The following is a 71,686-nucleotide window of genomic DNA, read 5'->3' as shown; positions in this document are numbered from 1 at the left end:
CTTTTTTTCTCTCCCCCTCTCTCTCCTTTCTAAAATGAATAAATAAAATAAATTTTTAAAAAATGATAGGAAACTGAAATGGAATTAAAAATATATATATGTATAATAATAGAAACAGAAGTAAGTACAGTGGTACCTTGAGATACAAAATGAATTTGTTCTGTAATTGAACTCGTAAGTCAGTCAACTCATATATCAAACTGCTGATACTGGACCTGTACGCCAACACACCAACTAGCGGCAACTTCCCGAATCACAACTTGTATCTCAGAATTTCGCTCGTATCTCGAACATAAATATGGACTGAGTCACAGCTCGTATCTTAAAAATAAATAAAAAAATAAAAAATAAAAAATAAATAAAAAAATAAAAAAAAATAAAAATTGTATGTTGGTCTGTTTGTATCTTAAGGTACCACTGTATATATTTGTCCCAAGGACTGTGAAAGGGCATTTCCTTTTCTCCTTACTAACAATTTAGAAGAAATTAAAATTACCATTACAAAGGGAGAAATTACTAAGGCTCTTGTAAATACTGGGGGCTACTTTATCTGTTCTTAACCCTTCTCAACTAAGTTACCTCCTACCTTAGAGTAAAACTTCTGTGCAAATGGTAGAAATATATAATCAACCAATGATTGTAACTTCAACACTTGTCCCTTTTCAACAAGAGAATATCGAGGGGCAATATATATTTTGTTAATCAAATTTGCTCCAGTTAACCTAATAGGGTAAATTTTTCTTAAAACCAATGATGCCCACATATCTTTTCCAGAAGGGCAAAACGTATTTAGAAGTAAATACTGCACCAATTGGAAAATAATAATTTTAAAGGATACAGAGAGAACTGGATAGAGGGTGGCGGAGGACGATCTCTCTTCGGGTGATGGGTATGCAACAGAACTAAATGACAAGATAACCTGGAAATGTTTTCTTTGAATGTATGTACCCTGATTTATTGATGTCACCCCATTAAAATAAAAATGTATTTATAAAAAATAATAATAATAATAATTTTAAAGGAATTTCCATGAAAGGAAAATAATCTTGAGACTGAAGGTTTGTTGCAGAACATTCCAGTGCAACTTTGGGCCTTTTTCAGTATAAATATTGGCAAGATTTGCCAATATCCTTTAAGATCTGATGCACTAGCTGGAATTAAGACCATTATACTAGATTACTTGTAATTCTAGCTTTCCAGTAAAACAGAGATTTATATAGAATCTCAAAGCTATAAATAAGATAGTTATTCCCAGACGTCCTGTGGTTCCAAATCCACATAAATCTATTCCCAGCTATTCCTGTGGATTGCCAATATTTTTCAATGATATTAAGTCATGTAATGCCTGTTTGAGCATGTCTGTAAAATGAAAGGACAGAAATACCTCTTTGCTTTTACCTGGGAAAATTACAAGTCTAGTTGGGCAGTAATGCCCCAGGGATATAAGTAGAGTCCCACCTATTGTCTTAGATACTAAAAGTTGATTTGAATAGTAATGAATTTTCCACAGATTTTACTCTAATCCAATATATAGATAATATACTTTATACTCTAGGACAGTGGTTCTCAAAGTGTGCATCTTCTCAAAGAAGATTTCCAGGTGCAGTCTATGGTATTCCAGAAAAATATGTGCCTATTGAGGACCAAAAAACCAACAGGGTTTTTGGATTTTAGATTTTTGGGGGACAGAGGTGTGGGGAATTGGCTGTAAGCTGACAGTCAGCACAACCCCCTTCCTCAATTGCCTGATTAGGTTGCAAAAGGCTGTTAAGCTGTGGTGCTGGATTGTTTACACTACCCCTCATGTTCCCTGGAAAAGACTGAAGGCCAGTTTCTTCTATCCTTTGTTTGGTGAAAAGTTAAGATTTGCTAATGGCCTCACTTTGCCCTATAAATAAAGATGTGGGTTTGGGGCATGCTTTGTTCTTGCTAGCAGCAATTACAGGGCCCTCCCGATCCTGTATTTTTTTAATTCCAATATTTTCTTAATTCTGCACTATTTCCACTCAGGACCTGGAATTACTAGCTGCGCTGGTTTGCGGCATGGGCCCAGATATAAAAATAAAATAAATATAATTACTCTATTATATTACTTCATTATGGAAATACCACTCTTTTTGTTAACACATCATTGTTATATTTATTATTAACACATAATTATATTATTTTTAGATAAATACACGCAAATAAAATGGATAGATTTCTCAAAAAGAAGCATGATATTGAAGAATCTGATTCTGGAAGTGAGCAAAAGTTAAGTACAAGTAAGAGAGCAACATCGCGGCCTACTTGCAAATACAGTGTGTCCATAAAGTCATGGTGCACTTCTGACCAATCATAGGAAAGCAACAAAAGATGATAGAAATGTAAAATCTGCACCAAATAGCCTGACCAGGAGATGGTGCAGTGGATAGAGCGTTGGACTGGGATGTGGAAGACCCAGGTTCGAGACCCCAAGGTCGCCAGCTTGAGCACGGGCTCATCTGGTTGAGCAAAAGCTCACCAGCTTGAGCCCAAGGTCATTGGCTCAAGCAAGGGGTTACTCGGTCTGCTGAGGCCTGCGGTCAAGGCACATATGAGAAAGCAATCAATGAACAACTAATGATTGATGCTTCTCATCTCTCTCCGTTCCTGTCTGTCCCTGTCTATCCCTCTCTCTGTCTCTGTAAAAAAAGGAAAAAAAATAAAAGAAAAAAAAAATCTGCACCAAATAAAAGGAAAACTCTTCCAGTTTCTGTAGGATATGTGGCAGCATGTGCGCATGCGCAGATGATGATGTAACACCATGTATACAGCAGAGCAGCCCACCGCCATGACAGTTGAAATGTGGACAGTACAGAGGAAAGTTCAGTGTGTTCTATGGCTTGCTAAATTCGAATCCGTGACCAAAGTGCAATGTGAATATCGGCGCATTTATAACAAAGCGCCACCACATAGTAATAACATTACTTGGTGGGATAAGCAGTTGAAGGAAACTAGCAGTTTGGTGGAGAAACCCCGTTCTGGTAGGCCTTCAGTCAGTGATGAGTCTGTAGAGGCTATATGGGATATCTACCTAAGGAGCCCTAAAAAATCTGTGCGTGAGCCCACATTGAACTGTACTGAATAGGTATGAAACTGGGAGAGTTTTTCTTTTATTTGGTGCAGATTTCACATTTCTATCTTTTGTTGCTTTCCTGTGACCAGTCAAAAGTGCACCATGACTTTACGGACACACTATATAATGAAAGTTATTTAAGCTTTGGTTTCACTTGGATTGAAAGTGAAGATCATCCTTTACCGCTATGTTTAGTATGTGGATATAAAATGGCAAGTGAATCATTACTTCCTAATAAATTGAGTAAACATTTTAGAACTATACACTCTAATTTACATGATAAATAAGTAAGTTTTTTCAAGAGATTATCTGAACAGCAAACTAAAGAGGCAAATTCTTTTAAAAGTATAATGACTGGTCTGACCAGGCCGTGGCGCAGAGGATAGAGTGTCAGACTGGGATGCAGAGGACCCAGGTTCGAGACCCCGAGGTCACTAGCTTGAGCGTGGGCTCATCTGGTTTGAGCAAAATCCCACCAACTTGAACCCAAGGTTGCTGGCTCCAGCAAGGGGTTACTCAGTCTGCTGAAGGCCCGCAGTCAAGGCACATATGAGAAAGCAATCACTGAACAACTAAGGTATTGCAATGCACAATAAACAACTAATGATTGATGCTTCTCATCTTTCTCTGTTCCTGTCTGTCTGTCCCTGTCTATCCCTCTCTCTGACTCACTCTGTGTCTCTGTAAAAAATAAATAAAAAAATAAAAGTATAATGACTATTTCTGATAAAGCTCAAATCACTTCTTATCAAGTCTCAGAACAGATAGCAAAAAATATGAAAGCTCATACTTTAGGTGAGTCACTTATTTTGCCTGCATGCAAAAAAGATGGTCATGACAATTGTAAAGCCAGTAGCCATGGCCACCATCACAGCTGCCTGGCCTGTGCAGGTTCACATTTGATTCAGACAAATGGTAATGAAGCAACAGAGCCAAGAACTGGTGGACCATTAGCTTTAATCCTAGCTTGTACCCGGCGGGCAAGAAATACACACAGTGGTAAAACACTTCCCTTTCCACTCAGAGCTCCCAAAGCCACTGACTTATTAGAGTTTCCTAGAATCAAAGGTATCTACCTCACCAACCTTCTTCACCTCAGTTCCCCATCTCCTTCTCTCATAAACTGGCTTCTCCATCAGCACTCTGTCATCGTGGCTGTTTCTCCTCTCCTCCACGTGGCCTTTCTCTGCTCTCTTCTCTAATGCTAATCTCAGGAACTGAGAGAGAGCAAGTTCCTGGTCTGCCCCATTTTATAGGGTAGAAATCAAAACCTTTAATCCAATATACAAACAAGGAAGTCTCTGATACAAAGTCACTTATCTGAGGCACAATGGGATTCCTCATTAGAGTGCACCACCCCCTATCTTGCAACAGTCAAGGGTGTGGGGAAAAGCTTAGTCTTAAAACTAAGCCTTAGGCCTGACCAGGAGGTGGCGCAGTGGATAGAGTGTCCGATTGGGTTGCGGAAGACCCAGGTTTGAGACCCCAAGGTTGCCAGCTTGAGCACAGGCTCATCTGGTTTGAGCAAAATCTCACCAGCTTGAGCCCAAGGTCGCTGGCTTGAGCAAAGGGTTACTCGGTCTGCTGAAGGCTCACGGTCAAGGCACATATGAGAAAGCAATCAATGAACAACTAAGGTGTTGCAATGCACAATGAAAAACTAATGATTGATGCTTCTCATCTCTCCTTTCCTGTCTATCCCTCTCTCTGACTCTCTGTCTCTGTAAAAAAAAAAAAAAAAAAATTAAAATCACTAAATAAATTAAATAAAGAAATAATAATTTGGCCTTGAATGCCATCTGAGGTTATGGTCTTGTCCCAACCCCAGTGGTCCACCCTGTTCAGGCAGACAGACACTGACTCTGAGACTTCCTAGGGACGAGCCTTCCTAGCACCATGGGACCATATTATCCAACCAAAAGGTTGATCATCATTGCATCCTTTGGACTGATTTATGACAAAAAGAGGGAATTGTGGACAAAAAAAAAAAAAAAAGACAGAGCTATATGCTGAACCTGACAAGCTCAGAAACCTGGAGAAAATACACAGGATGGTATAAATTGAAACTTGTCCCAGTAGAGCCCAAGCTCTACATCAGTGGTAGTCAACCTGGTCCCTACCGCCCACTAGTGGGCGTTCCAGCTTTCATGGTGGGTGGTAGCAGAGCAACCAAAGTATAAATAAAAAGATAGATTTAACTACAGTAAGTTGTTTTATAAAGATTTATTGTGCCAAACTTAGCAAAAATCTGACATAAAGTACTCAGTAAGTAATTATTATTATATGCTTTAACTTGCTGTAACTCTGCTTTATAAATTTTATAAAGTAAACTTACTTCCCTACTTTATAAATCACCATTACTGTGGAACCAGTGGGCAGTTAGAAAATTTTACTACTAACAGAGATGCAAAAGTGGGCAGTAGGTATAAAAAGGTTGACTACCTCTGCTCTACATCAATCAGGTGTCCCTGATTCAACTTCCCCGTGCAATGGGACACTCCTGCTTATCAGCAGGGCTGGCAGCCTCTTCGAGACTACTCTTGAGGTGGCTTTGAGGATTCTGCTTATCAGTGCTGAGACCAACTGGCACTGGAGGAATGACACAACTGACACACAAGTTAGTTGCAGGAATCACACAGGCAGTTTATTACTCACAAATCCTTCTGGTGTGACTGGGTATAGCTTAAAGGGGACCCCCATGGGCATGCTCCTCTCAGCTGTCTTTGGTCACAGCGGTGTGGAGACAGTCCACGTTCACTTTGGAGTCTGGGTGACTACCACAGTAAGAGGACCCTTAGCTTTAGTACCTTTTCTGGCCAACACCTTCTAACAGGTGTTAATCTACAAGATTATCACCTCAAAGCACCTTTTGGGAGTTTCTTGAAGAGAGCCTGTTGGGCAGATAAAATGTATTATGCTCACTTTGTTAAAGATGATGCTGCCCACGTGGAGGCCGTTGCCCAGGTGATATTAATGTGTGTTGGGGGCGGGCTGTGGGCAGGCAGAATCCTTGTAGCCTGGGGCTTGGTTTTAGGACTAAGCCTTTCCCACCCTTTTTGATGTGGGGTAGTACAATCCCATCATGCCTCAGAGAAATGACTTTGTATCAGACACTTCCCTATTTTGTATAGTGGATTAAGGGTTTGGATTCCTGAGATTATGATTAGCATTAGAGAGCAGAGAGCAGAGAAAGGCCACGTGGAAGAGGCCAGGAGGAGCAGCCAAGATGGCGGAGTGTTGAGTGAGAAGCCAGTTTGTGCAGAGTTTGTGCAAGGAGAAGGAAGAAGATGGGGAACTGTAAAGCCAGAAGCCACAGCCACTATCACAGCAGCCTGGCCCATGCAGGTTCGCACTGGATTCGGACAGTCGGTAAAGAAACAACGGAGCCAAAAACTGGTGGGCCATAGTCTTTAATCCTAGCTTGCACCCAGCGGGCAAGCAAAAAACACACACTGGGCTTCAAAACCCACTCACATTCAGTGCTCACAAAGCTACTGACTTATCCGAGTTTCCTAGAATCAAAGGTTTCTAGCTCACCAGACTTATTCACCTCTGTTCCCCATCTCCTTCCTTCTCCCTGCACAAACTCTGCACAAACTGGCTTCTCACTCAACACTCCGCCATCTTGGCTGCTCCTCCTGGCCTCCTCCACGTGGCCTTTCTCTGCTCTCTGCTCTCTCGTCTCTGCTAATCTCAGGAACCAAGAGAGCGAGCTCCCGCTGTGCCCTATTTTATAGTGTAGAAATCCAAACCTTTAATCCAATATACAAAATAGGGAAGTCTCTAACACAAAGTCACTTATCTGGGGCATGATGGGATTGTACCACCCCACATCAAAAAGGGTGGGAAAGGCTTAATCCCAAAACCAAGCCCCAGGCTACAAGGATTCTGCCTGCCCACAGCCCGCCCCCAACACACATTAATATTACCTGAGCAATGGCCTCCACGTGGGCAGCGCCATCTTTAACAAAGTGAGCATAATATATTTTATCTGCCAACAGGAACAGAGGTGAATAAGTCTGGTGAGCTAGAAATATTTGATTCTAGGAAACTCAGATAAGTCAGTAGCTTTGTGAGCACTGAATGTGAGTGGGCTTTGGAGCCCAGTGTGTGTTTTTTACTTGCCCGCCGGGTGCAAGCTAGAATTAAAGAAGATGGCCCATCAGTTTTTGGCTTCGTTGTTTCTTTACCAACTGTCTGAATCTAATGCGAACCTGCATGGGCCGGGCTGCTGTGATGGTAGCCCTGGCAACTGGCTTTACAGAGCCCTTTTTATGTTAATCTACTGAAATGTTACATCATGCCATTTTTAAGGTGTTCCTAGGGAAGCCTCCTGTCTAAGTCAACCCACAGAGTTATGACATCAAGCCACTTCTTATCTATATGTAACTTAACACACATACTAACTGAGCCCTGCATAAAGGCAGAATCTGTTAATCATATCTGTACACACTATATTAATTCCTATCCAGATGACATAACTTTATTTAATTTCCTTAATTGCTTTTAATATTATATCCTAATTATTTTTATATATCTTCCATATTTTTCCATATTTCTATATATTTAATTACCATAACCTTATATTACTGCAACACTTTCTAACTAAAAGCAGTTCATGGTGGGTAGTCATGTCCTAGGGAAGTGTTCTATCTCTAAACAAAGGTTAATGTTTACTTTACTCGAGCCTGTGTATTGTCTTTTGCACCTATGATAATATACCTGATAACATGACTTTGGAATGTAGGGTTCATCTTCTTTTTCCATCAGGCCAAGCATCCCACCAGAGTGGGAACCAGCAGACCCCCTGTAAGGCCGGGGATCGCCTCTGCCATTGTGGCCATTCACATGCAGGTTCTCATTGAATTAGGACAGATGATAATGAATCAACAGAGCCAAGAACTAGTGGGCCATCCTTTATTCCTGCTCGCTACCAGCGGGCGAGAGAATACACACAGCGGGAAAACACTTCCCTTTCCATTCAGGGCTCCCAAAACCAGACTTTCTCCAGTTTTTGCTAGAATCAAAGGCCTTACCAGCCTCACTCAATCCCCTCTACAATGCTAATGCCAGGAACCAGACAAGAAAGCCCCCGGTCTGCTTTATTTTATAGTGTAGAAAATTAAAGCCATTAAGCCAATATATAATAAATAAGGAAGTCTGTGATACAAATCCACTTATCTGAGGCATAAATGGGATTCCTCATAAGAGTCACCCCCCCCCCCCATCATGCAACAGTCAAGGGTGTAGGGAAAAACTTAGATTTGAGAAGATCTTAGTATTTGAAGGAAGTTGAAAAGATCTTAGTATTAAAATGGTGGGAAAGGTTTAGTCTTAAAACTAAGCCTTAGGCTATAAAGGCTTTGCCAGCTTACAGCCTATCTCCCACACTCAATGCAAACTATAAGTGAGCAAACATATACATAAGGTGACCAGTTGTCCTCCTTTAGAGAGGACAGTCCTTTTTAAAAAAATTTTTTTTATTCATTTTAGAGAGGAGAGAGAAAGGAAGAGAAAGAGACAGAGAGGGAGAGAGAGAGAGAGCAAGAGACAGAGAGAAGGTGGGGAGGAGCTGGAAGCATCAATTCCCATATGTGCCTTGACCAGGCAAGCCCAGGGTTTCGAACCGGTGACCTCAGCATTTCCAGGTCGACGCTTTATTCACTGCACCACCACAGGTCAAGCACACAGTCCTTCTTTTGTAAATTCCATTCTCCCTCGAAAAGTGTCCTTCTACATGTCCTCCTTTTAGATATTGGAAGACTAATCTGTAAATGTCCATATTCGGTCAATGCAGAATCGATCCATTGAGTGTGATGTGATGTATTTGTATCTAAATGAGTACTGTTTTCTTACAATTATTATTAAATATTAGGCCCTGGCCGGTTGGCTCAGTGGTAGAGCGTTGGCCTGACGTACTGGAGTCCTGAGTTCGATTCCCAGACAGGGCACACAGGAGAAGCGCCCATCTGCTTCTCCACCCCTCCCCCTCTCCTTCCTCTCTGTCTCTCTCTTCCCCTCCCGCAGCCGACACTCCATTGGAGCAAAGATGGCCCGGGCACTGAGGATGGCTCCATGGCCTCTGCCTCAGGAGCTAGAATGGCTCTGGTGGCAACAGAGCATCGCCCCCTGGTGGGCATGCCGGGTGGATCCCGATCAGGTGCCTGCGGGAGTCTGTCTGACTGCCTCCCCGTTTCCAGCTTCAGAAAAATACAAAAAATAAAAATAAAATAAAAATTAATAGGCATGTAAGCATAATTACAATATAAAATATTACAAATGTTTTTATTATACATTTATCATATTATAGTGTATTATTTTGGCAATGAATAAAATGTTTATTTTATTTATGATAGTTTCCTTATTTTTGTCCTCCTTTTCATTGTAAAAAAGTTGGTCACCTTAATATACATCATATTTACAAACTTATTTGACCAACACCCCCTCATTGTTATTGTTATGTGAACCATTATAAGGCTGGTGGCCGTGGCCATATAGGTTCCCACTGGATTCAGGGAGATGGTAAAGGAACTGTGGAACTGGAGGATGGTGAGCCATTCTGTTTATTAGAGTCTTGCAATGGTGGATGAGCGAGCAGACAGGGCAAACTGCTTCTCTCTCTCAGGACTCACAAGCAAAACAGTCTGGGGGAAAAAAAAACACCCTTCTCCAGCAAACAATAACAAGCAATGATCCCTGCCAATGGCAACAGGCAATCTGCAATTTACAATCTGCTGCCCTGAGGGCAAGCATCTGCCGCCTTACATAGACTATACATATATGGTGTTGCCCCACGCTCATGCACCAATCATGCAAAGTACAAGGTAAGTAAACCTAACACACTTGTTTGCCCAAGTTAACTGTTAACTGTCTTGTTCCTACCTATGTGAAAGTTTCAACAACATATACAGTTTCACTTTTTATCCAATCCCAGAGATTTCTCCACTTTGCTTTCTCCCACCTACCTAATCTATCACCAATCTGACAGGTAAAATGGCTACTCACCCACCATCTTTCTTAAGAACAATGCAGGCCTGAAGGAGAAAGAACTTGCCTACTCAATAATCCGGCTCAGATCTCCCTTATAGCTGGATGCTTATAAGGGACGATTGGATTAGAGTGCAGATAATTTTGAGGAATAGTGGCACCACTCCCAACTACAAACAGAAGAAGCTATCATGCAGCTGCCTTTTCCCAAGGCCCTTTGACAAACCCATATAACTTCTGCCCCAATCCTCCCTCAGGGCTGACGCCCTTTGCTGGTCTCAGCCCGCCTACATCCAGGCATCTTTAAAATAAACTTTCCTTTTAGAACACACTTAGCCTCCTGTTTTTGATTCAGCGGAGGTTTCTGTCTTTCACAATCAATTTCATGTAAACCCCTCACATTGTCCCTTTCATTCTGATATGTAAAATAAATGGTGAAACTTCCATTTTCTGGAGCACTTTGTCAGTCCTTTGAGACTGCTTCCTGGCAATTGTTGACAGTTGTAAAGCCAGAAGCCACGGCCAGGGCCACCATCACAGCAGCCGCCTGGCCCATACAGGTTCGTATTGGATTCGGACAGTCAGTAAAGAAACAATGGAGCCAAAAACTGGTGGGCCATAGTCTTTAATCCTAGCTTGCACCCGGTGGGCAAGCAAAAACACACACTAGGCTCCAAAACCCACTCACATTCAGTGCTCACAAAGCTACTGACTTATCCGAGTTTCCTAGAATCAAAGGTTTCTTGCTCACCTCTGTTCACCATCTCCTTCCTTCTCCCTGCACAAACTACACAAACTGGCTTCTCACTCAGCACTCCGTCATCTTGGCTGCTTCTCCTGGCCTCCTCCACGTGGCCTCCTTCTGCTCTCTGCTCTGCTCTCTCCTCTAATGATAATCTCAGGAACCAAGAGAACAAGCTCCCGTTCTCCCCTATTTTATAGTGTAGAAATCCAAACCTTTAATCCAATATACAAAATAGGGAAGTCTCTAATACAAAGTCACTTATCTGGGGCATGATGGGATTGTACCACCCCACATCAAAAAGGGTGGGAAAGGCTTAATCCCAAAACCAAGCCCCAGGCTACAAGGATTTTGCCTGCCCACAGCCCACAGAGACACACATTAATATCACCTGGGCAATGGCCTCCACATGAGCAGCGCCATCTTTAACAAAGTGAGCATAATATATTTTATCTGCCCAACAACATAGAAAAGATCTCCTGGAGAAAGAAGCAGAGAAACAGAATCTGAAAACCACAGTGTTGAAGGGGTTATTGTAGAAAATGGACCAAAGTAACACAAGTTCCATAAGAAAGCGATGTCTTGGAAGCCAAGGCATTAGAAATTTTCTTCTTTTTTTGTTTTTTATTTTCTCTCTTTTTTCTTTGTTTGTTAGGCATTATAATTTTTAAAGGAGGAAACGTTCACATTAAATATTACAGAGAAGGAGCTTGAACCAAGTGACAAAGAAGAGGTCATTGGAGAGTTTAGCAAGACAGTCTAAATGCCAATGGTATTAGATCATGGTGGGTAAAGAGAGATTGGTGGGGAGGTACAGAAACAGCAGAGATGTAGCAGAACTCTCCATTCCAAGTGGCTATAAACAAAAACACAGGGATTTTTGTTTTCCATTAAATCAGAGAGCAAATAGCCAGCGTCATATAAGAGGAATAAAATAGATTAGCCTCAGCTTGGTTTCTTGAGAAATGACTCATACAGAGAGTGATGTTTGGATTCCGGACAAGGAGTTAGCAGGTAGGTTGTGGGGGAAGGGTGCAGCAAATGGAAGGAACGCACAGGCAATGGTGAGGTGGAGGTAGCAGGAAATGGAGCATCAGGGCTTAAGATCATCCTGCCCACAATGTGGACTTGCATTCATAGGGACAGAGAAGCAGGTAATAATGTTCCTGAGCAGGAGAAGAACAAGATCAAGGTTGGGCCTCAGGGAGGTTAGTGGCAGCTTATGCAAGATGAAGGAGTTTCGCAACTGGGTAGAGAGACCATTGTGGAATTCAGAGCATGAAAGAGTGAAGTTGGAAATTGCTGGCAAATCTAAATTTAGTTGCCCTGGCCGGTTGGCTTAGTGGTAGAGTGTCGGCCTGGAGTGCAGGAGTCCTGGGTTTGATTCCCAGCCAGGGCACACAGGAGAAGCACCATCTGCTTCTCCACCCCTCCCCCTCTCCTTCCTCTCTGTCTCTCTCTTCCCCTCCCACAGCCAAGGCTTCATTGGAGCAAAGTTGGCCCGGGCGCTGAGGATGGCTCCATGGCCTCTACCTCAGGCGCTAGAATGGCTCTGATTGCGGCAGAGCAATGCCCCAAGATGGGAAGAGCATCACCCCCTGGTGGGCATGCTGGGTGGATCCCGGTCGGGCGCCTGCTGGAGTCTGTCTGACTGCCTCCCCGTTTCCAACTTCAGAAAAATACAAAAAAAAAAAAAATCTAAATTTAGTTGCAGAGAGTATATTCTCTCCAGCTGTGCCCTGGAGCTCTAAAGCCCAGGCAAGCCAGAGGGCCTCAGGCATCTCAGGTGGTATAAACAGTGCAGATCTGCCCCCAAAAATCCTGCCTGCAGGGAGAGGCCAGAAAGGTCAAACACACAGCCACCCCGCTTTCCCCTGAGAAAGACTGCCAGTGGCAGGATAGATGTGGTTTTTCCAACCACACCAAGAAAGTGTTCCCACAGGTTCTCTCCACTCTATCACTGGGATTTCTGAGAATGGAAATGATATGGATTCAGGTACAGGGTACAGCATAACACACACACATACTTCCTGAAAAGACTGAGGAGGTCTCAAGGGTGTCAAATCCAAATATAAAAGATTTTGCACTACTACCCTACGTCTGGAACTGTGGCTACAGAGAGCAATGACAGATCTCGAAGGGGAATATTTCTCTCCAGGGTCAACCAGCATTGACCTCAAGGCTTGGAGGAGATTTGGGGGGTGGGTCAAAATCACCCCTGAGACTTGCCCTAATTTTCTGTCCCTCTCCCCACCTCTTTTCTGAGTGTATCAGACTACTTTTGACATCTTGGTTTGCAACAGCTTCTTTCTCATCAGGAATCCCAGTATCCCCCCTCCCTTCTTTCTTTCAGGGATTCAGATGGCCCCTTGTCAGTCAAATAAGTTTGTAAATATGATATATATGTTTGCTCTCTTATAGTTTGCATTGGGTGTGGGAGACAGGCTATAAACCGGCAAAGTCATTATAGGCTAAGGCTTAGTTTTAAGACTAAGCCTTTCTTGCCCTTTCAATACTAAGTTTTCAAAACTAAGCTTTTCCCCACACCCTTGACTGTTGCATGATGTGGGGTGGTGCACTCTTATGAGGAATCCCATTTATGCCTCAGATAAGTGACTTTGTATCAGAGACTTCCTTATTTGTATATTGGCTTAAAGGTTTTGATTTTTACACTATAAAATAAGGGAGACCAGGGGCTTTCTCTCTCAGTTCCTGCTATTAGCATTGCAAAGGAGAAGCGGCCAAGATGGTGGAAGAAGCCAGTTTGTGCAGAGTTTGTGCAGAAAGAAGGAGATGGGGAACAGAGGTGAATAGGCTGGTGAGGTAGAAACCTTTGATTCTAGGAAACTTGAATAAGTCAATGGCTTTGGGAGCCCTAAATGGAAAGGGAATTGTTTTCCCACTATGTGTATTTCTCGCCTGCCGGTGCAACTAGGATTAAATGTAATGGCCCACCAGTTCTCGGCTCCGTTATTTCATTACCATCTATCTGAATCAAATGAGAACCTGCATAGGCCAGGAGGCTGTGATGGTGGCCATGGCTACTGGTTTTACACCCCTCTACCCATCCCCAGACTCCTCAGGGACCCAGGCACCCCTCTCTCCAAAGCTCTCACCCTCTTTAGGTCCCCCTACCCTGACTGTTTCTTGATAGCTTTGGCTTTATCCAGTCTCTTGTATACTCACTTCATTTTCCTGGTTGACTTTGGGTCCAAGTCAACGCTGAGCTTTTATCTCTCCTTCTGGGAACTTGCCTTGGGTGGAGAGGTTAAAGCCCCCACCCTCCCTGACTTCCCAGAGGCCTAGGCCTTGTGATAAGAGAGGAGGAGTCCTGGGGGCAGCAGCTGCTGGGTGTTGTCTGAGAGTGCACCCAGGCTTTGCAGCTGTTGTTTCCAGGGGAGACTCCCCAGCAAACAATGAGTCGCAGGAGGGGAGCAGGGAATGGGTCAAGCCAGCCCACTGGGGGAACAAACTCCATCTTGGAAAACCAACACCACCTTTCAGTGGTCTGACTCCCTGTGTATGACTAGACCCATCTCCCATCCCATGGAGGTTCTGAGGTAATGGGGGACACACAGTCACCCAAAATCTGTTCAGCCAGTCCCTTTTCAGGGCCAGAAACCTCCCAGAAAACAAATAATTCTCCAGGAAATGGAACCCAGTGTTTGCGTGGAACCAGGAAACAGAGGCCTTCGTCTTTCTTTGCACACAACTCCTACCCCCAGTTCCCACAAAAGGGAGCCTGCCTCCCACCTACAGTCCTTCAGGGTTTACAGAGCACCTTCTGGGAAATACATAAATCTAGTGAGGGTAGTTTTGATATTCCCATTTCACAGCCAAGGTCTCTAGGAGGTCCTATTGGACAAGGGGTAAAGGCATTGTGTCTCACTCCACAGGCCTGAGTATGGTGCTCAGATACCTCCCCATCCCAGGTGCTCCCCAGTGGTGCCTGGAAACAGGATGTGGGTGGCTGGGGACCAAGGATCTGCTTATAGGGACTGGGGAGCAGCCAGGACCCGGATGCAGTTCCTTTGCTATTGTTCCTGGCAGGAGCCAAAGGAAAAATCTGCAAGCAGTTCTAGTAAGCAAACAAGATCAAATACCTGCTCCCCACCCCCCACCCCCCGGAGACTCAGGGTTCGAGCACAGCTGTTTCCCTCAGAGACCCCCCCCCCCCATGCTAGGACTGAAGTTTCTAGCAGACCCCAGAGCACAAGCACCAGCTGTTTTCATATCCTCAGGACCCACACATCCAGGCTTGCCCTCCACCCTTCACAGGCTTTCAGGGTCTCCATTCCACCTGGCTCTGGGACCAGCAACCTCCTCCAGGAAGTTGGAACAATCTGCCTAGCAGGTGGCTCAGGGTGTGGCCTGAGGAGCCAAGAAACTCCATTATATAGCCCAGCCCAGAGATTAGCCATCAAGCTCCAGGGACCTGCAGGTGAGAGAGGCTGGGTCCCCTTTGGAAGTGGGACATCAGGGCTCCTACTCTTGGCCCTGACTCCAGGTCTCTCATCCCACCCCCAGACCCAATGGACATCCAACTCCCATCCTTGCCCCTGTCCTGCCCTCCCACCTCACTCCCAAACCCACTAGACATCCAACTAACCTATACATACACACACTGGCCCTTGGATCCAGCCCTCTCAGCCTTCCTATTGCCAAGGTGGCCATTATCCTGAGACTGCACCCTTCTATTCTCTCTGGGATAGTCTCTGGCAGAAGGGATAGACCAGCCTCCTATGACCCCTCTCTTTCCCCACTGCAGACATGGGTTCCCTGTGGAGCTGGTGGACAGTCTGGGCTGGAGCAACTCTCCTGTGGGGTAAGTAAGACCAAGATCCCATCCCTATCCTTGTTCCAATCTGGGAACTCTGCCTGCTTGGGTCAGTACCCTCCATTTGTGTCCTTTCCACAAACCTATCACCCCAGACTAGCTGCAGTGGGAGAGAAGTCCCTTGGGCTCTGCAAAGAAGTGTGGTGGAATTCAGGTGAATACCTTAGTCCCCACAGTCAAAATGCAAGAACTATCTATCACTCCCTTGACTTTCTGCAACTCAACCAAAGTTCAGACATTTATTCTACTGAGTTGATTACAAATTTCATTAAAATTATTCTTAGAGAGCTTGGTACCCACCCAGTTCTGCCCAGTTCTCCAGGGTTAGGTCCAGAACTACAGTCTTAGGTTATTGCAGGAATCAAAGGAGGACGAAAATGCCCAGACAACTTGATGAAGGAAGTAGGATTTATTTAGCCGGCAGAGCTGCATGACCCCAAAAGAAGTAACAAAACATATGCTCCCAAAGTTAGATTTCTTACATCTTATATACCTTTACAGCTTTAGCTTTCACGTGACAAATGCCTGATTTCTATGATTTCTTTGTTTGCTGGCCTCCATGATTTTCATGTCTTAGCGACGGGAAGGGAAGAGGTAGTCAGAGGGTCTGTTCTTGATGATCTTATCACTCATTCTTCTTACTGGAGCTGCAAGTTCATTTCAAGGAACTTATAACAAGCAAGGTCCACACCTGTGGTTTATTATTTTTCAAACTTTTCTGTCTGCCTTGTTGCCTCAGTCAAGAACACTGAGGTCACAGGCTGGAGTGTAAGACCCCAGACATTGCAGGCCCCCCTCTCCATTCTTCTGGTTTCTCCTCCTTCTGTTATGAAGTACTACACCCCAGATTCTGAAAGGCACTGTACCTCACTTTATTGAGTCTACGTAGAAACACCCAGTCCAGATGAATTTTGAAGAGTTTTATTGAAGGAGGGAATTTGTTAAATATACTGATTGCATATGGCTAACACGGGGCAATTGCAGACCCAAATTGTGTGTGCCAAGTATATTTCAGGAGCTGGTTATATACCTTTGACTACATATAGGTTGGGGGCCATGACAGCATGACACAATCATTAACAAGATTATAACATTCACCTGACTAGGCGGTGGCGCAGTGGATAGAGCGTCGAACTGGGCTGCGGAGGACCCAGGTTCGAGACCCTGAGGTCTCCAGCTTGAGCGCGGACTCATCTGGTTTGAGCAAAGCTCAGCAGCTTGGACCCAAGGTTGCTGGCTCGAGCAAGGGGTTACTCAGTCTGCTGAAAACCCACAGTCAAGGCACATATGAGAAAGCAATCAATGAACAACTAAGGTGTTGCAACAAAAAACTGATGATTGATGCTTCTCATCTCTCTCCATTCTTGTCTGTCCCTATCTATCCCTCTCTCTGACTCTCTCTCTGTCTCTGTAAAAAAAAAAAAAAAAAAAAAAAAAAATTATAACATTTGTCTAGGGGATTTACAAGAAACGTTAAAACTTTCAAGGTTGGCCCTGGCCGGTTGGCTCAGCGGTAGAGCATCGGCCTGGCGTGCGGGGGACCCGGGTTTGATTCCCGGCCAGGGCACATAGGAAAAGCGCCCATTTGCTTTTCCACCGCCCCCCTCCTTCCTCTCTGTCTCTCTCTTCCCCTCCCGCAGCCAAGGCTCCATTGGAGTAAGGATGGCTCGGGCACTGGGGATGGCTCCTTGGCCTCTGCCCTAGGCGCTAGAGTGGCTTTGATCTCGCAGAGCGATGCCCCAGAGGGGCAGAGCATCACCCCCTGGTGGGCAGAGCGTCGCCCCTGGTGGGCGTGCCAGGTAGATCCCGGTCGGGCGCATGCGGGAGTCTGTCTGACTGTCTCTCCCCATTTCCAGCTTCAGAAAAATACAAAAAAAAAAAAAAAACCTTTCAAGGTAATACAATCAAAGACATTCACAAATCCTTTCAGTATCTATCTCTCCTCCTAGAGGTACACGTTAATCTCAGAATTCCAGGAAGGGAGGGAGAGCTAAAATCAGTGTACGGTGGTACGTTAATTTTGTCTCTTATTGAAGGAGAAAGGGAGTTCTTCAGATAACCTTAATCCTTTCAGAGAACTTAAAACCAAATGACCCTAGTTGTCCTTGTAAGTCAGGAGACTTCTATATTCTTTTTCCTTCATTTTCCAAAAAAAGGACAGGAAAGCCTGACCTTTTCTCCCATAATATTAATATTAATTTGCAGATTTTTGGTACCTTAGAACACCTCAAGGTAAAGGACTGGGGAAAAGAAGGGACACCAGGAAGGGACACCTGATCCCTGAGCCCCATTGAGACTCTAGGGTACCTCCCAGGCTCCCCTTGTTCAGCAGACACTCCTTCTGTAACTCCCGCACTCGCCCCAAGACCCTGGAGACCTACCTCTCTCTCCCTCTGTCCTTCCCCTTTTCCTGTTCCCCTCTGGAGAATTCTTTCCCATTTGGGGTGTTGAAAAGCACCAACTTCTATTTCTTGTAGACATTTTTTCCACGCTCCCATAATCCCCTTCTTCCCATTACCCACTCCACCTTCTCCCAACACACATCAGTTCTATTAAGACAGAAGTCACAAAATGGCAACGGAATCCAAGCACTTTGGGTTGCATAGTACTTAAAACAATTTTGGCTTGGAGGTTTTACATGAAAATTCAAGACAGCCACGTTCTCTTGAAAAATAGTAAGACTTGGCATAAAAAAGGGAAAAAGAGCTGATAAGACATCAAAATAACAATAGGCTTAAGCTAGTAGCAACACCCTACTTTCCATGGTCTATGTATGCTCTATTTGCAAAATCACCATCGGAGCTCTTTCTTTTATTTACATTACTCACCTGGGTACATCAGCATTTGAGTTTGAGATTCCTGTCCAAAGCCTTCAGGCTTTTGGAAGACAAAAGTCAAAAAGGGTGGTAGGTGAATGCTGCATGAAAAAGGAGAAAGGAAAGAAAATAGAGCAAAAAAAAAAAAAAAAAAAGAGCCTGAGAAATATTTAATACATTGTCCAGGCACAAGGCAAGGGGTTACTTCTCTGATGGATAAGTGGACCCACAGATGCATTTTCTCACCCCAGGGTTGACCCAGGAAGCCTCAGTGGAATCCAGCAACACCGGAGGGGACGAATTCCTCACAGCCTTCCTGCAGAACTACCAGCCTGGGTACAGCAAGGCCCACCTCTACCTCCTCATCTCCAGTCTGTCGGACAGCCCTGCCTCAGTGGCCATCCTCAATCAAGCAAACGGCATCTCACAAAATGTCACAGTGAACCCTGCGCAGTCGGTCGTGGTCAATATCAGCTTCATGGCCGAGCTGACCGGCAGCAGGATCTCCCAGCGTGCGGTGCTGGTCCACTCTGACCGCAACATCTCAGTGCATGCCGTAAACGATAAGCCCAACACAGGGGAGCTGACACTGCTGCGGCCTGTCTGTTCCTTGGGAACCGAGTACTTTGTGTTCACACCCCCTAGCACTTCAGCCACGAATGTTAAGGAGTTTGCTGTGGTGGCTGGTGCAACAGGTGCTCTGGTCAGTGTGCAGTTGAAGGGGGCAGTGACATTCCAGGGACAGTTCTATCCAGCGGGCAATGTCCTGAGTGTGACTCTGAAGCCCTACCAGGTGGCCCAGGTACAGAGCGTGGTTGATCTCTCAGGGTCAAAGGTCACAGCCAGTAGCCCTGTGGCAGTCTTCTCTGGTCACAGCTGTGCCCAGAAACACACAAACTGCAACCATGTGGTAGAGCAGTTGTTACCCACATCTGCCTGGGGCACCCATTATGTGGTGCCCCCTCTGACCTCCCAGAACCGCTTCGATCTGGTCTATGTCATGGCCAGCCAGACCACAAAGCTGGCCTACTACCATGGGAGCATCAGGAGCTCCAGGGGGCTCCAGGAGGGTGATGTGATTGAGTTTGAGGTCCGGCCATCTCAGCCACTCTATCTGTCTGCAGATGTGGGCATCCAAGTCTTACTATTTGGCACAGGGGCCACAAGGGACAAAATGACTTATGACCCTTACCTGGTCTTGGTCCCAGACGTGGCGGCCTACTGCCCTGCCTATATGGTCAATAGCATGCCAGGCTCTCAGAGTGTGGTCCTGGTGGTGGCACAGACGAAGGCTGTCGATGAGCTGACCGTGGATGGGCACAAGCTGGGGGCCAGCCTCACCTGGGTAGCTATACCAGGCAGTGAGTTCTCATATGCTGAAATGGACCTCAGAACTACTAAGATGAGCCACATCACCATGGCCACTACCGACTTCGGGCTGCTCACCTTCTGGCTGGTCCAGTCTGGGGGCTATGGGACAGCAGCTGCCTGCGGCCCAAGTGAGTGATGGGAAATGACACCTGGCCCTGTCTACCAGGTGCCCCCTTTGTGGGTTCTCTTGCATTTCCTGTTTTCCCACCCATCTGCTCCTCTGTGGCTTCCTAGTTCAGCTGGACTGTTCCCCCCACCACCACCACCTCCATCCTCCCTGCCATCCCTCCTTTCCTTAAGGTTTCCAGCCCCTCCCCTACCTACTCCACCAGGAACAATACTCTAAATGTTTAGCAATGGGTGTGATCCAGGGTCCTAACCAGTCAGAAGAGATACAAGAACATGAAGCAGGGTCCTAGAAGCCCCATGGTATCTGGCATCAAACCTTAGTTGCCCTTGGGAGATGCTGAAGAAGGAGTCCTAGGGGAGAGCCAATTTGCTGAGAGGGAGGGATCTTTTGGGAGGGCAATATTGGGTCAGCAGCTTTTTACCAATTTGTTAGAAAATATTTTGATACTTTAGCAACTGATACACAACTATACCAGCTGCTAACTACCATTCTTCCACACTTGACATTATCATGTTTATGCCCAAACTTAGATGATCTAAAAGCATAATGATGATGCCTACCATACTGGGGGAGTTATCTCTCAATATATAAGGGACCATTTTAGGTACTTCGTACGTATTAATGTAGTTCATCTCTAGGAACTGGCCCTACACAGATGCGAGAGCCAGACTTCTCGGGTTCAAATCCCACCTCTGCTTGTGTGACCTGGGGCATGTGACCTCACCTCTGTGGGCCTCAGTTTCCACTTCTGTAAAATGGAGATAATGACCACACTCGCTTCACAGGTATAATGAGTAAACATTTGTAAAGCACTTAGGGAGTACCTGGCAAGTGAGTAGGGCTACATAAGGGTGAGCTGCTGTTATGAGCAGACAGAAGGCAAGAGCTTCTGAAGATTAGGAGGCAGGGGAGGAAGAACTGTTTTTCTTACTTGGAACTCCCTTCAATCTAGAACCATAGACACTACGGTTCCCAGCACTGGCAAAAATGTCCGTTCCACATCCTATTTATATTATAAAAGCCATTCAACTTCAAAGGGCCACTTTGGGCTTGAATAGTAGAATGGGGAAAGGGTAGGTACTTAATTACAATACGTGGGGCATTTTCAAACCCTACTTATGTTTTAGTTTCTTTAAACCTGGCAGCACACACGCTTCCCAAATATCTCTGTAAAGAAGGTATTATTGTCATCATGTTACCAATGAGGAAACTGAGGTACAGAGAATTTAAAATTTCTTGTCCAAGTATCACACAGCTAATTGGTTGAGCCAGGATTCCAACCTGGGCAGCCCAACTCCACCATTATTTGCATTCTATTGAACAATCTCTGTCTTCTGTCTTCCATCCTTAAAAAAAGATGCCTTAACATTTTGACCTGAGTGAGAAGGTAGGGGAAAGGAGAAAACAGGGAGAGAAAATCAACAAATTACATTTGCCATGATTGTTCCTGCTGGTCATTCTTCACTACCTTCTAGTTTGTCTGGGCTGATCTGTGTTGAAACGGGGAATCAGGAAGCCTGGGCTGGGTCAGTCCTGAGCAGCTCTCTCCCTGTGAGATTCCAGACCTCAGTTTCCCCACTTCTAAAATGGGTCCTTGGGAACAAACTGCCCAAATACCCTGCAGCTGGATTTCTCTGGGATTCCCACCCATGTGGACAACTGTTTCTCTCTGCCACCCTTCTTTCCTTCCCAGCTGTGCTGTCTGTGGAGAAGCCCTCCTGCCAAGGTGTGCAGTGCCCTCCCTCACAGGTCTGCCAGCTGGTGGACGGGCAGCCAAAATGTGTGCCGGAGCCTGTGGCCACCTGCCGAGCCCAGGGTGACCCCCATTACACCACCTTCGATGGCCGTCGCTACGACATGATGGGCACGTGCTCGTACACGATGGTGGAACTGAACAGCGAGGACCAGACCCTGCCAGCCTTCAGCGTGGAGGCCAAGAACGAGCACCGGGGCAGCCGCCGTGTCTCTTATGTGGGCTTCGTCACTGTGCGCGCCTATAGCCACTCAGTGTCGCTGGCCCGCGGGGAAGTCGGCTTCGCCCGGGTAAGTATCCAGAGTCTTTAGGGTTCTAATGCCCATCAGTTGGAATGAGGAGGCAAAGCCTGGGTGTCAGGCTCCCAGCCCCACTCCTTTGCCATTGGTGGAGGTTGAAGGTGCAAGAAGGGTGCTCAGGGACAGGGGGTGGGGGTGGGGTGCTGGGAAGGAGGAATTTGAGAATCCATGGCAGAATCTTAAACCTCTTTTGTTCAACAATAATACTTCTAAAAACTTTAAGAATCCTCAGAAAAATGGTTAGGAAAAACAGTTTATGCAAATGTGGTTTGTAATAGCAAAAAAAATGAAATAAAGGAAGGGAAAAGGAAAGAAAACAAAATGTCCCAAAATGGGGAATTTCTTAAGTGAGTAAACACTAAATTTAGTGAGCACCTACTATGTGCCAGCTTTGTTTATTAACACTTTCCAGGTATTAATGCACTTGATGTTCACAGCAATCTATGGAGTAGGCAGTATTATTATTATGAACACTTTTATTTATTTATTTATTTATTTTTTTTTTCATTTTTCTGAAGCTGGAAACAGGGAGAGACAGTCAGACAGACTCCCGCATGCGCCCGACCGGGATCCACCCAGCACGCCCACCATGGGGCGACGCTCTGCCCACCAGGGGGCGATGCTCTGCCCATCCTGGGCGTTGCCATGTTGCGACCAGAGCCACTCTAGCACCTGGGGCAGAGGCCACAGAGCCATCCCCAGCGCCCAGGCCATCTTTGCTCCAATGGAGCCTTGGCTGCGGGAGGGGAAGAGAGAGACAGAGAGGAAAGCGCGGCGGAGGGGTGGAGAAGCAAATGGGCGCTTCTCCTGTGTGCCCTGGCCGGGAATTGAACCCGGGTCCTCCGCACGCTAGGCCGACGCTCTACCGCTGAGCCAACCGGCCAGGGCTATTATGAACACTTTTAGATGAGGAAACCGAGGTCCAGAGAGATGAGTGACTTCGCCAAGATTAGAGATGGAGCTGGGAATACAGTCAGGCTGGCTCCTGAGACTCTATTCTTTCTTGTTTTTGGGGTTTTTTTTTTTACAGAGACAGAGAGAGAGTCAGAGAGAGGGATAGACAGGGACAGACAGACAGGAACGAAGAGAGATGAGAAGTATCAATCATTAGCTTTTCGTTGCACATTGTGACACCTTAGTTGTTCATTGATTGCTTTCTCATATGTGCTTGACTGCGGGCCTTCAGTAGACCGAGTAACCCCTTGCTCCAGCCAGTGACCTTGGGGTCCAAGCTGGTGAGCTTTTGCTCAAGCTGGCGACCTCGGGATCTTGAACCTGGGTCCTTCCGCATCCCAGTCCACCGCTCTATCCGCTGCGCCACCGCCTGGTCAGGCTGAGACCCTATTCTTAACTTCTAGGTCCTTCTGCCTCTAGTAAATGGATTACTACTCAGTCAATACAATAACAGCCTAGAGAGCAATTATTCTTTTGTTCTCCACCACGTTAGTATAAAATGTTCGAGGATCTGAAAAGTTGAAATTACCGTGCAGTGGATACTCCTATGCCAATCACCTAGCTTGAACATTTCATTCTTCCTGATTTATCATGCATGTATCATCTGCTTGTCCCTCTGCCCATTCAACAATCCGTCTTATTTTTTTATGCTTCAAAGTAATTTTCAGACACCACTGTATTTCACCCCTAATGACTTAACACCCATATCATAACTAGAATACAATATTTTTACACTTCTTATTGATACTTTAGAAATATAATTTATACATAATAAAATCCACAAATCTTAAATGTACAGTTCACTGAGTTCTTTTAAAAATATACTTAAAATTTATTGATTCCAGTGAGAGAAGAAGAGAGAGAGAGAGAGAGAGAGACAGGAATATTTAGCTGTTCTTCTATGGGCCCTGACCAGGGATCGAACTGTCTGCACCTCGGGACAAGGCTCCAACCAACCAAGCTATCCAGCCAGAGCCAGTTCACTGAGTCTTGACAAATGTGCAATTCAAACCTACATTAAGATAGAGAATATCAAAGGGCCACTTTGGGCTTGAATAGTAAGTAGAATGGGGAAAGGGTAGGTGATTCATTATAATACTTGGGGCAGTTCCAAAGTTCCATCACTCTGGAAACTCCTTCCTGCCCCTTCCCGAACAATCCCCAACCTGCCCTAGATGCAATCACAGTTCTGATTTTTTCTACCATAGTTTTGCCTGTTCTAGAACTCATATTAATGGAATCATCTGGTTTAAGAAGCCTTTTGTGTAAGACTTCGTTTGCTCAGTATACTTTAGAGGTTCTTCCATATTGCTGGGATTAATTTTTTTAATACATAAAGCCTTCACATCACTCAGAACAGAAAGAGCATGCTATGAGGGCCCTTGCTTTCAGCCTATCTTCATCTGATCTTCCCACCCCCCATACAGGTAATAACTTTTACTGATTCCTTGAGTGTCCATCTAGGGCAGCGGTTCTCAACCTGTGGGTCGCGACCCCGGCAGGGTCGCCTAAAGCCATCAGAAAATACATAATGCATATCAGGTATTTACATTCCGAATCATAACTGTAGCAAAATTACAGTTATGAAGTAGCCACCAAAATTATTTTTTGGTTTGGGGTCACCGCAACATGAGGAACTGTATTGCGGGGTCATGGCATTAGAAAGGTTGAGAACCACTGATCTAGGGATTCTTTATCCCAATACAAACATCCATAAACATGCATTCTTACCTCTGCCCTTTCTTAGCAAAGTGTACTGTACTGTGTACTCTGCTCTGCACTTCGCTTTTTACACTGAACCATACATTCTGAGGCTCTTTCCATGTCAATAAGTAAGGAGTCTTCCCTTTTTTCTTACAGCTGCACCATTCTCCGTAGCCCAGGTGCATCACAGTTCACTTAACTTGGTCACTTGTGGATGGACACTTTGTTCTTGGTGGCAAACAGTACTGCACGGAATATTCTCATACGTCCCTCATTTTGTCAGTGTACAGGTGTATCTGTGAGATGAGTAGCCAAGTGTATTAAAGTTGGTGTTCTTGAGATCTAGAGTGATTGAGTACAAACTCAAGGGATATCAGAACCCTTGAAATTATGTGCAGGATTTTGCATGTGCTGTGCATCTATTCAGGGAGAGGGTCCATTGCCTTTGTCAGTGACTTGACAAAGGTTCAGAGCTCCTGGAAAAATCATGGCAGAATGTTCACGGGATGTTGTTAAAAGAACAGAGGAATTCATGAAATGGTAATGTCAGCCCGGTTTCATTATTTTTTAAAAAAAAAGTATAAATATATTTAAAGGTAGAAGAAAAAATCTTGCAGGATTATGAATGTGTATGTGTGTGTGTGTGTGTACAGCAATATGGGTGATTTGTCTTTTCTCATTTTGCTCATATGCATTTTGTAAGTTTTCCTTTTTTAATTTTTTTTTTCTACAGAGACAGAGTCAGAGAGAGGGATAGACAGGGACAGACAGACAGAAACAGAGAGATGAGAAGCATCAATCATTAGTATTTCATTGCGCATTGCAATACCTTAATTGTTCAAGCTCAAGCTGGCGACCTCGGGGTCTCGAACCTGGGTCTTCCGCATCCCAGTCCGACACTCTATCCACTGCGCCACCACCTAGTCAGGCACATTTTGTAAGTTTTCCGTAGTGAACAAATATTACTTGTATCATTTAAAAATAGAGATCGTTGCTCTTGGGGAAAGATAGCTTTGAACAATGGTCCTGGGGCTGAGAGCCTGTGAGTATAGAGCCCCCGGCTGTCTTGGTCACTGCTGTGTCCACTGCACTTCCTGGCACAGATCTGGACACACAGGTAGGCTAATGGAGGTCTTGGTGGCTGGTTGAGTGAGTGAGTGACTGACTGACTGATCTATCTTACCTTCAGACCATTGCTAATACTGTTCTCTCTGCCTGTTACCCCATTTTATACCCCATCCTCTTGGCTAAGACAAAAATGTGTAGAGAAAGAATAAGAAAGAGATGCTAAAAAATAAAGGACAAAAAAAGAAAAACCTCATGAACACAGAAAACAATGTGGTGATTGCTGGGCTGGGTGTGATGGAGGAAGATTCAGGAGTATAAATGGTGATGAATGAAGATTTTACTTGAGGGGTGAACACACAATATGGTTGTGGTGTAGAGATGTGCTGTGGAATGGGGCTTCTGAAACCTGCATAATTGTTAACTAGTGTCACACCCAATAAGTTCTATTTAAAAGAAAGAAAGAAAGAAAGAAAGAAAGAAAGAAAGAAAGAAAGAAAGAAAGAAAGAAAGAAAGAAAGAAAGAAAGAAAGAAACTCAGGAAGAGGAAATGGGTCCAGGAGACAGAGTGACATACTCCTGGCCAGACTCTCTCTTCACTGAAACGTTAGCAAAGGAATATCCTTCCCTGTCCCTATTTTTGTGGTCTCTCTTACTAATCTTCTACAGCTCAACTTGCCTATCACTTCTTCCAGGAAGCCTCCCCTAACCTGCAAGTTTGGGTCTGGACCCTTTTCTAGGCTCCCACAGATTCCTTTGCCTCCACTACCCCAGTCTTGCCCATTCTGATGTGTCACTGTCTAGTGATAGGTCTGTCTCTACCTTTAGACTGGGAGCCCCATGACAGTAGGGTTGGGGTTGTCTTGGTCATTGATGGATTTCCACAATCTCCCAGGCCAGGCCAGGCAGAGTGGGTGCCCAGTGAGTGTTCTTTTGACACAGCAGTGCCTTCACTCACTCTCTGAGTGCCTACACTACCAGGGACTGTTTTAGACACTGGGGATTAAGCAGGGATCAAAGTAGATAAAAATCCCTGTCTTTGTAGAGCTGACAGTCTATGGAGTTAGATAATATGTGCAAATGATATTTTGGAAGGTTAGAAGCTATAGGAATAAAACAGAGCAGGAAAGGGAAGTAGGGAGTAGGGAAGGGTTGCCATATAAAATAGAGTGGTTAGGGATGGCCTCACTGAGATGGTGACTTTGAGCAAAGGTTTTATAAGAGGTGAGGAACTGAGCCATGTATGCACGTAGGGGAAGAACATTTCAGGCCACAGGGATAGCAACAGCAAAGATCCCGAGGCTTGTTTGGTGGCAGTAAGGGAGGGAGGAATCCCATTGCAGCGAGAGCAGGAAAGCCAGTGGGAGGAGATAAGGTGCTGAAGGCCAGACCACACAGGATCTGACCACTTCCCTCCCTCCTCACCCCTCTGCAGATCGACAACCAGCGCTCGCGCTTGCCTGCCCTGCTGGCTGAGGGTCGCCTGCATGTGTACCAGAGCGGGACGCGGGCCATCGTGAAGCTGGACTTCGGGCTGGTGGTTACCTATGATTGGGACTCCCAGCTGGCAATAAGCCTGCCCGTGCACTTCCGAGGCCAGGTGTACGGACTGTGCGGCAACTATAACGGCAAAGCCAGTGACGACTTCCTCATGCCTGACGGGGAGCAGGCTTCTAACACTGAGGAGTTCGCCAGTAGTTGGAAGCTGGATGATGGGGACTACCTGTGTCAGGACGGCTGCCAGAACAACTGTGCCTCCTGCACCCCAGGGCAGTCCCAGCACTATGAGGGCGACCGTCTCTGTGGCATGCTGACCATGCTCAATGGCCCCTTTGCTGCCTGCCATGATATCCTAGACCCACGGCCCTTCCTAGAGGAGTGTGTATATGACTTGTGTGTGGTCAACGGGGACCGGTCAAGCCTGTGCCGTGGCCTCAGTGCCTACGCCCAGGCCTGTCTGGAGCTTGGCGTCTCTATAAAGGACTGGAGGTCACCAGCTAACTGCCGTGAGTGATACCCTGGTGGGGGCTGGGAGTACATGGCAGAAGGTGGGGAACCCCCTACATATACTCAACATCAGAGCACTTATTGTGGTTCTGCCTGGAGCTGGATCATGCTTGGGACATGGAGATGGCTGTGCCCATGGTCAGCCTAAGGTTGAGGTAGACATATTATATCACTTGACAGTGATGGTCCTGAGTGGTCACTACTGGGTTGGGGTAGGCACAGGCAGAGTGGTCAGCATTGGGATGAGGGAATTCCAAGAGGATTATGAGATCAGAGAAACTTCCAGACTCAGCCTGGGGAATTAAGGAGGATTTATTAGAGAAAAGATGTCCAATTAGCAACCCACAGGAGGACCAGGAACTAGACAGGAAAAAGAGAGCAGGAAATGGGTTCCAGGCTGAAGGAAAAGGATATGCTAAGCTTGGCATAAGAGGTCATCTTCTTGGTCCAGAAGCAGAAATGTGAACAGTTCTTCATTTATAGCCCTTGTATGACTTCCTGATGTTCTCTAGATGAAGTCCAAGCTCCTTAGCCAGTTAGCTGTACATCCCCTTAATCATTCTTTCACTCATTTGTTCATTCATTCAACACAAGAATTCCCTGAGTCCCTGTCTGGCCCCATCCTCATGCTGGTAATGAATATCTACCTGTCCCTGCCCCTGTGAGGCTCCCATAGAAATGTTCAGAAGACAGACAGGTTAAAAGGGAGGGAGAAAAGAGGCATATAGGCTCAGTCCCAAGGCTTGAGACAGACACAGGAGGGGGAGAAAGTCTGAAGGAGATAGTGTGGCCATTTGGGCTTTCTCTTGGTCACTGCTGTGTCCTCACTGCCCAGCCTTCAACTTCGTCTCTAGAGTTCCCTAATGCCTGGTGCAAAAGGGGGACCAGAGAGTTTATTCATCCAGCCTTTCATCCACTGGGCCAGGCCCTGTCCTTGGTGCTGAAGATTCAGCCATGAATGAGACATAGGGTCCCAAATCTCACAGAATTTATATCCTATCAGGAATACAGACAGTAAGCAGTAAATTAGAATATCTTTAGAAAGAAAAGTAAATAAAGTTTATGTAATAAGAGCAAATGAGAGGCTCATGAAGAAGGTTCTCAGGAAACAACTTTCTGAGGAGGTGACATTGGAGCAGAGACTAGGGATAAGGCAACCGTCAGCTAAGTAATAACAATGATACTTCTTCTGGGGTGTCTCTACATAGGTGAACTCATTTACTTCTCACAACAATCCCGTGAGATCAGTACTATTATTATCCCACTTTACTGATGAAGAAATTGAGTCTCAGGGAAATTGGGATTATTTGCTCACAGCTAAGAAAGGAGAACTAGGATTTGAACCCAGGCCATCTGGGCTTCAGCAGTCTTCTCTTAACCACATGCTGTAGTACCACTTTTCGAGGAAAGGCCAACACAGGCAGAGGGGCCAGCCAGAGCCAAGGTCCTGAGCTGGGAGTGTGAGAACCGGCAAGGAGGCCACTGTGGCAGGGACAGAGTGAGCCAGAAAGAGAATGAGAAGAGGACTGAGAAATGATGAGGGCAAGTGGTGTGGGGCCTCATGGGCCACCGGGAGGACCTGGCTTCTACTCTGAGCAAGCAGGAGCCACAAACAGGCTCTGAGCAGGAGAGGGATGTCACTTGATTCAGGTGTTCACAGGGTCCCTCTGGCTGGACGTGAGGAACAGACTGTGGGAGCAGAACTAGGGCGGGAGGAAGAGCAGGCAAGAGGCTGTTGGGGTGGATAGGACCAGGGTGGGGACAGTGGTGAGAGGGGAAGGGGTAGATTCCGGGTAGATTTTGAATAGAGCTCACAGGATTTACTGTGATTCAGATTGCTTGTTCAGGAAATGAAGGGAGGAGGGGTTAACTACATCTCTGAGCTGTGGGGCCTGAGCGCCTGAAGGGTGGAAATGCCATGAACTATATGGGGAGCTCTGAGGGAGGAGGAGCAAGAGAGGCTCAGGGAGGCAAGTCCTGGTATATTCTCGACTGAGCTCCGCTGTGCTAACCTGACCCGCGTCCCGTCTCCCCGCAGCCCTGTCCTGCCCGGCCAACAGCCGCTACGAGCCCTGCGCCCCCGCCTGTCCCGCTTCCTGCAACCCTGCGGCTGCACCTGCCAACTGCTCGGGGCTCCCCTGCGTGGAGGGCTGCGCGTGCCTCCCGGGCTTCGTGGCCAGCGGCGGAGCTTGCGTGGCGGCCTCGTCCTGCGGCTGCATCTACGAGGGCCGCCCTCTGGCGCCCGGCCAGCAGGTGTGGGCGGATGACGCGTGCCGGCGGCGCTGCACCTGCAACGGCGCCACCCAGCAGGTTAGCTGCAGTGACACGCAGGGCTGTCCCGCCGGCGAGAACTGTCGCATCCAGAATGGCCTCCTCGGTTGCTACCCAGACCACTTTGGGAGCTGCCAGGCGTCCGGGGACCCTCACTACGTGAGCTTCGATGGCCTGCGCTTCGACTTCATGGGCACCTGCACGTACCTGCTGGCTGGCTCCTGTGGCCAGAACGCGGCACTGCCCGCCTTCCGAGTGCTGGTGGAAAACGAACATCGGGGCAGCCAGACTGTGAGCTACACGCGTGCTGTGCTTGTAGAGGCCCGTGGTGTGAAGGTGGCGGTGCAACGGAAGCATCCTGGGAAAGTGTTGGTGAGCACAGAGCACCTAGGGAGGGGTGGAAGAACAGTTAGAAGACCTGTAGCCAGTGATTAATGTGGGGTCCCTATCCAGGCAGTGCAGCCTCTCCCTGGTTATGTGACTGTGGCTTTCTGGGACTTAGTTTTGTCCTCTGTCAAATGAGATAATAAGAGGGTGCCTCGAGTAGAAGCTGCTCACAAGGTGCTTGTGGGAATTTGACCAGTTAATATTTATAGGATTCAGAAGACTCTTGATGCCCAGCAAATGTTCAGTAAATGTTGACTTAATATTGTATTGATATGAACCCTCCAAACTTATAGATTTGTGCTTTTTCTAGAAGACAGTTGATTTTCAGAGAGTAAGGTGACCTATAAAAGGTCAGGAACTAGAGATGTGTGTGTTGGGAGGCAAGGGGTGAGGGCCCAAACAGTGGCAGGTCTCTGGGCAGAGGGTTTTCACATGGTCAAAAACCAGCAGAAGCCTGACCGGGCGGTGGCGCAGTGGATAGAGCATTGGACTCGGATGCGGAGGACTCAGGTTCGAGACCCCAGGGTCGCCAGCTTGAGCGCGGGCTCATCTGGCTTCAGCAAAAAGAAAGCAAAGCTCACCTGGCTCAAGCAAGGGGTTATTCTGTCTGCTGAAGGCCCGCGGTCAAGGCACATATGAGAAAGCAATCAATGAACAACTAAGGTGTCACAGCAAAAAACTGATGATTGATGCTTCTCATCTCTCTCCATTCCTGTCTGTCTGTCCCTATCTATCCCTCTTTCTGACTCTCTCTCAGTCCCTGTAAAAAAAAAACAAAAAAAACAGCAGAAGTCAAAAACCAGTGATTTACTTTTATTTATTTATTTATTTATTTTTAGAGAGAGAGAAAAACAAGAAGGGAAAGAATGAGAGAGGAGAGAGATGAGAAGCATCAACTCATAGTTGCATCCTTTTAGTTGTTCATTAATTGCTTCTCATATGTGCCTTGATCTGGGGGCCTCCAGCTGAGCCAGTGACCCCTTGCTTAAGCCACAACCTTGGGTTGAAGCCAGCAACCTGGGATCATGTTGATGATCCCATGCTCAATCCAGTGACCTCATGTTCAAGCTAGTGAGCCTGAGCTCAAGCCACATGAGCCTGCTCTCAAGCTGGTGACCTCAGGATTTCGAACCTAGTACTTCAGCATCTTAGATCAATGCTCTATATCCACTGTGCCATCACTGGTCAGGCAGTGATTTACTTTTTTCTTCTAGATTTTTTTTTTTTTTTGTATTTTTCTGAAGTTGGAAACAGGGAGGTAGTCAGACAGACTCCCGCATGCGCCCGACCAGGATCCACACGGCACACCCACCAGGGGGTGATGCTTTGCCCATCTGGTGCATCGCTCTGTTGCAACCAGAGCCACTCTAGCGCCTGAGGCAGAGGCCACAGAGCTATCCTCAGTGCCCGGGCCAACTTTGCTCCAATGGAGCCCTGGCTGTGGGAGGGGAAGAGAGAGACAGAGAGGAAGGAGAGGGGGAGGGGTGGCGAAGTAGATGGGCGCTTCTCCTGTGTGCCCTGGCCGGAAATCAAACCTGGGACTCCTGCACGCCAGGCCGACGCTCTACCACTGAGCCAACCAGCCAGGGCACAGTGATTTACTTTTTTAAAAAATGATAAAAATTGAGAGGTGGGATTGTTGTAAGGTTCACAACAGTAGTTAATAATCATATTGAGCAGTCTGGGGTGGTAGACCGTACTTTCAGGAGGATAATGAATTGGAAATGGAAAACCAAGAGACCTTTCCCTGTGCTAGGCGTTGCGCTACACCCTTTAGAGGTCTTAACTCTGTTTGGTTTTTTTTTAAGTGAGAGGAGGGGGATAGAGAGAGATTCCCGCATGCTCCCTGACTGGGATTCACCCGGCAATCCCTGTCTGGGGGCGATGCTCGAATCAACTGAGCCATTCTCAGCACCTGAGGCTGATGTTAGATCAACTGAGCTATTCCCAGAGCCCAGGGCCAATGCTCAAACCAATCAACCCACTGGCTGTGAGAGAGGAAGAGAGATAGAAGCAGGAGAGGGAGGCAGGTTCAAGCCACATGAGCCTGCTCTCAAGCTGGCGACCTCAGGATTTCAAACCTAGTTCTTCAGCATCTCAGATCAATGCTCTATCCACTGTGCCACCACTGATCAGGGGAAGAGAAACAGATGGTCACTTTCGTGTGCACTGACTGAAGAATGAACCCGGACTTCTGCACACTGGGCCAACACTCCATCCATTGAGCCAACCGGCCAGGGCTGTGGCCTTAACTCTTAATCCTTAGAACAACCTTGGAGTACAGGAAAATCTTCCCATAAAGCCTACTGTTTGACATAAAGAAGCTCCTTGAGAAAGAGAGAACATAATTGTTAATATTTATGTTCTCATCTCTCTGAGATGACATTTAAGCTGCAGCTTGAATAATAATAGCCAACATATATTATTTTTATATGTTAAATGCTTGACATATAGTAACTTATTTAGTTTCTACACCAACCTTGTGAAATAGCTAACCTTGTTCAGTGAGGAAACTGAGGCACAGATAGGTTAAATCACTTATTCAAGGTCACATAGCTAGTGAGTAGTAGAGCCAGGATTTGAAGCCAGGCTGTCTGTCTCCAGAGTCCTTACTCTCAACCACTACCTTCTATTACCTCTCCTGAACAAAGAGATGGAACAGGCAGGAAGATAAGTGGATGGAAGAGTGTTCCTGCTGGAAGGAGCAGCAAGTGCAAAGGCTCTAAGGCAGAAACAAACATAAGTGGTAGAGGAACAGCATAGAGGCCGGTGGAGCTGGACTGGAGGGATGGAAGGAAGAGCAAGGTAGGAAATCGTGTAGCAGATAGCTATGGTAGAGGTTTTCGATTTAAGCTGAAACCTTAAATATGAAAGAGACCATCAGGTGAAGAGCAGTTATCCTTAGGCAGAGGGAACAATAGGTGCGAAGACTGAGGCTAGATTGGGCTTGAAGAATGCAGAACAGCAAGGGCCCAATGAAGCTGCCCCCTAAGAGAGTGAGATTGGGAAGATGGAATAGAGAGGTTGGTAGGAGATGAGATCATAAAAGTGGGGACAAGCAGGGCCTGGTGGGAAGAGGGGTTCAATTTTAAGCTGAGAGGTGAAGGATGAGGGGGAGGAAGCCAGGCAAAGAATAGGGATGTGAGCCCGACCTGTGGTGGCGCAGTGCATAAAGCGTCGACCTGGAAATGCTGAGGTCGCCGGTTCGAAACCTTGGGCTTGCCTGGTCAAGGCACATATGGGAGTTGATGCTTCCAGCTCCTCCTCCCCCCCTTCTCTCTCTCTGTCTCTCCCTCTCCTCTCTAAAATGAATAAATAAATAAAATTTTAAAAAAAAAGAATAGAGATGTGAAATAGGGTAGACATATCACAAGCAGAGGTTACAGCAAGTGCAAAGGTCCTGAGGCTGGGATGAACTGGGTGAGTTTGGGAGAATATCAATGCCAACATGACTGGAGTTTCAAGGGTCAGGAATGGGGCAGTACTAGAGAATTAAATCAGAGAGTAGTGAGAATCAATTCATCCAGGGCCTCTTAGGCCATTGTTAGGGTTTGGATCAAAGTTGACACCTAAAAGGTGAAGTAGAGATGGCCAAGTGAAGAGTGATGCGTAGTGTTCCAGGAAGAGGTACAGCAAGTGCAAAGGCCCTGAGGTGGGCATGCACTTGATATGTTTAGGGAGACAGCAAGGAGGCTAAGTGAGTGATGTGGTAGGTGATGCAGGCACAAAGGTGGGGAGAGCCAAGGTTAAGCAGGACCTTCTAGAGTAGGGACTCGGATTTAAGCTAAGTGCTGAAGGATGAAGGGAAAGCAGTCAGAAGAAAAGTGCTAAATATTGTTCTTAGACTAAACTGGAAGAATTAAAGGACTAAAGAAAGCCAGTGTGGCTGGAGCAGAATGAGTGAGGGGGAGGGTGCGAAGATGTGAGGTCAGGGAGGTAATGGGGAGACAGATGCTATAGGCTTTGAAGACCATGAGTTAGGTATTTGGATTTAAGTTGATACTTGAAGTATGAAGAGAAGTGAATGGTGTGTCAGGCAGAGCACACAGCAAGTGCAAAGGCTGTAAGGGGGACCAAGCATAATGTGGAGCTGAAGAACTGAGAATAGCTGGAGCTGAGTTGAATTAGGGTTGGGCCACAGAGCCAAGAATACACCCTAACCCCTTAGCCTTCTTGCATCTCTACCCAGGTGGATGGCATCCTTCAGTACCTGCCTTTCCAGGCAGCAGATGGACAGGTGCAGGTGTTCCGCCAGGGCCAAAATGCCATCATACGCACAGACTTTGGCCTGACTGTCACTTATGACTGGAATGCCCATGTGACTGCCAAGGTGCCCGGAAGCTATGCTGGGGCCCTGTGTGGACTCTGTGGGAACTTCAATGGGAACCCAGGTGATGATATGGCTCTGCGAGGTGGGGGCCAAGCCGCCAATGCATTGGCCTTTGGGAAGAGCTGGCAGGAGGAGACAAGGCCGGGATGTGGAGCAACTGAGCCAGGTGACTGTCCCAAGCTGGACTCCCTGGTAGCCCAGCAGCTGCAGAGCAAGAAGGAGTGTGGAATCCTTGCTGACCCTGAGGGGCCCTTCCGGGAGTGCCACCACATCCTGGACCCACAGGGTGCTGTGCGGGACTGTGTCTACGACCGCTGCCTGCTGCCAGGCCAGTCTGGGCCACTGTGTGACGCATTGGCCGCCTATACTGACGCATGCCAGGCTGCTGGGGCCACTGTAGATCCCTGGAGGAGTGAGGAACTTTGCCGTGAGTACCAGTAGTGAAAACTGGGGTCTCAGCCTTATGTCTGTTCATTAACATATAATATTATTAATTCACTTAATTCTTTTAACAGCCTTATGAGGTAGGGGCTGCAGTTTTACCCATTTAACACATGAGAAACCTGAGACTCAGAAAGGATCAGTTACATGCCCAGGATCGTGACAGCTAGGAAATTACAGATGCAGTAAATATAAATATTTGTAAGATGGCTGGATATATTTGGTGGCCCTGAGTCTGATTGCCATATGGCAGTTGTCTTCAAAGATGAGCAGTGGTGCTGCCTTTATTTATTTATATTTTTTAATCCAGGTCTCAGGATATATGATGGCTGATATATCTCCAGATCCAGGACTAGCTTTTTTTTTAATTCTTTTTTTTTATTTATTTATTCATTTTAGAAAGGAGAGAGAGAGGGAGAGAGAGAGAGAGAGAGAGGAGAGAGAGAGACAGAGAGAGAGAAGGTAGGGAGGAGCAGGAAGCATTAACTCCTATATGTGCCTTGACCAGGCAAGCCCAGGGTTTCGAACCGGCGACCTCAGCATTTCCAGGTCGACGCTTTATCCACTGCGCCACCACAGGTCAGGCTGGTGCTGCCTTTAGAAGGAGCCCAGGCTCCTTTCCAGTTCTTCTTGGTCCCCATTTGGCCTACTTCACTCATGTGCAACATCTTCCTGGCCCCTTGGACAGTCACTTTGAGACCCTTGCATCAGATGTGAGTGCAGGAATGCTCTTCAAACATTTTTACTCGCCTGTAAAAGAAGTTCAAGAAGCCATGCGTTGGTTCATCTGATTTTTACATTTGTAAGTTTATTGTTGAAATATGATATACATGTTCAAAAATGTGTACATATAATAAGTAGTAGCTTAATCCATTTTCAGCAAGAGAACACATTTGCATAACCTACCCCAAGAATCATGAAAAAGAACGTACTACGCTCCTCACCCCCTCAGAAGTCCCTTCATGCCCTCTTCCCAGGACTATACCTCAAGAGGTAACCCCTATTCTGACTTCTACAGAGACAGAGAGAGAGTCAGAGAGAGGGATAGATAGGGACAGACAGAGATGAGAAGCATCAATCATCAGTTTTTCGTTGAGGCACCTTAGTTGTTCATTGATTGCTTTCTCATATGTGCCTTGACCACAGCCTTCAGCAGACCGAGTAACCCCTTGCTGAAGCCAGCGACCTTGGATCCAAGCTGGTGAGCTTTTGCTCAAACCAGATGAGCCCGCGCTCAAGCTGGTGACCTTGGGGTCTTGAACCTGGGTCCTCGGCATCCCAGTTCAACGCTCTATCCACTGCGCCACCGCCTGGTCAGGCTATTCTGATTTCTAAAGTTTCTAAACTTAACATAAGTGCAACCATACATTTTTAGTTTTCATCCTAAGTGTAAATAATTGCACAGCTAACAGAATCATGAGAAATAATAAGTACCTGTAGTTTTAATTTGCTAAGCTTTGGTGATGCTTGTTACCCAGCAAAAATGAACTAATGCAGTGATTTAAAAAAAAAAGAGAGAGAGACTTTTGGGCCCTGGCCAGTTGGCTCAGTGGTAGAGTGTCGGCCTGGCATGTGGAAGTCCCGGGTTTGATTCTTGGTCAGGGCACACAGGAGAAGGGCCCATCTGCTTCTCCACTCTCCCCCCCCTCTCCTTTCTCTCTATCTCTCTCTCCCCCTCCAGCAGCCAAGGCTCAACTGGAGCAAAGTTGGCCTGGGCACTGAGAACGGCTCCACAGCCTCCGCCTCAGGTGCTTGAATGGCTCCAGCCACAATGCAGCAACGCCCCAGATGGGCAGAGCATCGCCCTCTGGTGGGCATGAGATCCTGGTTGGGTGCATGTGGGAGTCTAACTGCCTCCTCGCTTCCAACTTCAGAAAAATACAAAAAAAGAAAGAAAAAAGAAAGAGACTTTTGTGTATATAATTACCTTACAATAGGTTAAATTCTGTTGAAACTAAAAACCATTAGAATGTCACCAGTTCCTTGACATCATCTACAACCCAACTTGTGTTCCAGTTTCCCCAATTTTCTAAAAAAAGTATGTTTTTTTTTTTTCAGTTTATTTGAATCTGAATTGAGATCAAACCCACACAGTACATGGGGTTTTTTCCTATAATAGTCTCCCACTTTTTTCCCAAAAAATATTATGAAAATTTTCAAACATACAGAAATGCTGAAAGAATTTCACAGTGAATACTTATACATTAACCATCTAGATTCTACAATCTGTATTTTATTTCCTTTCTTTGTTGCATATCTAACCTCTATCTACCCCTTCCTTTTTCTTTTAACTGAGAGTAGGGTAGATAATGAGACAGACTCCCACATGCACCTGGACCGGAATCCATCCAGCACCCCTATCTAGGGCTGATGCTCAGGTCAACAAAGCTATTTTCAGCACCTGAGGCTGACACTCGGACCAACCAAGCTATCCTCAGCTCCTGGGGCTGACACTTGAACCAACTGGGCCACTGGCTGCAGGAGGGGAAGAGAGAGAGAAGAGAGAGAGGGTAGGGGAGAAAAGCAGGTAGTTGCTTTCCTTTTTAAAATTTTTTTAAAAGATTTTATTTATTCATTTTAGAGAGGAGAGAGGGAGAGGGAGAATGAGGGAGGAGCAGGAAGCATCAACACCCATATGTGCCTTGACTAGGCAAGCCCAGGGATTTGAACTGGCAACCTCAGTGTTCCAGGTCGATTCTTTATCCACTGTGTCACCACAGGTTACTTCTCATGTGTGCCCTGACCAGGGATCGAACCTGGGATGTCCATATACTGGGCCAATGCTCTATCCACTGAGCCAGTTGGCCAGGGCTACCCCTTCCTTTTATTCATGCCATTTATTAATCGAAAAAAGAAAAAACAAGTCATTTGTCCTGCAGGATTGCGTACTTTCTGAATTTGGCTACTTGCTTCTTTCTAGTGTTATTTATTTATTTATTTATTTATTTATTTATTTATTTATTTACAAAGACAGAGAGATAGATAAGGACAGACAGACAGGAATGAAGAGAGATGAGAAGCATCAATCATTAGTTTTTTGTTGCAACATCTTAGTTGTTCATTGATTGCTCTCTCATATGTGCCTTGACCCGGGGGGCTACAGCAGACTGAGTAACTCCTTTCAAGCCAGCGACCTTGGGTCCAAGCTGATGAGCTTTGTTCAAACCAGATGAGCCCGCGCTCAAGCTGGCAACCTCAGGGTCTTGAACCTGGGTTATCCACATCCCAGTCTGATGCTCTATCCACTGCACCACCCCCTGGTCAGGCTCTAGTGTTATTTAATACATCCACAACTTGTTACCAACTTGAATAACGTAATCAAAGACATTACAGATAACCTAAACCACAGTTAACTAAGAAAAGAATCCTAATTGTCAGGGTCAGATTAACCGTGATGTAATCTGTTCCCCAGGCCCCACTCAACAGAAAGTCTCTGCAGCTGGACCACATAAGTGTGTGTGAGCATGCATGTGAGTGTGTGTGAACATATATGTAAGCATACGTGAGTGTGTGTGGATGTTTGTGAACATGTGTATAAATATGTGTGTGTGAACATGCATGCATGTCAGGTCAACTGTGTCACTGGGATCAAGGATTCTCAATCCTAATGGCCACTCTCCCTGCAGCGCTGAGCTGCCCACCCCACAGTCACTACGAGGCGTGTTCCCATGGCTGCCCACTGTCCTGTGGAGACCTTCCAGTGTCTGGGGGCTGTGGCTCCGACTGCTACGAGGGCTGTGTGTGCGACGAGGGCTTTGCGCTCAGTGGTGAGTCCTGCGTGCCCCTGCCTTCCTGCGGCTGCTTGTACCAGGGCGCCTACTATCCTCCAGGACAGACCTTCCATCCTGGACCGGGGTGCGATTCCCTTTGCCACTGCCAGGAGGGCGGCCTCGTGTCCTGTAAGCCCTCCAGCTGCGGCCCACATGAGGCCTGCCAGCCGTCTGGTGGCACCCTGGGCTGTGTGGCTGTGGGCTCTGCCACCTGCCAGGCATCAGGAGACCCTCATTACACCACCTTCGACGGCCGCCGCTTCGACTTCATGGGCACCTGTGTGTACGTGCTGGCTCGGACCTGTGGGGCCCGGCCCGGCCTGGACCAGTTTGCTGTCCTGCAGGAGAATGTGGAATGGAACCATAGGAAAGTCAGTGTGACCAGGGTGGTCACTGTCCAGGTGGCTAACTTCACTCTGCGGCTGGAACAGAATCAATGGAAGGTCACGGTGAGAGCAGGGCAGAACTTGAAAGGGAGTGTTGGGACAGAGGGCAGTCTGTGGGTGGGACCCCGGAAGTGCTCAGCCCAGGGGCAGGAGACCCCGGATCCACCGTGGATGTGAGAGGCATGGGGCTCCTGAGGAGTGCTGGGACAGAGGGCAGTCTGTGGGGGGGACCCCGGCAGTGCTCAGCCCAGGGGCAGGAGACCCCGGATCCACAGTGGATGTGAGAGGCATGGGGTTCCTGAGGAGAGAGGGTGCTGATCAGAGCCAAGGCTGGGGAGCCGAGGAGAGCAGGAACCTGCAGCTGTTCCCGTGTGGCTTAGTCTCCCCTCTCCCTGCCCCCTGACTATCCCCTCTGAACTATGCCCCTTCCCCTCCATCCTGGTCCCTGCCCCAGCTACCTCCCTGGTCTCCCAGCCTGTGGCAGAACAGGATACAATCAGAGGCTGGGAAAGTTCAGGGACGGGGAAGGCTCAAGGACAGAGGACAATCTGCGATGGCTCTATCGTCCCTTAACAACCACAACCACACAGCTGTGGTTTACCCAGCTGCCCCAGACCTCAGCTGCTAAACAGGTCACACCGACAGTGCCATTTTATCCTCACAGTAGTAGCCGGAATGCCATGATTTGCTTTATATTTTTAGAGGGGGCGGTCCCATCACTGGCCCAAAGTCACTCAGCAAAGGCAGGAGTTGAACCCAAGATGGTGCCCCAGGTGGCAGCACGCTGGACCCTGGGTGCCCGGGTGCTTTTCTGACTGAGGAGGATTTGGTTTCACATAGGAACTGGCATTTCACATACACTGGAGGTTTTCCCTAGAGACCCCACTAACATTCAGGCACATGACCATTGTACTAGTAGCAATATTGATGATGAGGATGCTGAGGAATAGCTGGCTTCTTCATATGCTCATGCATCTGATGTTTAAATATAGTCCCTCATGTAGGCAAACTCCAACAGTAACACCTGGCATATAGTTGGCTCTAAATATATATGAGTTGTTGGTGTCATTATTTACATCTCACTGAATTCCCTAGCCTTGCTGTGAGGTGGAGACTATTAATATCTACACTTTACAGGTAAAGAAACTAAGGCACAGGGATTAATTCGGGAAGTATAATGGTTGGCACTGTTTTAGGAGACTCAGCCAGGAGTATGTCTTTCTCCTGTCTTCTGCTCTGATTCCTCATACTTCTAAAACAATCTAATGTTCGTCATATCTACATTAAGGAAGGCCGAGCAAGCATGTTAATCAGGGTGGATTTATAAGACTTTGCTAGTGCCCAGCAACCTTAAACTAAAACCATTGGTTCTTGGCTCAAGAACTTGAAGTTCATTTCCCAGGAAATTTAGCCTAACTTTCTATCCATGGATGCTTAAGGCAAAAACCCTTGGCATCCATTTACTCTTCAAAATAAAAACTTCCAGTCATAGCTAATAATAATATTAAATGCTCCCAAAACACCCCTTCTGTGCCAGATACATTTCTCATCACTTTGCAAATATTAATTTACTGAATCCTGACAACACCATGGACTAGGTATCTCATTCCCACTCAGTACATGAAGAAACAGAAATAGAGCAGTAACTCACCTACCCAAGGTCATCGAAAGAGTAAGGGGCAGAGCTGTGTTTGGACCCAGGCAAATGTCTTTGGAATTAGTCTCTACATTATTATCACTGCAGTAAGTGGTGATTAAACAATAACTGGTAAGGTGGTTATTCCATTGAGACCTGAATTAGTTTCCTGTGGCTGCTATAATAAGTTAAGACCAACTTGGTAGCTTAAAACAACAGAAATGTGCTTTCTCATAGTTGTGAATGCCAGAAGTCCAAAATCAAAGTGTTAGCAAAGGCTGCACCCCTTTAAAGTTTCTAGGGGAGAATCTTTCCTTGCCCCTTCCAGCTTCTGGTGGTTCAAGGTGTTCTTGACTTGTGGCTACATCACTTCAATCCTTGTCTTCGTCTTCACATGGCCTTTTCTGGATATCTGTGTGTATCTTCTTCTGGCTCTTATAAGAACATTTGTCATTGGACAGAGGGCTTCCCCTAATTCAGGGTGATTGCATCTTAAGATCATTGTCCTAATTACACTTGCAAAGACCCTTATTCTGAATAAGGTGATAGTCTGAGGGTGGACATTTTTTTTGAGGACCACCATTCAACCCACTGTAAGACCCTATTATTATACCCATTTTACAAATATGAAAACTAAAGCCATATAGATCTAAATGACAGGCAGGGGCTTGACTAGGGTCTGCCTTCCCAACGTGTACCCTCTGAAGCATGGCACCTCCTGTCTCCCAGGTAAATGGTGTGGACATGAAGCCACCTGTGGTGCTGGCCGAGGGCCGGGTCCGTGCCTCCCAGCATGGCTCGGATATTGTGATCGAGACTGACTTTGGCCTGCGTGTGGCCTATGACCTCGTGTACAATGTGCGGGTCACGGTCCCAGGCAACTACTACCAGCAATTATGTGGCTTGTGTGGTAACTACAACGATGACCCCAAAGATGACTTCCAGAAGCCTGATGGCTCGCAGGCAGGCAGCCCCAATGAGTTTGGCAACTCTTGGGAGGAGGCAGTACCCGGCTCTCCCTGCTTGCCGCCACCCATCTGCAAGCCCGGTGAAGACTGCAACCCTCAGGAGTGTGGACCTGAGCTTCAGGAGAAGTACCAGCAGGAGCAGTTCTGTGGGATCCTCACCAGCCCCACTGGGCCACTGGCCGCCTGCCACAAGCTGCTTGATCCCCAGGGTCCCTTGCAGAGTTGTGTCTTTGATCTCTGCGTGGGTGGCGGAGACCAGAGCATTCTCTGCAGCAACATTCACGCCTATGTGAGTGCTTGCCAGGCGGCTGGAGGCCATGTTGACCCCTGGAGGACCGAATCTTTCTGTCGTGAGTGAGAGGCAGAGAAGAGGGAGACGGGGGGGGGGGGATGGGAATCTGTTGAGGAACAGAAGGGACAGCCCATGGGCCCTGCAGACACTCCTTCCCAGGGTCTCTGACTCACACCCCCTCTTTGCAGCAATGAAGTGCCCCTTACATAGCCACTATGAGCTCTGTGCAGACACCTGCTCCTTGAGCTGCTCTGCACTCAGCGCCACCCCACAGTGCCCGGATAACTGTGCTGAGGGCTGCCAGTGTGACCCTGGTTTCCTCAGTGATGGCCAAGCCTGCGTGCCCATCCAGAAGTGTGGCTGCTACCACAATGGTGTCTACTATGAGGTAAGAACCTGGTCATTCCGAGCACACCTAGGGCCTCATCCTGGACCTTCCTCCACTGCCCGTCAGTGCCACAGCCTATCCACTTGACCTCCTGAATGTCCCTTCCACTCACCCCTCTTCCACAACCTACAACCCCACTGTGATCCAGTTTGTCCCCTCCTCCCAGCCCTCACTTTTGCTCCCTTTGGTCACTGTCCCCATCGCAGTGGGAAAGACCTTTGTAAATATGACTGTGGCTCCTGCAACTTTAAACCCTCCCCTGGGTCCCCAGGTCAAGTTTTAGCTTTGTATTTGGGTCTACATTTTGTCTCTGTTATACTAGCAGCTAACTCCCTCCGCTTCCCTCTCCCTCTCTCACAGTTACTCCTTGTCCTTTGATTTGAGTGTATTTGTCTAAAGTCTGTCTCCCTCAAAGCTCCTTGAGCACCATGAGGGCGGGGCCCTCTCTGCCGCTCACCTCATATAAATGATAAGAGTAATAACAGCAAATAGCAGATGGTGCTTACTATGTACGGGTTACTGCTTTAAGTGCTAAATGTATACTATGTTATGATATATATAAACTTTTTATTATGAAAATTTTCAAACATATAATAGAGAGCAATGTTATGAGTCCCCATGTACCCATCACTCAGCTTTAAAAAAAAAATCAACATTTTCCCAGTCTTGTTTCATCTCTACCCTTTTCTTCCTCAATCTGGATGATTTAAAGGAAATTACTTTTCAGTTCATCTATACTTTATATGTATTACTAACTCAGCTATACTTTAAAAGGAAGGTGCTATTATTATCTGCAATTTACAAATGTAGAAACTGAGGCATAAAGAGGTTAAATAACTTGGACAGAATGATATGACTTGAAAATAGCATATACAGGCTTCAAACTCAGGCAATCAACTCCAGAGTCTTTGTTCTTAATTACTCTGTTATACCGTTCATCTGATACAGTAGATATTTAGTGGATATTTTGGAATAAATGAATGAAAGTGAATGGGTGAATGAATTGAACCCCAAAGCCTTAGGTTCACAGGCAAAGGGCCATCTTTTTCTTTTTTTTTCTTTTTTTTTTTTTTTTTTTGTATTTTTCTGAAGTTAGAAGCAGACAGGCAGACATACTCTTGCATGCATCCTACCGGGATCCACCCAGCATGCCCACCAGGGGGCGATGCTCAGCCCATCTAGGACGTTGCTTCGTTGCATCTGGAGCTATTCTAGCGCCTGAGGCTGAGGCCATAGAGCTATCTTCAGCGCCCAGAGCCAAATTTGCTCCAATAGAGCCTTGGTTGGTGGGGGATATAGAGAGGAAGGAGAGGCAGAAGGGTAGAGAAGCAGATGGGTGCTTCTCCTGTGTGCCCTGACCAGGAATCAAACTCGGAACTTCCACACACCAGGCCAACGCTCTACCACTGAGCCAACTGGCCAGGGCCAGCAAGGGGCCATCTTGGTGAAAGATGTCTCTTTCCTGCCTTCTGGACCCTTCTGTGCCCAGAACACCAGAGATGCTGGAGTCAGCTCCTGCCCTGATGGCTGTGCCCTCTGTCCCCACAGCCAGAGAAGACAGTACTCATTGACAACTGCCGGCAGCAGTGCGTGTGCCACGCTGGGAACAACCTGGTGTGCCAGGACCACAGCTGTGAACCAGGGCAGGTGTGCCAGGCCTTGGCAGGCGTCCTGAGCTGCGTCAAAGGTGCTGAGCTAGGTTGGGGCCGGTGTGGCTGGGAACAGAGGACAGCAACTCTGGAGCTGAGGGTGTTGTGACATGGGTCTTTATGGTGGGAGGCACAAAGAATTAAGGATTGTGATCTCAGACTTGGGGACCCCTGGGCTGAGATTCCCAGGGCCAGGTGCAGAGGCCCTCCAGGCTGGGAGGCAGGGACCCTCATAGTTGAGTCCAGGCTGTGGGGATCCTCAGAGTTGGGTTTGCTGAGCAGATGTTAGAGACCATCAACATAACAGAGGGACTAGGAAACATTTTCTCTAAAGGGCCAGATGGTAAATATTTAAACTTGCAGGCCATAGAGTTTCAGTCACAACTACTCAATTCTGTCATCGTGGCATGAAATCAGCCATAGACTATGTAAGTAGGGGGGTGTAGTGCCAATAAAACATTATTTACAAAACAGGCAGCTGGCAGTGCCATAGTGTGCTGACCACTGGCATGTGGGATTAGTCTTGGGGCTTCAGACATCATCCCCAAGGAGTTTGAGGGACTGGGGCCTACAGGGACAGGGACAGAGTCCTTCGGCCTCAAGCAGAGACCCCCACAAAGACTTCAGCCCTGGGTACAGCGCCACCCTGGTGTGGAGGATCAGGATTTATAGGGATATAGTCTTGGACATGGGAACCCCCAGATTAAGTGTAAAACACAGAGCCACCCTCAGGACTGCTTTCTTAGGATGAAGGGCAGAGAATAATTTCCTTATTTCTGAGGATAAGTAAATAAATGGGACCTCCAGAACTGACTGAGCCTCTCAGGGATGATGGGCAGAATAACAGGGACTCCTAGGGATTGGGATATATTGGTCAAAGTCCAATCAGGAGACAGAAACCACAAAGCAGCTTGAATAGGGAAAGTCGAATAGAAAGAATTCTTTACTTGTAATAGGGGATGCACACTAAGGGACATAAAGAATGCTAAGGAACACAAAGCAGATACAGGGTGCAGCTGCTGCCCCTAAGGCAAGAGCACCCAAGGAAGAGAGGAACTGGGAAGAGGGCCCCCACTCCAAGGCTGAGTGGCAGAGCTCGTTGGAAGGTGCAGCGGTAGCCCACTGGATGGCAGAGAGGTTGTGCAGGCTGGAGCTGGCAGGCAGGAAAATCCCCACTGCTGAGTGGGTGTTCCACACACTACTGGTCCCCTAGACCAGCAGAAGCCAAGGAGAGCAGAGCTGGCTGGACGCAGAAGTCCCTTCCTCCTGCTGGGACCCTCCAGTGCCCTCTACTGACAAAGCCTAACTCTATCAGTGGATTTGGAGTTAAGAGGCAATATATTGAAAGTTGGCACATGGGGGAGAGGAGGAAGTTTTAAGGCTGGGTCTTGGACATCGGGGTTCTGAAAACTGGGTCACAAATATAGTGTCCCTAGAGACAGAGTCTTGGACAAAGAGACCTTCAGAGGTACGGCCTCAGAAATGAGATCCCCAAGGCTAGTCTCAGACGCAGCAACCCCAGGGAGACAGGGTCTTGCACAGAAGGATCCCCAGGTCATAAGACTTAGATATGGAGACCACAGGGTTAGGGTCTCAAGTGTTGGGACATCTGAGGTTAGGTCATCACCAGAAAGTTCCTCCAATACCTTGGTCTTGGGCACAGAGACTTCCAGGACCTGGGTCTCAGATGTGGTTGTCCCCAGGTGGCTGGCATGGAGAACCTGGGCCCAGGTCTTAAACACAGAGAACCCTAAGGCTGTGTGTGCCCTCACTGACACACTCAGGGCTGGCATCCCAGACGGGAACCTCTGGGGCTGTGGGCTCAAACCTGGGGTACCTGGGGCTAAGACCTCAAGCAAGGGGATCCCAGGGCCTGGGTTCAGATATAGGGACCCTAGAGCCTCGGTCTTGAATGCAAGTCTCTTGGGGCCTGAGTTTCAGAGAGAAACTGCAGGGCATGGGTCTCAGGTGTTGGGACCGTTGACAGGGTCTTGAACACAGTCTGCCACCGAACCTGAGTTTCAGACAGGGCCCAGTCTCAGAACCAGCAAACTAAGGTGTGAGGATTCTGGAATTTTCTCTCACCTGTGGTGGCCCTCAGAGTCAGTATCTCTGCACAGATGGGGACAGATGCCAGGGAGCAGCCAGCTTCACGCTGGGAAATCCCTCAAGGTCCTCTCTTCTCTGCCCCCAGAACAACCGTGCTCTGGAGTGACGTGTCGGCCTCAGGAGACATGCCAAGAGAAGGATGGCCAGGGTGTGTGCGTGCCCAATTATAAGGCCACATGCTGGCTGTGGGGTGACCCCCACTACCACTCCTTCGATGGCTGGAGCTTTGACTTCCAGGGCACCTGTAACTACGTGCTGGCAACAACCAACTGCCCAGAGGTCAATACCCAGGGCCTGACACCCTTCACCATCACCACCAAGAATGAGAACCGGGGCAACCCTGCTGTGTCCTTTGTGAGGCTTGTCACTGTGACTGCCCTCAACGTCAACATCTCCATCCACAAAGGCGAGGTTGGCAAAGTCCGGGTAAGTCCCACGGGATGGTCCCCTGAGCCCCACATTGGGTCGGAGGGGGCCTGCCAATCACAGTTAGGAGCTCAGCACCTTCTCTCTTCACTTGGGCCTGAAACAAAATGGTAGCAAAGCAATAACAATTACAGCAAAAACGTTAGCTCTCTGCTGAGAATTGAATGAGCTCATCTGCCTGACTGGTGATGGCTCCATCCACTGCAACACTGAGGTCCCAGGTTCAGGGCCCTGAAGTTACAGGCTTGAGTGCAGACTCATACGGCTTGAGCGCGGGCTCACCAGCTTGAGTGCGGGGTTGCTGGTTTAAGTGGGCTCATAGACATGATCCCATGGTCACTGGCTTGAGCTCAAGGGTTGCTGGCTTGAGCCCAGGGTCATTGGCTTGAGGAAGGGGCCAAGCTGGAGCACCCCAGTCAAGGCACATAGGAGAAGCAATCAATTAACAACTAAAAGTCCACAGCTGTGAGTTGATGCTTCTCATCTCTCCCTTCCTGCCAGTCTGTCTGTCTATCTCTCAAAAAAAGAGCTCATCCCTTTGCAAAGGGCTTTAACATAGGACCTCAGCATTTTGCCTTTTAAAGAACTGGGTTTAAATACAGGTTCTCCATATGATCTGTATATATTGGGCAAGTGATTAGTTGGTCAGACTCAGATTCCTCATCATTTTTTTTCTACAGTGAGAGGAGGGGAGATAATGAGGCAGACTCCCACATGTGCCCTGACCGGGATCCATCCGGCAACCCCATCCAAGGCTCATGATCAAGTACTGAGCTATTTTTAGCACCTGAGGCTGATATGCTCGACCAACCGAGCTATCCTCAGCACCCGGGGCCATACTTGAACCAATCAAGCCACTCGCTGCGGGAGAGGAAGAGGGAGAGAAGGGGAGAATGAGGGGGAGAAAAGCAGATGGTCACTTCTCCTGTGTGCCCTGACCATACATTGGGCCAACACTCTATCCACTGAGCCACCAGCCAGGGCCTCAGATTCCTCATCTTAAGAACGGGAATCAGACCTGACCTGTGGTGGCACAGTGGATAAAGCAACGACCTGGAATGCTGAGGTCGCCGGTTCAAAACCCTGGGCTTGCCTGGTCAAGGCACATATGGGAGTTGATGCTTCCTGCTTCTCCCTCCCCCTTCTCTCTCTCTCTCTCTTTCTCTCACTCACTCACTCTCTTCTCTCTAAAAATTAATTAAAAAAAAAGAAAAAATTAAAAATTTAAAAAAAAAAGAAGAATGGGAATCAACCTGACCTGCAGTGGCACAGTGGGTAAAAGCATTGACCTGGAACACTGAGGTCGCTGGTTCAAAACCCTGAGCTTGCCTGACCTGTGGTGGAACAGTGGATAAAGCGTCGACCTGGAAATGCTGAGGTCGCCGGTTCGAAACCCTGGGCTTGCCTGGTCAAGGCACATATGGGAGTTGATGCTTCCAGCTCCTCCTCCCTTCTCTCTCTCTGTCTCTCCTCTCTCTCTCTCTCTCCCTCTCCTCTCTAAAATGAATTAAAAAAATAAAAATAAAAAAAACCCTGAGCTTTTCTGGTCAAGGCACATATGGGAGTTGATGCTTTCTGCTCCTCCCTCCCTTCTCTCTCTGTCTCTGTCTCTCTCTGTCTCCTCTCTCTAAAATGAATAAATAAAATCTAAAAATAAATAAATAAATAAATAAAAATAATTTTAAAAAGAATGGGAATCAGCCTGGCCAGGCGGTGGCGCAGTGGATAGAGTGCTGGACTGGATAGAGTGCTGGACTGGGATGCGGAGGACCCAGGTTCGAGACCCCGAAGTCGCCAGCTTGAGCGCGGGCTCATCTGGCTTGAGCAAAGCTCACCAGCTTGGTCTGCTGTAGTCCCACGGTCAAGGCACGTATGATAAAGCAATCAATGAACAACTAAGGTGTCACAACGAAAAACTAATGATTGATGCTTCTCATCGCTCTCCATTCTTGTCTGTCTGTCCCTATCTATCTCTGACTCTCTCTCTGTAAAAAAAAAAGGGGGGGGGATCAACCTGACTGGTGGTGGCACAGTGAATAGAGCATCAACCTGTGATGCTGAGGTCCCAGGTTCAAAACCCCAAGGTTGCTGATTTGATCATAGGCTCACCAGCTAGAGTGTGGGGTCTCTGGCTTGAATGCGGGATCATTAACATGATCCCAAGGTCACTGGCTTGAAGCCCAAGGTTGCTAGTTTGAGCCCAAGGTGGCTGGCTTGACTGAGCAAGGGGTTGCTGGCTCAGCTGTACCCCCCTGGTCAAGGCACGTATGAGAAGCAATCAATGAACAACTAAAGTGACACAACTACAGGTTGATGCTTCTCATCTCTCTCCTTTCCTGACTCTCTCCATATCTCTCTCTCTCTCTCTCTCTCTCTCTCTCTCTCTCTCTCTCACACACACACACACACACACACACACACACAGAATGGGGATCACAGCAGGCCCTGACCCACAGTGAGGTGGTACACATCAAGTGCTCAGCTGAGGGTCGGATCCAGGGAAGCCACCATGAATATTTGTGAGGAAACAGATGAGAGGCCTAGAGACTTTGATATAGAGCAGTGGTAGTCAACTTGGTCCCTACAGCCTACTAGTGGGCATTCCAGCTTTCATGGTAGGCGGTAGCAGAGCAACCAAAATATAAATAAAAAGATAGATTTAACTATAGTAAGTTGTTTTATAAAGATTTATTCTGCCAAACTTAGCAAAAATCTGATATAAAACACTTGGTAAGTAATTATTGTTATATGCTTTAACTTGCTGTAACTCTGCTTTATAAATTTTGTAAAGTAAAGTTACTTCCCTACTTTATAAGTCACCATTACTGTGGAACCGGTGGGCGGTTAGAAAATTTTACTACTAACAGAGATACAAAAGTGGTCAGTAGGTATAAAAAGGTTGACTACCCCTGATATAGAACAACATTCAGAGAACTAGAGAGAGAGATGGACTACCCATTATTCCCAGGATAATGGAGATGCAGATTAACTGTAACTCACAGGGGGAGAATGAGGTGTGGAACAGGGAAGGCACTCAGTAAATGATGGTAAGTGGAAGAGAGATGTCCAGACACACAGAGGTGCCCATGGAGAGGGAGGGAGCAAGTGGGTGAGAGATCCAGAGAAAGACCCAGATATGAGCCCATATAAAGAGAGACCCAAAGAGAGTACACACACACACACACACACACACACACACACACAAAGGGAGACAGAAATTCAGAGAATGAGAAACCTAGAAAGATAGATATAGATGTAGAGAGGGAGAGAAAGGGAGTGAGGTGGAAATATCAAGTGAGAGATGCAGAAAAAGAAGCAAAGGTGGGCTTCATTCCCCAGGGCCTGGACTACAGCAGATGTCCATAATGTTTGTCAAATGACTATATAGCCATCAGTTGTGAGGAAGGCCTTGGCAGCTTCCAGCAATGCAGGCCGAGTAAAGAAGGCAGAGGCCAGAAGAGCTGGGCCTCCACATCTCGAGTGACCTCTCTTTGCCTCCCAATCCTCCTTCCCCCAGGTGAATGGTGTGATGACAGCATTGCCCATCTCTGTGGCTGGTGGGCAGCTTTCAGTGACTCAAGGCACATCAAAAGCGATCCTGGCAGCTGACTTTGGGCTGCAAGTCACCTATGATTGGAATTGGAAAGTAGAGGTGACGCTGCCCAGTAGTTATCATGATGCCGTGTGCGGGCTCTGTGGGAACATGGACCGCAACCCTAGCAATGACCAAGCCTTCCCTAATGGCACACTGGCTCCCTCAATACCCATCTGGGGTGGCAGCTGGCGAGCCCCAGGCTGGGATCCACTGTGCTGGGATGAATGTCAGGGGTCCTGCCCAACATGCCCTGAGGATCAGCTGGAGGGGTACAAGGGCCCCGGTTTCTGTGGACCCCTGGCTGCTGGTACAGGAGGCCCCTTTGCTGCCTGCCATGCACATGTGGCACCTGATAGCTTCTTCAAGGGCTGTGTTCTGGATGTCTGCCTGGGCGGTGGGGCCCACGACATACTTTGCCAGGCTCTGGCTTCCTATGCTGCTGCCTGCCAGGCTGCTGGCATTGTCATCAAGGACTGGAGAACACAGGCCGGCTGTGGTGAGTGTTGGGGTGAACCAAGCAGGACTTGGGGGTAGAGATCCTGTCTCAGCAGGACTTGTTTGATTTCATTCCAGCCCTTCTGGATCTTTTTCTTTTTTCTACATCTCTATTTTTGTCTTGGTGCTTATCTCTGTGTCTCCCTATGATTATCTCCCTGTTTTTCATTCTTTCTCTCCTGTATCTGGGTATTTCTCTCTCTCTGTTTCTTGCTGTCTTTCTCAGTGTATCAGTCTCACTTTATCTCTATCTCAGTCTCCTTCCACCCTATCCTCAGATCCCACCCTCTGACATTATTCTCTCTCTTTCCCTCCCACTCTTCCATCCACCTGCAGAGATCTCCTGCCCCGACAACAGCCACTATGAGCTCTGTGGCCCACCCTGCCCTGCCAGCTGCCCATCCCCTGCGCCCCCCACGACTCCAGCCTCATGTGAGGGCCCCTGCACAGAGGGCTGCCAGTGTGACTCTGGCTTTGTGTTGAGCGTAGACCGCTGTGTTCCTCTGGATGGCGGCTGTGGCTGCTGGGCCAACAACACCTACCACGAGGCAGGCAGCGAGTTTTGGGCTGATAACACCTGCTCCCAGAAGTGCCACTGCGGGCCTGGGGGTGGCTCGCTGGTCTGCAAGCCTGCCAAGTGTGGGCTAGGTGAGGTATGTGCCCTGCTGCCATCAGGCCAGTATGGTTGTCATCCGGTCAGTACCGCTGAGTGTCAGGCCTGGGGTGACCCCCATTACATCACCCTGGACGGGCACCGATTCGACTTCCAAGGTACCTGTGAGTACCTGTTGAGTGCGCCCTGCCATGCACCACCCGCGGGGGTTGAAAACTTCACCGTCACTGTAGCAAATGAGCACCGGGGCAGCCAGGCCGTCAGCTACACCCGCAGCGTCACCCTGCACATCTACAGCCTCAACCTGACCCTCAGTGCCCGCTGGCCCCGACAGCTGCAGGTGAGGAGGGGTCTGTGGACCAGACAGGAGCATATGCCAGCCCTGGAGTTGCCTGGGAATTAGTGTCCTGCCATTTCTAATTACGTTCCACAGGTTAGCGGTAGCATGATGGAGGGGTTCAGAGCATAGGCCTTGTATCCATATGGCTTGGGGCAGTGGCTTCCCCGCCTCTGAGCGTTCGTTTACTCCTCTGTAAAATGGGTCTAAGAAAAGTACCTGCTTCACAGGAGGAGCCAGTGACACAGTATTTAAAGATTACTACTAAAGGAAGGGAGATCACTTGCTCAGGGTTCCAACGCCTTCCCCAGCCCACCCACCCAGTAGGCAGGAGAGAAAGGATTCGAGCCTGTGTGCCGGCCACTCACTACGCCCGCCCCACCCCACGCCCACAGGTGGATCACAGGCTCGTGGCGCTGCCCTTCCAATTGGACTCGCGCCTGCGCGTGTACCTGAGCGGCCCGGATGTGGTGGTGACCGCAGCCAATGGGCTCTCACTGGCTTTCGATGGGAACAGCAACGTGCGCCTGCGCGTGCCGGCGGCGTACGCGGGCGCCCTTTGTGGCCTGTGTGGGAACTACAACCGGAACCCCTCCGACGACCTGCAGGCGGTGGGCGGGAATCCTGGTGGCTGGCAGGTGGGCGGCTCCGCAGGCTGCGGGGAATGTGTGCCCGGGCCGTGCCCCGCTCCTTGCACTCCCGAGCAGCAGGAACCATTCGGTGGCCCCGACGCCTGCGGCGTGATCTCGGCCCCTGACGGCCCGCTGGCACCCTGCCACCGCCTCTTGCCGCCCGAGCAGTACTTCCAGGCCTGCTTGCTGGACGCCTGCCAGGCTCAAGGCCATCCCGGAGGCCTCTGTCCTGCCATAGCTGCCTATGTCGCAGCTTGCCAGGCTGCTGGGGCCCAGATCGGCGAGTGGAGACGGCCGGACTTCTGTCGTGAGTACTCCATGCATGGACCATATAGTGGGGGGTCTCCCCGCCTCCTCCGTCACAGGGCTCTAAGACATGAACCTTCTCCAACATGGGGCTGAGACACTACCCTGCCGCCCCTGAGCAAGATATCTCCTGTCAAAGAAACACCTTGGCATTCTCACACTAAATACACCAGGTCACATACTGCAGTGGGAGAGACTGATGGACCCGGTCAGAAACCCTGGGTCCAGTACATTCTCAGGGAGCATGTGCTCAGATATCCTAGCCAGATTAAGTGGGTTGGCTAACCCTGTCAGAGCCACACAATGGGATACACCTGATCAAGTAGATTCTCTCAGGCACCCCTGGTCAGAGAGACCTAGAAAGTCACAACTGGCTAGATGCCCCAGACTGTTTTAGATACTGAAATACACAGGAATTGGTCCAATGACAGGGACTCTGGTTGAAACACTTGGGTAGATTTACACTGAGACACTGGACCGATACACCCAGGTAGAATCATGACCTTAACATAGCCCTAGGCAGATATATACAGATTCACATGGATTCATACCCCAAGATACATCTGGCCCCACACCCCAGTTAGGTTCACACCCTCAATACCTACAGCTGGTTTAGACCTGCACATCTTAGCCAGATATACATGGTGAAATTGGTCAGGTTGACACACAACCTGGTCAGAGATACCTGGTCCCAGAGCCCCACACTGAGTTCCTTGGTTCAATGTGCTGGGTGTGGCACCCCACTCAGATCCCTGGACAGATTCACTCACGAAATATGCTCAGGCAGGCCCTGGCCGGTTGGCTCAGTGGTAGAGCATCAGCCTAGCGTGCAGGAGTCCCAGGTTTGATTTCCGGCCAGGGCACACAGGAGAAGCACCCATCTGCTTCTCCATCCCTCCCCCTCTCCTTCCTCTCTGTCTCTCTCTTCCCCTCCTGCAGCCAAGGCTCCACTGGAGTAAAGATGGCCTGGGCGCTGGGGATGGCTCCTTGGCCTCTGCCCCAGGCGCTAGAATGGCTCTGGTTGCAACAGAGCAACGCCCCAGATGGGCAGAGCATCGCCTCTGGTGGGCATGCCAGGTAGATCCCGGTCAGACGCATGCGGGAGTCTGTCTGACTGCCTCCCTGTTTCCAACTTCAGAAAAATAAAAAAAAGAAAAAGAAAAGAAAAGAAAGAAATATGCTCAGGCAGAGCATATAGACCCATGTGGACAGATTGCCCCACCCTGCACCTCCTGGCTCATTCCCCTCATTCCCCTCTTGTCCCCACAGCCTTCCAGTGTCCTGCCCACAGCCACTACAAGCTCTGTGGTGACTCCTGCCCAGTAAGCTGCCCCAGCCTCTCAGTGCCCGAGGGCTGTGAGCCAGCCTGCCGTGAGGGCTGCATCTGTGATGCTGGTTTTGTGCTCAGTGGTGACACCTGCGTGCCTGTGGACCAGTGCGGCTGCCTCCACGAGGGCCGCTACTACCCCCTGGGCGAGGCCTTCTACCCAGGCCCTGAGTGCGAGCGGCGCTGTGAGTGTGGGCCCGGAGGCCGAGTCAGCTGCCAGGAAGGTGAAGCCTGCCAGCCCAATGAAGAGTGCCGGATACAAGATGGTGTCCAGGCTTGCTACCCTAAGGGCTGTGGCCACTGCCTGGTCAATGGCGGCGTCCACTACATTACCCTTGATGGACGTGTCTATGATATGCATGGTTCCTGCTCTTATGTCTTGGCCAAAGTCTGCCACCCACAGCCTGGGGACGAGGACTTTGCCATTGTGCTTGAGAATGATGCAGCAGGAGATCCCCAACGCCTGATGGTTACTGTGGCTGGCCAAGTTGTGAGCCTGGCTCAGGGCCCACATGTAAGTGGACATGGCCTTGCCCTGGGGGTCTGAAAGGGACATGACCCTGCCTTGGGAAGTCTGTGGGGGACATGGCCCACCCTAGGGGTCTGAAGGGGACACGGTGCTACCCCAGAGGGACGGAGAGGAACACAGCTCTACCCTGAGAGTCTAAGGAGACTGCCTTATCTGTGGTTCTCTGAGTCCCTGATCCACCTGACCCTTCCACACAGGTCACTGTTGACGGTGAGGTTGTGGCCCTACCTGTGGCTGTGGGCCATGTGCAAGTGACTGCTGAGGGCCAGAACATGGTTCTGCAGACGACCAAGGGGCTGCGGCTTCTCTTTGATGGTGCTGCCCACATCCTCATGTCCATCCCCGGCCCCTTCCGTGGCCGGGTCTGTGGCCTCTGTGGGAACTTCAATGGCAACTGGAGTGACGACTTTGTCCTGCCCAGTGGCACTGTGGCCCCCAGTGTGGATTCGTTTGGAGCTGCATGGCGGGCACCTGGCTCCTCCCAGGGCTGTGGCGAGGGCTTTGGGCCCCAAGGCTGGCCTGTGTGCTCAGCAGAGGAGACAGCTCCATATGAGAGCATCAAGGCCTGCGGAAAGCTTAAGGACCCCCAGGGCCCCTTTGTGGCCTGCCATGCATTGCTGAGCCCCTCTGAGCACTTCCGCCAGTGCGTGTTTGACCTGTGCGCCCACAAGGGCAACGTCACCTTCCTCTGCCGTAGCCTGGCTGCCTACACAGCGGTCTGCCAGGCGGCTGGCAAGGCCGTGAAGCCCTGGAGGACAGACAACTTCTGCCGTGAGTGCTCTGAGTACCCCCAGGGGACTCCAGGCCAAGATCTGGGATGCCCCCTCAGCTGCTCGCACTTCTGTCTGCTTCTTAGAAGCAGTCCTCCCTGTTAAGGCCCCCACTCCCGGGTTTCCCACTGCACACCCTGCTGGCCCACTCGCTGACTGGCCCTTCTCAGACTCCTTTCAGGGTCTCACTCCAAAACCTCAGATGCAGTTCTTCCTTAGGGCTCATCCTGGACCCTTTCCAAGGTGACCTGGGAGGGTGGGTTGGCAGGTCTTTAGTTCACACGATGCATGAGTCTGTGACTCACCCAGACCCCACTGGATGGGAACGTATGCCCTCTCATCCCCCAAGATAAGACTGCAGTCCTCTTAGGTCCCCAGGACTCTACCTCTTAGATTCCCCCAGTCAGGGATATCTGTTTCCTTCAAACCACCAGAGCAAGCCTGTGTCCCCTCCCACTCTCTAGGACAGCAGTGGCCCCTCATGCCCCCAGGGCAGGGCCCTGTCTTCATTCTCCTCGGGGAAGGACCTACTTTCAGGGTCATTATCCACCTACATGGCCAGTGCTGTGCTTGGACCCTGTCTCTAGCCCTGACCTCTCTCCTTACTGTTTGCCTCGGGTCCAATGGCCTCCTGGACACTTCTCCATGGGTGTCCTTCGGGTCCTTCACATCATACCTGCCATGCTCCCTATGAGATCAGCGTTTTGTCTGAAACTTAATCCTCTTCTTCCCTGATCCTCCACCTCAGGCAGCCATACGATGTACTAGTTGCTCAGCCAGAAGCCCAGGGCCCCATCCTTAATGCTTTCCCTGGGTCCTTGGTCCCTGTTTTGTCCCATCCTGGCCCTGACCACTCCGTCCTTCCCCAGTGCATCCCTCACCACTGAGCCAGCACTGCTCATCCCACAGATCGGAGCTCCAGAGCAGGGCCTGAGGCTGTCTTCATCTCTTGTGTCCTCAGGACTGGGTGCACAGGTGTGACCCCACCCTTCATTCTCTCTCCGCAGCGCTCCAGTGCCCAGCTCACAGCCACTACTCCATCTGCACACATTCCTGCCAGGGCTCCTGTGCAGCTCTCTCTGGCCTTACGGGCTGCACCTCCCGCTGCTTTGAGGGCTGTGAGTGTGATGACCGCTTCCTGCTCTCCGAGGGCATCTGCATCCCTGTCCGGGACTGTGGCTGTACCCATGATGGCCGGTACTTGCCGGTGAGCCGGGCCATGATGTAGGCAGGGAGGGTGGAAGGGCTTGAGGGAGACACAGAGCTTTTGTGCCAACCCCTTCAAGGATGGGGACAGAGGAACCACCAGGATTTCGTAGCTGTATGACTCAGTGCTGGTGATGGCCCTGTATTAGTTTCCTACGGCTGGTATGACAAATGACCATAATGTTGGAGGCTTAAAACAAGAGAAATTTGGCCCTGGTTAGGTAGCTCAGTTGGTTAGAGCATTATCCCGATGTGCCAAGGTTGCAGATTCAATCCCTGGTCAATGCACAGACAAGAATCAACCAATGAACACATAAATAGGTCAAACAACAAATTGATGTTTCTCCCTCTCTCCGTCTCTCCCTCCCTCTCTCTCTCTCTCTAAAAACACAAAACAAAACATGCCTGACCGGTGGTGGCACAGTAAATGGAGCACTGACCTGGGGTGCTGAGGTCCCAGGTTCGAAATCCTGAGGTCACTGGCTTGAGCGCTGGCTTACCAGCTTGAGCGAAGCGTCACTGACTTGAGCATGGGATCATCGACATGATCCCAGGTCACTGGCTTGAGTCCAAGTTTGCTGGTTTGAGCAAGGGGTCACTGGCTCAAGGTACATATGAGAAGCAACCAATGAACAACTAAAGTGACGCAACTACGAGTTGATGCCTCTCATCTCTCTGCCTTCCTGTCTCTCTTTCTCACACACACTAAAAAAAAAAGAGCGAGAACCAGAAATTAGATCATTTCCTGCAGAGGCTATAGAAGAGAATCAAATCTATTTCTTGCCTCTCCCAGCTTTTGGTGGCTGCTTGTATTCTTTGATTTCTGGTCATATCACTGCCGTTTCTGCTTCTGTGTCAAAGTCCCCCTCCTCTTCTATGTGTGACACAAAATCTCTGTTTGTCTCCCTCTTAGAAGGATACACATGATTGCATTTAAGTCACAGCCAGATAATCCAGGGTAGTCTCTCCATCTCAAAATCCTTAATTTAATCATGTCTGCAAACACCTTTTCCCATATAAGGTAACATTTACAGGTTCCAGGCATTAGAACTGTATATCTTCGTGGGGCTGTTATTCACCTACTACAGTCCCCTCCCTGAGCCTCATCTGTAAAATGGAGTTTATCGTCATCTTGGCGGCATAGGTGTCTGAGGATTGGGTCTGATTGCGCATGAAGAGCACCCACAGGGCATTCATTGGGCCTTGCCCTCCATGCTCAGTAAAATTTACAACAGCACAGTAGGTAATCCAGCTAACAACAGTTCAATAATGTCAGCTGAAAGTGAATTTATTTTTGTTACAGTTAATTTATTAATACTATTCATGGTTTTTTATTTTATTTTATTTATTTATTTATTTATTTTACAGAGTCAGAGAGAGAGTCAGAGAGAGGGATAGACAGGGACAGACAGACAGGAACGAAGAGATGAGAAGCATCAATCATTAGTTTTTTGTTGTGCGTTGCAACACCTTAGTTGTTCATTGATTGCTTTCTCATATGTGCCTTGACCACGGGCCTTCAGCAGACTGAGTAACCCCTTGCTCGAGCCAGCGACCTTGGGCTCAAGCCGGTGAACTTTTGCTCAAACCAGATGAGCCCACACTCAAGCTGGCGACCTCAGGGTCTCGAACCTGGGTCTCCCGCATCCCAGTCCAATGTTCTACCCACTGCGCCACCTCCTGGTCAGGCAATACTATTCATGTTTTTGAGCTCTTACTGTTATCATACAGCTTCCATGCCAGGGATTGGCCCTGCCTCAGCATGGTCCAGAACCTTTTGTGTGTCAGGTGACCTCCAGGTTCTTGACTCCTGCAGGAAAAAATTTAAGATGCAAGTCCAGGTAAAGTGAGTTTATTAAAACTTAGGACAGGCCCTGGCCGATTGGCTCAGCTGTAGAGCGTCGGCCTGGCATGTGGGGGACCCGGGTTTGATTCCCGGCCAGGGCACATAGGAGAAGCACCCCCCCCCTCCTTCCTCTCTGTCTCTCTCTTCCCCTCCCGCAGCCAGGGCTCCATTGGAGCAAAGATGGCCCGGCGCTGGGGATGGCTCCTTGGCCTCTGCCCCAGGCGCTAGAGTGGCTCTGGTTGCGGCAGAGCGACGCCCCGGAGGGGCAGAGCATCGCCCCCTGGTGGGCAGAGCATCGCCCCCTGGTGGGCAGAGCGTTGCCCCCTGGTGGGCGTGCCGGGTGGATCCCGGTCGGGCGCATGCGGGAGTCTGTCTGACTGTCTCTCCCCGTTTCCAGCTTCAGAAAAATACAAAAAAAAAAACTTAGGACAGCGAGGCAAAAGAAAGGCCCTTGGAGACAGGGTCAGGAAGTAACCCCAAGACAAGCTGTTGCTGCCCATTGCTCCTTGGTTGCAAGTCTTGTTGGAACCCTTAGAGCTTAGGAGAAAGAAAGTAAAAGTACAGGCCTGAGGACAGGGGTTTGGGCATGCTCAAAGGAAATGTGACCTTGTGGTGAGTGGTTTTATGTATTTTCTACAGGTGGGAATTTTAGGGGAGACTATTCATTAGATTTCTGGTGTGTGATTTAACACACTGATATATTAAAATGAGCATACAGTGGGGTCTGGGGTCACTTTCTGGTCAGTTTTACCTCTATCTTGAATTACTCTGGATCTAACTGGGGTTTACAATCTACCTCCCTGACTATGGTGATCTAACCCATTTGTTCTTGGGCACCACCAGTTAGGGAGAATAGGATCTTGTGATTTATTAGCTGGCTATTAATTGCTCAGCTGTTCTGGCCATTTGTTCAACCATTTGTCTCAGTTTCCTTATTCCACTTGCCAGAGGATTTTTCTTTGTATCTTACTAACCCGCCTCATTACTATGTACCAAGTTTGTTACAGGTGTAATTCATTTAACAATCACAACAATCCTATGAGGCAGATACCATTGTTATTTTCCCCATTTTATGGATGAAAAAAATGCAATAAGGAGAAGTCAGCCCAAGGCTGTCTATTAGCAAGTGGTGATGCTGGGTTGCACACTCAGCAACTGGGGCTCACCCTGTGAATTACTAGACATCCTACTTCTTCAAAAGCATAATTATTGAATAAAAGAAAGGTGGGCCTGACCAGGCGGTGGCGCTGTGGATAGAGCGTCAAACTGGGATGCCGAGGACCCAGGTTCGAGACCCTGAGGTCGCCAGCTTAAGCGCGGGCTTATCTGGTTTGAGCAAAAGCTCACCAGTTTGGACCCAAGGTCGCTGGCTCGAGCAAGGGGTTACTCAGTCTGCTGAAGGCCCGCAGTCAAGGCACATATGAGAAAGCAATCAATGAACAACTAAGGTGTAGCAACGAAAAACTGATGATTGATGCTTCTCATCTCTCTCCATTCCTGTCTGTCTGTCCGTATCTATCCCTCTCTCTGACTCTGTCTTTGTAAAAAAAAAAAAAAAAAAAAAAAAAAGGGTGGGTTACCACATCAATCCTCATTCATCCCAGTGTTACTATTGGCAGAAGGTCGGCTAAGAGGGTCTAGAAGTATAAGACTTCTGGAGGAGCTGCCAAACTTCTGCTTCTTCCTTCAGGTCTCACCACCTACAAGAAGCCCTCCTTGATCCCTTAGACTGGATTAAGTAGCTCTGGACTCCCAGAGGTCCTTGTCCTTTTCTATCCCACTCTACCTGTGCTAAAAGGCTTCTTGGATGTGTGAGTCTGGGCGGGAGATACAAATGTGGGAATCATCAGTATAGAGATGTTGTTTTATTTCATTTACTCGTTTCTTTCAAAGTTTTCAAACTGAAGAAAAATTGCATGAATAGTACATAGACCTCAACTATTGGCATTTTGCCACGTGTGCTTTATATCATCCTCTCTATGTAAATATATATATTTAAAAATATATAATATTTAAAATATATATATAATTATATATATATATAATTTTTTCTGAACCATTTGAGATTATGTTGCAGACACAGTGCCTCTTTACCTTTAAATACTTTAGCATGAGTTTTCTAAGAATAAGGAAATTCATTTAATATGACCACAGTACAGTTCAAAATCGGGGACCTAACACTGATTTCACCAGTTGTCCCCATAATGCCCCCTGTAACAATCACCCACCCCCTAGGATCAGGCTCCAATTGAGGATCAAACACTTAAGTTTTCATGAGACTTGATGGATCACCAGTTAATAAATGTAGATAGAAAAAAAAGTCTAAGGCAGTGGTTCTCAACCTTTCTAATGCCATGACCCCGCAGTACAGTTCCTCATGTTGCGGTGACCCCAAACCAAAAAATAATTTTGGTGGCTACTTCATAACTGTAATTTTGCTACAGTTATGATTCGGAATGTAAATACCTGATATGCATTATGTATTTTCCGATGGCTTTAGGCGACCCCACCGGGGTCGCTACCCGCAGGTTGAGAACCGCTGGTCTAAGGGCTGAGCCCTGGGCAAGGAAGCTTTGAGGATTTGGGAGGAACGTGATAATGCAGTGAAGAGCAGCTGGTTAGGTAGGGGAAACAAAACAGGACAAAGTCGTTTCCTGGAATTGAGTTTCCAGGACCCTGTGTTGTGGGCTGTGGGTGCCAGGACTCGGAGATGTCTCCTGACCACCTCTACCTGTGTCTGTTAACTTTTGCTGGGTTATAAACTACTGCAGAACTTTTTTTTTTTTTTTTTACAGGGACAGAGAGAGAGTCAGAGAGAGGGATAGACAGGGACAGACAGACAGGAACAGAGAGATGAGAAGCATCAATCACCAGTTTTTCATTGCAACACCTTAGTTGTTCATTGACTGCTTTCTCATATGTGCCTTGACCGCGGGCCTTCAGCAGACCGAGTAACTCCTTGCTCGAGCCAGCGACCTTGAGTCCAAGCTGGTGAGCTTTTAGCTCAAGCCAGATGAGCCTGCACTCAAGCTAGTAACCTCAGGATCTTGAACCTGGGTTCTCTGCATGCCAGTTGATGCTCTATCCACTGCACCACCGCCTGGACAGGCTCTGCCACAGAACTTACTGGCTTAAAACAATTATTTAATTCACAATTCTGCAACCCTGCAGTTAGGGCAGGGCTCACCTGAGTTGTTCTTTTGTTGTCCTCTGGGCTCTTTCACAGATCTGTAGTACCCGAGTGGGTCAGCTGGTGGCTGGTTAGAGTGAGGGATTGTTGTCTCCCTTACATGGGGGTCTCTTGTCCTCTGGCTGGCCCATGCTTGTTCTCCTGGTGGCTGGGAAAGAGAGAGGGAGAAGCTGTAATGTCTTTCGTGGTCTAGGCTTGAACCTGGCACAGCACTGCTTCTGCTGCGTTGTGCTATCCAAAGCATAGTCTTAAGGCCAACCCAGATCCATGGGGGAGGGGAAACTTAACTCCATTTCTTTTCTTTTTCTTATTTTTTCAAGTGACAGGAGGGGAGATAGACAAACTCCCACTTGTACACTGACCAGGGATCCACCTGGCAACCCCCATCTGGGGCTGATGCTCAAATCAACTGAGCTATCCTCAGTGCCTGGGACCAACGCACAAACCAGTCGAGCCACTGGCTGCAAGAGGGGAAGAAAGAGAGAAGGGGGAGAGGGAAGAGAAGCAGATGGTTGCTTCTCATGTGTGCCCTGACATTGATTGAACCCAGGATTTCTGCATGCCGGGCCAATGCTGTATCTACTGAACCAACCAGCCAGGGTCATTAACTCCATTTCTTAATGGGAGTTGTTGCAAAGTGATCTGTACGGATCCAGAGGGTTGAAGGATTGTGACCACTGTTGCAATCCATCACACCACTGTAACCTGTCCCCTTTCTGTGCACAGGTGAACTCCTCCCTGGTGAGTACAGATTGCAGCGAGCGCTGTTCCTGTTCCTCAAACACCGGCCTGACGTGCCAGGCAACTGGCTGCCCTCTCGGCCGCATATGCGAGGTCGAGGCTGGCATCCGGGACTGCTGGGTCCCCGCCGGTGTCTGTTCCCTCTCTGTGGACACCAATCTCACCACCTTCGATGGGGCCCACAGCATCGTCAGCACTCCTGGCATCTATGAGATCTCTTTCCGCTGCCCAGGAATACAGAAGACCATCCCCTGGTACCGTGTGCTCGCTGACGTCCACTCCTGCCATGGCAAAGATGAAGTTGTGAGCCAGGCTCACATCTTCTTCCAGGGTGGGCTGGTGACTGTGACCCCACACAAGGGCGTATGGGTAAGCCTGGGCACAGGGGCATGTGTCCCTTGGGCTTTGTCTTCCTGTTTCAGTGTCCCTCTATTCCTGGCTGCCTGTCTTTCTAACTATCTGGTTTTTTTATCCAGATCTCTGCACTTTGGTCTCTGTTTGTATTTGTCTCAGTATTTCAAACTATTCCCTCTGTTCTGGCTGAGTTCCTGAGGAGCAAAAACACACTCAAGTAACTTACTAGTTTTGATATTTGTATTAAAGAAGACTCTTGTTTGCAGGTTACAGAAAACCAAATTCAAATTTTCTTGAGCGAAATGAATTCATTGGCCTATCTTACTAGAAAATCCAGGGAAGGAGCCTCAGGAATAGCTGGCTCCAGGTGTCCTGGCTGTATCATCTGGATTTGTACCTTCATCTTTTAGACTTGCCGTTTTCCAAATCAGCTTCATTCTCTGTGACTCCCTACAATATTCCCATGACACAGAAACTATTCTCCTCATTTTACACAGAGGGGAAACTAGGGTCCAAGAAGGTGAAGTCATTTATTCCAGTCACTCAGAGAATGCCTGAGAGGTCCAGTCTTTAACCTACCAGCACCCATGTTCTTAACCACTTAGATGGGAATGGGGTGCCAGTGGTAACTGTGTGGGTACAAGGGACCAAGGTGGATTCCAAGTACAGTGCTCAGCAGGAACTTCCTCTGGACACTATCAATTATAAGCCACTTGATCCTTCCCTCAACTGCCCTTCTGCCTTCTCTTAGGGACCCCTCAGGCCTATTGTTTGCATCATGACGCCATTCTAGCCCCAGTGCCATCTTCAGTCTTCTCCTTGACTTCCTGTCACTTACATCTTCTTTTTATTTGCCAAACACTATGGTTCTCATCACCCCAAATCCACATTTCTGAGAGACAGAATCTGTTTGGCCTAACTGAGGGCTGATGCTGACTCATAGTCGCATCGTTCATGTCTCATGGGATAGAGCCCAAGACCCAAACACAGACGTCAGGCCATGCTATAAAGTTCCCAGATGAGCAAGTCTCTATTTCCATGACCTGCTTATTGATTGCAGCGACTCAGATAACAAAGCATTTAGAAAACAACTTTTCTTACAAACAAGGTTCTCTAGGGACTCTTAACTTTAGAAGGATTTTAACAGTGGTTGGCAAACTCATTAGTCAACAGAGCCAAATATCAACAGTACAACAATTTCTTTTGAGAGCCAAATTTTTTAAACTTAAACTATGTAGATAGGTACATTCCTACACTTGATCTTAGCCAAAAGGCCAAGAAGGGACAGGTATATTCCTTATCGAGGTAGTGCCTGCACGTGGTATTTTGTGGAAGAACCACACTCAAGGGGCCAAAGAGCCGCATGTGGCTCGTGAGCTGTAGTTTGCCGACCAGGGGATTAACTCATCAATGTTAACAGATAACATTTACTTAAAGGAAAAAAGTCACAAGTTTACCAAGTTCACTGAGTTCACAGCCTAAGTTAGAGAAACAGTAATTTTTTACATGATCATTATACTTGCTAGGTCATTACTTAGCTTCAGACATCAGCATTAAAAAATATAAGGGATGAAGTTGCCTTTGTTAGGGAACCAGTAACTTACAGGACATGCTCAAACTTATTCTGAAAACTAGAACCACACAGATGACACTGGGGCTTGATTGTCCTTTGTCTGTCTGGTACAAAGTACCCCTCACCCCTAGCCTCCCTTGGAATGTTGTATGTGTGCCTATTTATTTATTGATCCATCTCTCCATTCATCCACTCCCTAATCTTCTCTCTGTTCGTCCAAATCTCCAACTGTCTTAAGTATCCATCTCTCTATCCTTCCAGGTCTTCCTCTCTTTCAGCATCTGCCTCTCTGCTTTTGCTTCTTGAACTTATCTTGCTTGGGGTCTTCATCCTGGTAACACCCCAGTTCTTCTGTGGCTCTAGGCTCACTTCTGTGCCCCACCAGGTGAATGGTCTCCGAGTGGATCTCCCAGCTGAGGTGTTACCACATGTGTCCGTGAGGCGGAATCCTGATGGCTCTGTGCTAGTCCACCAGAAGGCAGGCATTCGGGTACAGCTGGGCGCCAATGGGCAGCTGACCGTGATGGTCGGCAGTGAACATGCTGGGAGGCTGTGTGGTGCCTGCGGAAACTTTGACGGGGACCAGACAAATGATGGGCATGACTCCGAGGGGAATATAACACTGGAGCACTGGAGAGCACAGGACTTCTCCCCATGGTGAGGATGTAGTTTTGAGGCCAGGGCACCTGGGTCCTCATGGGATGGCAGTGGGATGGGTGCTCAGTCAGAAGAGGAAGTGCTAAGTTTCTGTCTCTTGCAGTCATGACTGATCGGTCATCCACCGGAAATGAGGACTTCAGGACCTGATCCTTCTGGAGGTTGCAACAATTGAAGGATGCACTGTGTTACTGTGTGTCCCTTGCCTGCTCCCTCCCACCCCCACCCCCCCCACTGACAGCATTAAATAAATACCTTAAGCTAAGCTGCATGCCAGTGTGTCTTATCCTTGACTTTCCTGCCTGCACAGTAGGGGACAGATGCCTGGGGAATCTGGCACATGATGAATCTATTATATTTTATTTTTATTTTTATTTATTTATTTATTTATTCATTTTATTTATTCATTTTAGAGAGGAGAGAGAAAGGGAGAGAGAGAGAGAGAGACAGAGAGGGAGAGAGAGAGGAGAGAGAGACAAAGAGGGAGAGAGAGAGGAAAGAGAGACAGAGAGAGAAGGGGGGGAGGAGCTGGAAGCATCAATTCCCATATGTGCCTTGACCAGGCAAGCCCAGGGTTTCAAACCAGCGACCTCAGCATATCCAGGTCGACGCTTTATCCACTGCGCCACCACAGGTCAGGCCTATTTTTATTTATTTTTGAGAGAGAGAGAAGCAGGGAGATAAGACAGGAACACTAGTCTGCTCCTGTATGTGCCCTGACCTAGGAATTGAACTGGCAACCTCTGCACTCCGGGACAGCACTCCAACTAACCAAGCTATCTGGCCAGGGCTTAATTTTTTACTTTTAGAAAGAGAAGGGAGAAATAGGGGAGGGGAAAGGGAAACATTGTTGTTCCACTCAGTCATGAATTTTTTGGTTGTTTCCCATGTGCGCCTGGCTAGGGATCGAACCTGCAACTGTGTTGGTTCAGTTGACACTCTTTTTTTTAATTTTTTTTTTTCTGAAGCTGGAAACGGGGAGAGACAGTCAGACAGACTCCCACATGCGCCCGACCGGGATCCACCCGGCACACCCACCAGGGGCAACACTCTGCCCACCAGAGGGCGATGCTCTGCTTCTCCGGGGCGTCGCTCTGCCGCGACCAGAGCCACTCTAGCGCCTGGGGCAGAGGCCAAGGAGCCATCCCCAGCGCCCAGGCCAACTTTGCTCCAATGGAGCCTTGGATGCGGGAGGGGAAGAGAGAGACAGAGAGGAAGGAGGGGGGGGTGGAGAAGCAAATGGGCGCTTCTCCTATGTGCCCTGGCCGGGAATCGAACCCGGGTGCCCCGCACGCCAGGCCGACGCTCTACCACTGAGCCAACCGGCCAGGGCCAGTTGACACTCTTAACCCACTGATCTAACTGGTCAGGGCATGAAGAATATTTATTGGGGGGTGAGAGGATGGATGGATGGATGGCAGCATAGATGGGGAGATTTTGAGAGAGACGGAAGGGGGAGATGGGAAAAATGGGAAGATGGGGAAATGTATGATTAGAAAAATAGGTGGAGCCTGACCAGGCATTGGCACAGTGAATAGAGCATCAACCTGGGATGCCGAGGACCCAGGTTTGAAATCCGAAGGTTGCAGGCTTGGTTACAGGCTTGAATGCAGGCTCACCAGCTTGAGCGTGGAGTCACTGGCTTAAGTGTAGGATCACAGACATGACCTCATGGTTGCTGGCTTGAGCTTAAGGGTTGCTGGATTGAGCAAAAGGTCACTGGCTCAGCTGGAGCCACCACCACCCCCAGTCAAGGCACATATGAGAAAGCAATCAATGAACAACTAAAGTGCCACATCTGTGAGTTGATGCTTCTCATCTCTCTCTTCCTGTCTCTCTCTTTCTCTCTCCCTCTAAAGAAGAAGAATAAATAGGTGGATAAAAAGATGAATGATTGGAAAAAAAAAAAAAAAGATGAATGATTGGATAGGAGCAGGAATAGAAAATGGAGAGATTGGTAGATTCTAGCTTTATCATTTGTAACTCTAGCAAGTTAATTTCTGTTAGTTACCTCACATGTCCATTCAGGCTTCTGTAACAAAATAACATTGAATGGGTGGCTTATAAACAATAGAAATTTATTTCTCCCAGTTCTAGAGGTTGGGAAGTCCAAAATCAAGGCACCAGCAGATTCGGTATCTATCTGGTGAGAGCCTATTTCCTGGTTCATACATGGCTGTCTTGTCATGTATCCTTACATGGCAGAAGGGCAAGGGAATTCTCTGGGGCCTCTTATTTATTTTTTTAAAGATTTTTATTTATTGACTTCAGAAAGAGGAGAAAGAGAAAAGGGATGGGGCAGAAGCAGAAGGTATCAACTTGTAGTAGTTGCTTGTCTTATGTGCCTTGACCAGGCAAGCATGGGGTTTCAAACTGGGACCTCAGCATTCCAGGTCAATGCTTTATCCTCTGCGCCACAGGTCAGGCTCTGGGGCCTCTTTTATAAAGGCACTAATCTCATTCATGAAGATACCACCCGAATGACCTCCCAAAGGCCTTATTTTCAAATATTTCATTGGCGATTAGGTTCCAACATAAGAATTTTGAATCGTTCCCAGAGTATATTGCTTGTGAGTCCTCTCAGTGGACAGGAGTGGGAAATACATACATAAATACAATTCCAGGCCTGACCAGGTGGTGGTGCAGTGGATAGAACGTCAGACTGGGATGTGGAAGGACCCAGGTTCGAGACCCCGAGGTCACAGCTTGAGCACGGGCTCATCTGGTTTGAGCAAAAGCTCACCAGCTTGAACCCAAGGTCACTGGCTCGAGCAAGGGGTTACTCGGTCTGCTGAAGGCCCACGGTCAAGGCACATATGAGAAAGCAATCAATGAACAACTAAGGTGTCACAACGAAAAACTGATGATTGATGCTTCTCATCTCTCTTCGTTCCTGTCTGTCCCTGTCTATCCCTCTCTCTGACTCTCTCTCTGTCCCTGTAAAAAAATAAATAAATAAATAAATAAATAAATAAATAAATAAAAATAAATACAATTCCAGGAGTTCTTGCTGATACCTGATACCTCCAGTTCCAGCCCAATACTGCAGTGTATTGGCTTTTCCCCTTTCATATTTGTTCCTCCTTCTACAACAGTCAGAAAGCGGGCTCTCAACATTATTGACTATTTCATCTTTTACTCAATCCTCCAATACACAGAGAGTATTTCAAAATTGCTAATCCATGCCACTGTGAAAAGCCTCTTAAGTAGAGTTCAATATTTGTCTGCAGTTCTTTTCACCTTTAGACTAAGGGTATATATCAAAGTTCTGTGTTCAAAAGTTACTTCTTTTTCCCCCTTCAGTGTGGTTTGTTATTAATTTGAAATATGATTTGATAATTTATAAACACAGAGCTACTTCATTTGAGATTATTCTTTTTTTCATAGCTTGTTTTAGTTTCTTAAAAAAGTAAAATTTCAAAAAAAAAAAAAAAAAGGAATTTTGAGGAGATACAGTCTGTCAACAGCATCATATCCTCCCTCCCAAACCTGTTCCCACCCTTTGCATGATTCTCCAACTCAGTGCATAACACTACTCAATCTGGCAGCCAGAAAATGGGGAATTAGTCTTGATTTCTCCCTTGCCCTCCATTCAGTTCATCAACAAATCCTGTTGGATTACATCAAAACATACCTGGAATCTGCCTGCCTTTCTCATCATATCCACTTTCACCACCTGGTGCAGCCATCACCCTGTGTTCCGTTCTCACAGCCATAGGAGAGCGAGTCAAGGCACCAAGAGGCCAGAATGATCAAAGGAGCATCTATCTGATTTAGAAATCACCAACAATTATAATAGGAGCAGCTTGAGTGGCAGTGAGCCTGGAGCTAAAATAATGATATGAGTGACCTGGGAGTTGACAGAGCTAGCAACAAGAATGGGAGATGGTGCTATAGTATAAGCTTCAAAGTTAGGGGCTTAGAAAGGAGACAGAGAGAATGGTTTAGGAGTGGCAACGAGGAGCAAAGAGGATCTTATCCCATTGAAGGCCCAGTGGGCATGAGGGCTGAGAAGGAGAACAGCAGCCCCTGCTAGGAAGGCTTCATGAAAGGCATGTCTTCAGGAGAAATGTGGTTTAGAGCAGGATGGTAAAAGGAAGGTTCAGAGGGAGTTAAAGACAGGAAGATATTGAGGAAAGCTCTTGGTGCCTTCTCCATTTCAGCCTTAACCTTTCTGCCTGTACCTTCCCCATTCCCGCCCTGACTACTCTGAGCTGATACTGTCTGGGGACGGGTCTGCCTCCCCAACTGGACTGGCAGCTCCAGGAGGGCCGGCCTAGGACTGTTTCTGTCAGTAATGTGTCCCCAGCAAGAAACTAGAAGGCAGCCACTAATTACTCACTAAGGTGCCAGTTTCAGGTCTGAGGAGCAAGTTGGCAGGTGAACTACCTCCAAACCATGAGATGCTACCAGGATTCCAGAAAAGACCTGGCAACATTAAATTTGCACTGTACTCTGAGTCATTTTGTTCTTTAGGAAAAAAAGTTTTAATTGGAAAGCAAACAGTAAAATCCATAAGAAATCTGAAACATTATCCTGAATTGGAGCCATTTTAATAACACAGCTCCTAGAAATCCAGAATAAACTTAGCAGATTTTTCTACCTTAATATTCAAACAGCCTGACCAGGCGGTGGTGCAGTGGATAGAGCATCGGACTGGGATGTGGAAGACCCGGGTTCGAGACCCCGAGGTCGCCAGCTTGAGTGCGGGCTCATCTGGTTTGAGGAAAAGTCCACCAGCTTGAACCCAAGGTCGCTGGCTCCAGCAAGGGGTTACTCGGTCTGCTGAAGGCCCGCGGTCAAGGCACATATGAGAAAGCAATCAATAAACAACTAAGGTGTTGCAACGCGCAATGATGCTTCTCATCTCTCTCCATTCCTGTCTGTCTGTCCCTGTCTATCCCTCTCTCTGACTCACTCTCTGTCTCTGTAATAAATAAATAAATAAATAAATAAATATTTTAAAAAATATTCAAACAAACGTTCAGGAACGCTTTTGTGCTCTGGAACACCCTTCCCAGAGAACTCAAAACATCATAGGTTCATTTGCTCAACAAACATTTACTGAGCATCCACTCTGTGCCAGGCCCTGTTCTACCTGTGGACTGATATGACCATGAAGGACCATGGAGTGATATGACCAGTGGACTCTCCCAGAGGCTGTAACTTTTCATAGTAGCACTTGTTTTACTTTGTGGAATGAATTTAGGCATGAATATTAATATTATAAAACTACAAAGCACAAAACTCTCAGTACTTATTCAGAATATGCTCACTCCTCACCCGTTTCTCTGCCACACCTCAGTGGTGGGATTCAAATAATTTAACAACTGGTCTCTGCCCTAATGACTGGGTTTTTTTTTTTTTGGTGTTTTTTTTTTTTACAGAGACAGTGAGTCAGAGAGAGGGATAAACAGGAACAGACAGACAGGAATGGAGAGATGAGAAGCATCAATTATTAGTTTTTCATTGCGTGTTGCAACACCTTAGCTGTTCATTGATTGCTTTCTCATATGTGCCTTGACCGTGGGCCTTCAGCAGACCGAGTAACCCCTTGCTCGAGCCAGTGACCTTGGGCTCAAGCCAGTGAGCTTTTGCTCCAACCAGATGAGCCTGCGCTCAAGTTGAAGACCTCAGGGTCTTGAACCTGGGTGTTCCGCATCCCAGTCCAATGCTCTATCCACTGCGCCACCGCCTGGTCAGGCCTAATGACGGTTTTAAGTAAAAAAAAAAAAAAAAAATATATATATATATATATATATATATATATATATATATATATATATCAAAAGGTAGTTTATTATCTCATGCATTTAATACTTAAATAAGAACAATAAAAGAGGTACACAAAACTCAATTATAAGAGTTTTAAAATGTTAATGAAAAAGTATTAAATAATACCCGACAAAAAACCAAAACTGTTAATGATATTTCTATATTTCTTGGGTAAAGAAGTATGTTAGGCTTGCTCGCTTGTACCTTGCCTGATTGGTGCATAAGCATGGGCAGCACCATGTGTGTACAGTCTATGGAAGGCTGCAGGTGTTTGCCCTCAGGGTGGCAGATTGTAGATTGTGGATTGCCTGCTGCCATTAGGAGGGGCCATCTTTTGCTATTGTTTGCCAGAGAAGGGATTTTTCTACCCCTGGCCTGTTTGCTCTTTAGCCCAGAGAGTGAAAGAGTAGCTGTTTTCCCTGCCTGCTTGCTTATCCACCATTGCAAGACTCTAATAAATGGAATGGCCCACCATCCTCTGGCTCCACAGTTCCTTGACCGACTGCCCGAATCCAATGTGAACCTGCATGGCCATGACCACCAGTCTTACAATATTGCTTCTTGATTGGTGTCCTCACTTGCAATTTTTTTCCCCTATGGACGGAATCAACATTACTACAGGCACTTAGAATATGCTGTCGCACAGATAAACGTTAAAAAAGAGTAAGGGCCTGACCAGGCGGTGGCGCAGTGGATAGAGCGTTGGACTGGGATGCCGAGGACCCAGGTTTGAGACCCCTGAGGTCGCCAGCTTGAGCGCAAGCTCATCTGGTTTGAGCAAAAAGCTCACCAGCTTGGACCCAAGGTTGCTGGCTCAAGCAAGGGGTTACTCTGCTGAAGGCCTGTGGTCAAGGCACATATGAGAAAGCAATCAATGAACAGCAAGGAGTCGCAATGTGCAACGAAAAACTAATGATTGATGCTT

At 47.8% G+C, this 71,686-nt stretch overlaps 1 protein-coding gene across 1 annotated transcript; it reads left to right on the top strand.

Annotated features, from left to right (window-relative positions):
* The first annotated feature begins 15,508 nt into the window (after positions 1-15,508).
* FCGBP (Fc gamma binding protein) lies at positions 15,509-65,251 on the top strand. The gene is made up of 20 exons (XM_066348542.1): positions 15,509-15,651; positions 18,731-19,978; positions 21,674-22,023; positions 27,191-27,761; positions 29,801-30,405; positions 34,610-35,177; positions 38,818-39,410; positions 41,713-42,301; positions 42,432-42,631; positions 44,180-44,318; positions 46,475-46,815; positions 50,333-50,906; positions 51,242-51,858; positions 52,251-52,794; positions 54,063-54,634; positions 54,847-55,420; positions 56,427-56,626; positions 62,388-62,771; positions 64,715-64,986; positions 65,090-65,251. The coding sequence occupies exons 1-20, from the start codon at positions 15,597-15,599 to the stop codon at positions 65,097-65,099; spliced, it is 9,006 nt and encodes a 3,001-aa protein (XP_066204639.1). The 5' UTR covers positions 15,509-15,596; the 3' UTR covers positions 65,100-65,251.
* Positions 65,252-71,686: the final 6,435 nt, after the last annotated feature.

Source organism: Saccopteryx leptura, chromosome 9 (genome assembly GCF_036850995.1).
Source record: "Saccopteryx leptura isolate mSacLep1 chromosome 9, mSacLep1_pri_phased_curated, whole genome shotgun sequence".
NCBI lineage: Eukaryota > Metazoa > Chordata > Mammalia > Chiroptera > Emballonuridae > Saccopteryx > Saccopteryx leptura.
This window is presented reverse-complemented; position numbering and strand designations above follow the sequence as displayed.

Coding starts and splice junctions, on each gene's coding strand:
- FCGBP (XM_066348542.1), top strand. CDS start 15,597: ATGGGTTCCCTGTGGAGCTGGTGGACAGTCTGGGCTGGAGCAACTCTC. Junction 15,652..18,730: donor TGGAGCAACTCTCCTGTGGG/GTAAGTAAGACC, acceptor TTCTCACCCCAG/GGTTGACCCAGGAAGCCTCA. Junction 39,411..41,712: donor AGAATCAATGGAAGGTCACG/GTGAGAGCAGGG, acceptor CCTGTCTCCCAG/GTAAATGGTGTGGACATGAA.